The following is a 72,089-nucleotide window of genomic DNA, read 5'->3' as shown; positions in this document are numbered from 1 at the left end:
ACCCACCATCACTTATAATAACCCGCGGGATACCAAACCGAGCAAAGATGTTTGATTGAACGAATTTGCAGACTTCCGAATGGTCATTGGTTCTTGTTGCTACCGCTTCTACCCACTTGGACACATAATCAACCGCAACCAAGATATACAAAAATTCATTCGAGTTTGGAAACGGGCCCATAAAATCAATTCATCATACATTGAAAATCTCTAACACCAAAATCGGTTGCAATGACATTTCATCCCGCTTTGAGATACTACCTAACTTTTGGCAATTTAGGCAATGTCGGGCATACTCACTTGCATATTTAAAAATCGTGGGCTAATAAAAATCACATTAGAGCACCCGATAACCCGTCTTTTGACCGCTAAAATGACCTCCGCACGCCGATGTATGTGCATGAGTCAAAATCTCCCATACCTCAGAATCGGGAATGCATCTCCTTATCATTTAATTCGAACCAATCTTGAACAAATCCGGTTCATCCCAACTATATTGTTTCACTTGGGCCATGAACCGTGTCTTCTTTTCATCACCCAATGACTTGGAATTGACTCTGTTGCTAAATAATTCACAAAATAGGCATACCATGGTGTAGTCGACATGGTTAACAATTGTTCATCGAGAAACCGTTCGTTTATCTCCATCGGGTGATCGACACCCTCCAATGGAATTCGGGATAGGTGATCCGCCACGACATTTTCACACCCCTTTTTATCCCGAACCTCTAAATCAAACTCTTGCAAAAGCAATACCCATCGAATTAACCGCGCTTTTGCATCCTTCTTCTCCATCAAGTATCGAACCGCACTATGGTCCGAATAAACGATCACCTTACTCCCCCAAATATACGAGCGAAACTTATCTAATGCATACACCACCGCAAGTAATTCTTTTTCGGTGGTTGTATAATTAAGTTGCGCTTCGGATAATGTTTTACTCGCATAATAAATGACCACCGGTTTTTTATCAACTCGTTGACCCAACACCGCTCCGATAGTAGTATCACTAGCATCACACATGATCTCAAACGGCTTTGACCAATCCGTTGGTTGTAGAATGGGAGCTTTCACCAACTGTTCCTTCAAAACATTAAACGCTTGCAAACACTCATTTGTAAAATCAAAAGGAGCATCTTTTAACAATAAATTACATAAAGGCTTTGTGATCACATTAAAGCCTTTAATAAATCTTCTATAAAAACCCGCATGCCCCAAAAATGACCTTACCCCTTTAATGTTATTAGGTGGAGGTAAAGATGATATTACCCGAACCTTTGCCTTATCAACTTCCATTCCCCTTTCTGAAATAACATGACCCAACACGATACCCTCTTGCACCATGAAGTGACTTTTCTCCCAACTTAAAACTAAATTTGTCTCAACACACATTTTTAAAACTTTTTCAAATTCATTGAGACAAGTTTCATAAGTTGGACCAAAAATGGAAAAGTCATCCATAAATACCTCAAGTGACTCCCCTCCATATCCGAAAAAATACTCATCATACAACGTTGGAATGTGGCCGGGGCATTACACAATCCGAATGTCATTCGCCGGAAAGCAAAAGTGCCATACGGACAGGTGAAGGTGGTCTTGTGTTGGTCATCCGGGTGGATAGCAATTTGGTTATAACTTGAGTACCCATCCAAAAAACAGTAATACTTTTGACCCGATAATTTTTCAATAATTTGGTCAATAAAAGGTAATGGGAAATGGTCTTTAGATGTAGCGGCATTTAATTTACGATAATCAATGCAAACTCGCCACCCCCGGTGACCGGTCGGGTGGCGATTTGTTCATCGCTTTCATCTTTAATTACCTGTATACCTACTTTTCTCGGTACCACCTGTGTAGGACTTACCCATGCGCTATCTGAGATGGGATAGATAATCCCAACATCTAATCACTTGATTACCTATTTTTTCACAACTTCTCTCAAATTGGGATTCAACCTTCCTTGAGTCTCTCGGGTTGGTTTTGCCTCCTCTTTGGTGATGATTTTGTGCATAACTATAGATGGACTAATGCCTTTTAAGTCGGCAATTGTCCAACCTATGGCCGCCTTGTTCGTCTTCAAAGCCTTCAACAATTCTTGTTCTTGGGCCTCTTCCAAATTAGATGCAATAATGACCGGTAATGTGTCATTATCCCCCAAAACACATACTTCAAGTGGCTAGGCAAATCCTTCAATTCCAATTTCGATGGACATTCCAATGACGGTTTTGTACCAGAGTCGATCACAGCTGGCATACTTTCAATTTGATGAGTCCATGGTGGTCGTCCCTCTTTTACTGCCAACACATCTTGATTCTTCTCTTCCATCCTCAATGCACAAAGATGTACCTGTTCAGAAAACTCACAAACACATGCTTCCAAAGCATCTTCCTCATAATCATGCGGTTCACACATGTCAACAATATCTGCCATGAAACACTCATCACCAAATAAAGAATTAGATCCGTTAGTGAACACATTTAATCTCATTTTCCTAGTTCCAAAAGCAATATCAACCGTGCCCGATCGACAGTCAATAATAGCATGAGTAGTGTTTAAAAACGGTTGACCCAATATAACATTTTGTTGTTGGGTCGAATCAACCGATGAGTAATCTAAGACCAAAAAGTCAACCAGATAGTAAAATTCTTCAACTTTTACTATCACATCTCGCACAATCCCTCGAGGGAGTTTATGAGACAAATCGGCTAACACAACCGTTGTCTCAACTCATTTTAAAGGACCAAAATCATATTGGTCATATAAACCCCCCGGGAGAATACTTACCTGATGCGTGCATGCGTGTGGTATAAAATATGATAGATTGGATGATTTTCTTTTGCACAAGATCGTATTTTAAATTTATGAAAGTGATTTCTACAAAGACTAAACACACACAAAATAGGCAAGTGTACCTATCGTATATGTAGAAAAGTAGTGATAAGAACCAAGTATCGATCCGTGGACACAAAGGTTTCTAATAATAAATCATTGTTTTGCTTTAATCGGAGGTTTTAATCATTTTTGGGGTTAATTTTGAACTTTTCATAAAATGTAAATACTTATATATAATATATATAGGTGACCAAGACAAGAAATTCTAAACGAGTTGTTCAATTATGCGAAGGTTACCATCTAAGATCAAGAATCCACTCCATTTTATCATTGATAATTAATATTTGAACATGTGATAAACTTGCCATAGTAATATATGATAGATAGCTCCTTAAACCTTAAGTGAGCATCTTTGGCACTAAGGAGATAGCATGCGCATTTTAAGGTCCACCCTTTCCTAATGTCATACCATCTCAATGATGTCAATTTAAGTTGGCAAGTAGTTTCGTATAGTAGAAAGATTAGGATTGACTTCGGTTTCTCAAATACCAATTCTAACAACTTCGGGTGGTTGTAGTTCATCACACAACCTCCCATTGGTTGATTTATGTAGGTTATAATTACAAATTCCATTAACATATGATTTCTTTAACTAATTTGATATCCTAGGCAAAGCCATTTTCGGATTACCAAGGTTTAGAAAAATACATCATAACTTATATCTCATCATTTCTAAGTACAATATAAGGATCCATGTTTCGATAATGTATCAAAGTATTTCTATCTTTCAAGAACATGAATCGATCATGAACGATTGCCAATGGAATTGACAACCACCAACTTTGAATTAGTGATTTAAGATGGTGAAACATTTCTCGTCAAAAGATAATTGTAATATAACCATGTACTTTACTAGACTACATCACATGTCTTGATTAATTATCAAGTAAAACAAAGCTTCTTCATAGATTTTAGATGGTAAAAGGAGTTTAGCTCATAATGAGCATGATGATAAACATTAAGATGATTGATAATAACAAATACATGATTAAACTTGGAACAATCTAACCAAATGTATATGAATCTTTCTTCTTAATGATGGTAATGATGGTTGATGATGATGGTTGATGGTGATGATCTCCAATCCTTCAAACTCTTCACTAGATCTTCAAAGTGAGTGTTAGTGTGTGTTATTATAAGTGAAAACCGGAGAGAACTCTTTTCAAGGCACACCAAATGAGTGCAACATGAGCCACTATTTATAGGCAATCTGGATAGTGAGGCACGACCCAGTGCTTGATGAGCACGGCCCCGTGCATTTTTATGACATGTGCCAGATTTTTTTTATCTTTTCTGTGAGGTGGCAATGGCCCCGTGGTTGCTAGGCACGGCCCCGTGCTTGATGAGCACGGCCCCATGCTTTTGTTTCCAGATTTTGTCTTTTCTTGTGTTGGAAGCATGGGGGCGTGTTTCTTGAGGCATGGGGGCGCGTTTCTTTGTTTTCTTGTGTTTTATTCTGTTTTTCTTCGTCTTTTTGCTTGTTTCTTCGTTTGGGGCTTGGTTTTACCTGAAATTATTTTTTATTATGATAAGTAGCCTTTTATACTATGTTATTTGATGGAAATTGCAGTTTTTAGAGATTATTTGATGCCGAAAAGATGTATATTTCTATGTACATCAAACATCTCCACACTTGAACATTGTTTGTCCTCAAGCAATCTTCTTATAAATATCCTCTAAAAACAGCAGGCTTAGATTATAACTCTCCCTTAAGTGAGCTCCAAGATGATGAAACAAAATAACCAATCTTTATGTTAGTGATAAATAAGAGGGAACTTTTGTTTTTATAAGCTTTCGCTTATGCAAAATGTCACGTTCTCACAATGTTCACTCACACTCGGTTTTATATCTGATCATATCTGTGATGTATGTATGTGAACACTCTTAGTCAAAATGCAACTTGTGATAAATAAGCTTGTAATAAGTTCAAATCTCCACCTTTTAAAGGGTTGCATAGATCAGAAGGTACAAGGGTTTGGTTTTGTGTGAGTAGGGATTTGGTATTTTGTGGCGGTTTAAGGGTTAATAAGGATGGTAAATACAACTTCCACTGATTGTCGGGAGTCTTGAGATGTCTTCAATAGTTAGCTCCTTTTCTCCGAGTTTTAAATTTTTATTTTTTTTATATACTTAATGACTCTTTTAAGGTCAGATCGTCAAGACCAGTTTTATCGAGGATGTGGATCAATTCTTCCTCAATCCTGTTCTGAATATAGCTTCCAACTCTAATGGATCGTTCGGCTTTGAGCCTAATAGCCCCCACCCTCATTAGTTCGGTATATTCATGCTGAGACTGAGTTTGGCTTTTTCTACATTTTCCTTCGTGGGACCAGTTTCCACAACCTAAGCATCGTTCATATCTTTTTGCTCTTCTCTTCATTGCGTTTTTGGAAATTCCACAGAATGGTGGCCTTTGTTCGTCTTGGCGCCACTTTTTCCTCACCTCATTGCTAAAGAGAAAGATTCTCTCCCTAAGTTCTGGAGGCAACCAAGGTTTTGTGAAGTGTGTGCAGCAAAGGAAATTGAAATCGAAAGAATGCATTTGCAGTTCTTTAGGGTCTGCCGATAAAAGACCAGTGTTGTTTTTTACCGGTGAAAATGGATAAAGTGATCGGGTTTAAGGTTTTTGGGTTTTGTAATTTGGAAAATGGTTTTAAATATTACCTTTTTCCTTATACAACGCTTCGTGCGGTCTTGAAATGAATAATTGCGACAAGTTCTAAATCAAATGGAACACATGACTCACTCAAAGCTTCTGAAAAAATTATTATATGGCATGAGGTTTATCTCACAGTAACGGAGGAATTGGATATTAACGCCATGTTTTGCATAAATTTATTCTCAGTATTACAAAACTTCTTTTTATTTTTTCACTTTGTTGTAATGATTGGTTATTTGCAAAAAGTTTTCTTGGTTTTCTCTTTAGGTTTAGAATAATCTTTGTTTGCTGCAAAAATATTTGTTGTTTTAGAGAATTTTTATAATTAATTGGAAAATTAATTGGTCAAGTAATTCCTCTCCCCACACTTGAATCTCACATTGTCCTCAATGTGACAAGATTCATGAAAATATAAAAATTCTAATTGAGTATTATGGGTAAAAATGGAGAGTTACTTTCATACGGGTTAACGAAATTTCGACAGAGCGTCCCCTGTTTTTCGTCCGTTTTCCTGTTTTTGTACCTGTATAATATAAAACTTCAAACATCCACAAACAACCAAGCATAAACTGCTATAAATTGGGTATGGAATCATTCATCCCTTGCCCTATCGGGATAAATTAGTACCTAGCATAATGTCTTTGGCACCCGCGGCCATAAAAATATCCAAACCAACATAAAAACTAACAAATAAGTACGACAGAAAGTAAATTGTTTAAAACACACATAATAAGTTCATAAAATACTGCCAACCCATGCCCTCTTCTGACCTACCAGTGCCGCCAATCATCAGTTACCCGTGTCCGGGTCAAATGGTCCCCACTGTCTGTCCATGCGATAGCCCAAACGATCAATCTCTCGCCTCATCTCTGCATATTCGGCTGCTCGTTGTGCATCTGAGGCAGCCATCTGCTCTGTAATCCTGTTAAATGAGGCGGTAGTGTTAGCTGAGAATTGATCAATAAGTCCATATATACCCTCGAAAGAGTATCGGCTGTCGTGTGACGAACTGGGGTCGGCCCCTGATAAAGATGGGCCTCCTCTCTGATGGTAAGTTCGGCGGAGACTCTGTCTGGGTGGTGATTGTCGTCTCTCATGCACATCCTGTATCATCATCTCTGCCGAGTCTTCCGGGTCCCAAACTTGGTTGTTCTTATCACAAAACCTCCACACATTCGGGCTGATTTGCTGGATCATTTGCATGCTTTCACAGTAGTCAAGGTTGAGAGCTATTGGGTCTAGGCTTCGAGTTCCTTCTGTATCTGCACCATAGGCCTCATAAAGGTTGCGGATCCACGGACCACCGAAGATCGGGGTATTTCCTCGGGAACTTGCATTTGTCATGAAGAGTTTGCAAAATAGCATTGTGATATTGCATGCTAGGTCGTTTTTCATGCAGTATAATGCCCAAAGATCCCTCAGGTTTACAACTCCTTCTCTCTGTCCTCGAGCTGTGACGGTGTGACTGAGCAAACGGTGGATGTACCTCATGAGCGGGTCACGCAGTGCTGTGCTTTTTGAAACGCTCGGTCTATTCTCTGTTGTCCCATAACTCAACTGTTCCCAAGCTTCCTCCCTTATGTCACCTGCTTCAGCTTCATCATCATCACCTTCATCTGTAAATGTTGTTTTAGCCTCGAACCAGATGTCTGTGTCGGTTTCCTCGGTCGTGTAAATTCCTAAATCAACTCCTAGTTGGGTGACAGAACTTTTATGCCATATACCCCCACATCGGAACTCGATTGCCTTATTATTCCACATGTAAAACTTTTTCTTTTTCATATTGAACGAGACCAGGAATTCCTTTGTAAGTTCCGTCACCGCTTCCCCTGTTTGGCCCAAAACCCCTCTCCAAGTTCCCCTCACAATGTTTTGATAACTGTCCCATTGGTTCACGTTCCTCAAAGTGTTTTCACAAGCATAGAAATTGGCTTCTGGATACCTGTTGTTAAGATAGGTTAATCTTGTGTTTGCTTGTCGGTCCTTTGCTTTGCGGTTTCCGAAGACTAGGAATGCATGAACTTCTTCTCCATACCCTGCCATCTACAATTTACATCCAAATTAGTCAAATTTCATGAAAAAATTTCAATTTGCTGAAACAGAGAGCAAAGCACGGTGGCATGCTTTCAGAAGCACGGCCCCGTGCTGGTGCCTCTGGTTCAGTTTCCTTTGATGTTTGACTTTTGGTTGACCACGACTCGTGTTGTTTTGGGCACGGCTCGTGTTCTTAATATTGATCTCTAACTTACTTAGATTCGAACCCTCATTTCCAACCGGGTATATCAATTAGGTTTAATGGTGTGTCGGGTATTTATGCTAATACCCAAAACCCGAAGTGTTCCTTTCAGTTAAACCCTAACCGTCAAACATTCAACAATTTATTCATCATATGCAAGCAAAATAACCCATACCCTCTTCGGGTTTTGACCCGATTTGGTCGATTTGTGCGATTTTAGGGTTAAACTAAACCTAAAATGACGAATTTGAACAACGCAATTATTAAATTAACATACCTTAGGTTTTGAATTGAAGATTTGATGAAGAAATTAGTGAAATATTGGATAGTCGGCGGTTTTCGGTTCAGAACGCAGTGAATATTTGGGTTGATGGTTGAAAAAAAGTTATTTTATTAAGTTAAAACTCGTAACTGCTTTGTGACCAAAAACACGGCCCCGTGCTTTTTAGAAGCACGGTACCGTGCTGCTTAGTGCAGACAGTTTTGTTTTAAATTTTGTTTATTTGTCGAACTGTTTTGTTTTAGCTGGTTTTTATTTTCGGGTTACTTTAACATGGTAATTAAAAATCCTAGATTTCAATAAAACATAAAAACTAAAGACATAATTAAAGATAGATGAAATGAAAAGTACAACAACAACTCTCGGATCCTAACACACAGTACTAGCGGGAACAACTTCAACACGAAACAAAGTCAGAACTTCAACGGCCCCCACTTCCGAACAAGTCCTGGATGTGTGGTGGTGCTCGTTTGGCTTCCAAAGTTCGTCCAGCTTTTTGTTGAGCGTAACGATTTCTTGGTTGAGAAAGTTAAGTTTGGGAGTCACATCTTTGTGGTGGCCATCCACAACATGGAAGTTCTCGAACTAAGAAGGTCGACTTTGTTAATCAACTCGACTACTCGAGCTTCGGTTTGCATGTTGCTCTCAACTTGATCTCTTATGATGCATTGGAGTCTCATGATCTCCTCCTCAAGGTTTGAGGAGGATTCATGTTATTTCCCCTTTTTCACTGGCTTCCATTCAACCCGTTTCCCTTCCATTTAGGTAAGTTATGTTTGGTGTGAATGGAATAGTGAGTTTTTGCATGCATTATATAAAGACTGGAAAGTTGAACACGGCCCCGTGCTTTCAAACACACCGCCCCGTGTTGCTAGAGAAATAAATGTTTCTGAGTCAGAGAATTGTACGGAGTCAGCGCGTATCATGCTGAAGATTCTGGGGTGACTACGGCCTCGTGCTTAGGAAAGCACGGCCTGTGCTTTTTGTCACGGTGAATTTCTTTGAATTTTTCAACACGATGCAAGATCTGGAATTCTTAGAATGACGTTTATTATGATAATTTGGAAGTTTGGTCATCTAAAAATTACTTTTCATTAAATAAAGGTCCTAGAACAATTACGGGATAAGCCCGGGTTTTCCTAAGAAAAGAAAATACTCGGGTTAAGCCTGAAGTCCTAACTGTTGGTGCATGATGTCAGTAGTTAAGTATCTAGTGTCTGTAATCGAGTTAGTATGTTTTGTATTTATGATTAAGCGAAGTTGTCTCAACTTCGCCTAGCATGTTAGGCGAAGTTGTCGAATGATATAAGTGTTAGGTTACGGCTTGTTTGTAATCAGTTATTTAGTTCGTGTAATCGGTGATTGATACATCACGTGTTATTAGTTGCAATACAACGTGTTCTTTGTTTATTGTAACGTGTGTTTGCTTGTGTTTAACGTATATCGTTTCTACACTCGTATCGTCTTACGTAGGGATTCCGCACCTACGTAGAACGAGGTATTTCCGTGTAGATCCGGCTGGGAACCTACAATTGGTATCAGAGCATTTGCTCGTAATTGTGTGGTTCGGGATTATCACACGGGTGTAGAAATCGTTCCGTTCGACTATTCGCGGGACGAGTTTACGTTGTAATACCGAGTTTTTGTGTCCTACTCACCTCACTCCACCAAAAACAACCCATTACACCTTCGCATACCTCACAAAACATCAAAATCAAACCTGCAAAAACGTTGTGTTCATCAGGCGAAGTTGCCGCCACTGTTTGTAGGGTTTAGGCGAAGATATAAGGTTAAGCGAAGTTATTAACAACTTCGCCTACCTCACAAGTTCGCTTAACTTAAGTGAAGTTATCCACAACTTCGCCTAATCAGGCGAAGTTGAGAAGAAAGAGAAGTTGAAAAATCAAGCGAAGTTGAGACTTAAGAGAAGTTAAGTTTAACTTCGCCTACTGGTACTGTTCAGAAAAATTTAAAAAAAAGTTTTTGGGTTTCTTTGTGTTTTCGTTTCGTACTTTTATAAAAGTTGACTTCCATAAATATTACAGAACTGGTAAAAATGGAGGTGGAAGCAGGTTCAGCTACTAAGGCACCGAAAATGCTTAAGGGAACCGATTTCGTGGCTTGGAAAGATCGGTTTGAGCAGTATGTGAAATATCAAGATGCTAAGATGTGGGTGTGCATTCAAGATGGATACATTCCACCAACGGCCTTGTTTGAGGGTCGTGATCAAATTAAGAAGTACAATAAAATGGAAGAGGAAGAAAAGAAGATGTATGAGGCTGAAAGCAAAGCTCATGCTGCGATAACAATGGCTCTTCCACAAGAGATTCTTCACACCTTCAGAAAATATAAAATCGCCAGAGAGCTATGGGAAGCGCTTGAAAACCGATATGAAGGTAATGTGGGGATACGTGCATCCAAGATTAAGCTACTCAAAACCCAATTCTCGGTGTTCAAGTATTTGAAGAATGAATCACTTGATGATATCATCACAAGATATTATCACCTGATGACCGAACTCAGCAATTATTCCACTGTTTACAAAGAAGAGGAGATCGTAGAAAAACTTCTTGATGCTCTCCCACCGAAATGGGAAATGTACACTGTCTTTATGAGAGAAGATAAAGAGTTTGCCAACATTGACTTGGAAAAAACAGTCAATAAACTACGAACTTTTGAACTTAACATGGTTCGAAAAGAGACACCAACTGATCAGGTTCAGGATATATGGTGCGAAAGTTAATTCAAGTTCAAGTTCAAAGTCAGAATCATCTGCTTACTACTTAAAGGGAGACTCGAGCGCTAACTCAACTCATGAAGGTCATGTAACTCTCAACATGGATGGTGATGTGTGTTTCGTAGCTGGTGGAACAAATGCTTCTAAACCTCAAGCAACAAAGGGTAGTTTTTCCCCAAGTGTTCCGAACAACAAATACTCTCAGATGCCCATGAGTGTTAAATCTACTGAACAGCAGTTTGCTCTCTATGCATCTTTCATTGCTTCTTATGAAAACTACATCAAAGGAAAAATAGTTGATCCCTCAACTTTGGATGAAGACTATGATCAGATTGATGCTGATGATCTAGAAGAGATGGATCTGCAGTGGCAGATGACAATGATAGTAAGAAGAGTTAAAAGGTTTATGAAGAAGACTGGTAGAAAATTCGTTGGTGAAAGACCAGGTTTTGATAAGTCAAAAGTCCGGTGTTATAACTGTCAACAGAATGGCCACTTTGCTAAAGAATGCACAAATGACAGAGTAGAACGCAGTCAAAACAGGTCTACACAACAGAGTGGCGGTGATAGTGAAAATAAGGCTATGGTATCTAGACACAATAGCGGGTATAACTGGAATCTACAAGTTGAGGAAGACTTCGAACAGGCAAATTTGGTGAACATCGAAACTGCAGGAAGTGAGAAAGTGACTGGAGAAAATCAAGCTTACATGGCAGAAGTGAACGATCAGCTTTCTGAGGTAAGTTCTAAACTCCCTTGTACGAAATGTGAAAATCTGTCTGAACAATTGAAAACAATAACTGATCAGTTTGTTAGTTTGGATGCTCAATTTAAAACATTAAAAGAAGATCATCATTACACTAAAACTAGAGAAAACAGTTACTCATAAAAATAAAAGCTAGTGAAAAAGATATCAGAAGTTTTAAAGCCAGTCTAGCTGAAAAAATACAAGTAATTGATCTTAGCTATGAAGTGTTAGAAGAGAAAACCAAACTAATTGCTGAAAGGGATAAACAGATAGCTGATTACCAGGTGAAAGTGGTGGAACTAAACAGAAAGCTTGAGCAATTTAGAAATTCCTCTGCTATACTTGATCATCTCGTAAGTGATCAACGTTCCCCAGTTAAAAGGGGAGGAATTGGATATTCTGAAGTTCCACCACCTTATAATCATAACTATACGTATGATCCTAGTAATCAGAAATCTGTTGATGTTGAAATTGGTCAGACAGTTCCTGTTAAGGTTACGATTAAAGATCCAGAAGTTAGTAAAAGCGAAACGAGTAAGCCTGTTTCGAATGTTAAGATTTCTGTTCCTAGTTCTGTCTCATCAAATTCGGACAAAACATCCGAGTCTAGTGAGACAAAAGAAGAGGTAGTGTTACTAAAACGTGGAGAGGACCATAAACCAACTGAAAAGAATTCTCCACTAAACCCGTATGTCCCACCATATGTTAGACAAACGGGCAGTAATGCAACCTCAACATCTAAAACAACTGTTGGGACGAAAGTTGCACACAGGAGTTGTTTCAGATGTAATCAAATAGGACACCTGATTGCTGATTGCCCTCTAGATCAGAGATTCAGAGGTATGAGGCATCCGAAAACTGAGAATAAACCAAACCGTAATTATTATAATAGACAAAACGCAAATTTACCAATGTTTAGACATTGGACTAAACCAAGATTTCAAAGATGTCAATCTCAATTTTTCCCTGTTAACAACCAAACCATTGGGTACAATTCATTTAATTCACGAAGGTTTGAATGGCCCCATAGTCAATCTACAAGAAGTTATCCTTTTAGGACTTACAGAAATCATACTAATACTAACTTTGGATAGCCAAGTACGGGATGCCTTTTAACAGATTTAATCGACCTAAGACCAATAGGTCTTGGGTCCCCAGATTTTAATCCTTTGCTTTAATCGTGCAGGAACAGTTGAACAGGGCTGCAAACAATCTATGGGTTATGGATAGCGGCTGTTCTCGGCACATGACTGGTAACAAGAATTTGTTACACGAATGGAAACCTGTTCAGGGAGGTAGAGTAAGTTTTGCTGGAGAGAGTGGTGGTAGAATTACTGGAATTGGGACGGTGACTAATGGTAAAATGAAGTTAGAAAAGGTGAATTTCGTTGAAGAGCTGAAGCATAATTTGCTAAGTGTATCTCAGATCTGTGACAAAGATTACACTGTGCACTTTACCAAAAATGAAGCGATTGTACTGTATCCTGGTTTCAAGATACCAGAGGCATGGATAGTGATGAAGGCTCCAAGGGAAAAGAATACATATGTAATGGACATGAGGTCGACTGAGATAGCAACAGAAGAATCATGTCTCCTGTCAAAAGCAACTGAATCGGAGTCCGAGTTATGGCATCGAAGAATGGGGCATATACATCTTCGAAAAATGAACTACATTGTCAAGAATGGGCTGGTTCTTGGTGTTCCCTTAAAAAATTTCAACTTTGAAGACCAATGCTTATCGTGCAAAAAGGGAAAGCAACACAAGAAACCTCATCACACCAAGAAGATCAATTCAATAGTCAGTACCCTAGACCTACTTCACATGGATCTCTTCGGTCCCGTGAATGTAAAAAGCCTAGGTGGAACATCGTATTGCTTGGTGATAACTGATGATTTCTCTCGATATTCTTGGGTATATTTCCTGAAGACAAAGGATGAAACGGTTCAGTTGGTAATTAACTTGATTACCAAGGTTGAGAATATTATGGGGAGAAAGGTTAAATACATCAGGAGTGACAATGGGACAGAGTTCAAAAACTATCAGATGGAGATATTCTGCTTACAGAAAGGGATAGACCACCAGTACAGCGCTCCGTATACTCCGCAACAAAATGGGGTGGCTGAGAGGAAGAACAGAACGCTAATTGAAGGAGCCAGAACCATGCTGGCTGATGCTAAACTTCCTGTGGTGTTCTGGGCTGAAGCTGTTGCAACAGCCTGTTATATCCTTAATCGAGTTTTAACTGTTAAAAGATTGAATAAAACATGTTATGAACTTATGCATGGTAGAAAGCCTAACTTGAATGGTCTCGAACCATTCGGGTCCCCGTGTTCGATATTAAAGACGAACTCAAAATTTGGTGAGATAGCCGACGAAGGTATTTTAGTCGGATATGTTGTTGGGACACCCAACAGACGAGTCTTTAATGTATCGACTAGCAAGGTTGAGGTGGTGTGTAACACTGACATCACAAGTTACAAATCACCAAAACCAAGCACGGGACCCGCTGGGGCTTTCGATTATGATAAGCTTTTTAAATCTTTTAATTTGCCTTACTTGAATTGTGCAGAAATTGATGAGAGAATAGCTATGAAGATTCTTTATGATGAGGAAGAAAATTTTGTGCAACGACCGCAGTACGATGAATGTCAACCTTCCTCGTCAACTGCTATCGACACTCCTGCTGCCTCTACTGAAGACGAATTCTTCAATCCTTTTCACTCTCAGCAACAATCTCCCATTGATGAACTATCTTCGAACCTGGAAGACAATCTACAAGTCAGTTCGGTGCCGACTACAGAAGTTCATAAATATCACCCTTTGGAGAACGTGATAGGTGATCTGTCTGATGGTGTACAAACAAGACGAAGCTTGAATGAGGACACCTGTGTTTACGCAAGTATCAAAGAAACAGGTATCATTAACGAGTGCTTGTACACCTGTTTCATTAGCCAGATAGAACCAAAGAACTATCAAATGGCTCTAAAAGACAGCTCGTGGGTCGAAGCCATGCAAGAAGAGTTAGCCCAATTCGAGAAGATGGAGGTTTGGAAATTGGTTGCAAAACCGAAAAATGTGCATGCGATTGGCACAAAATGGGTTTTCAAATGCAAGAGAGATGAAAAAGGGATAATTATCAGGAACAAGGCAAGGCTGGTTGTAAAAGGTTTTAATCAGCAAGAAGGGATCGACTACAATGAAGTGTTTGCTCCTGTGGCGAGATTGGAAACGATTCGTTTGTTTTTGGCATTTGCTGCACACAAGGAGATGAAGGTGTTCCAGTTAGACGTGAAAAGTGCGTTTCTTAGCGGTAAAGTCGATGAGGTTGTGTACGTTGAGCAACCTCCGGGTTTTCCTAACCCAGACTTTCCTGATCACGTGTACAAGCTAAGTAAAGCGCTATATGGCTACATCAGGCCCCTCGTGCCTGGTATGCAACTATATCCGATTACTTGCTTGAGAATGAGTTTGAAAGGGGAAAGATCGATAGCACACTGTTCGTGAAGAGAAAAGGAAGAGACCTTCTTCTGGTTCAAGTCTACGTGGACGACATCATCTTTGCTGCGTCAAAAGTCGCCATGTGTCAGGAGTTTGAAGTCGTCATGAAAAAGAGGTTTGAAATGAGTGCTATGGGTGAACTAACTTTCTTTTTAGGATTGCAGGTTGATCAGAAGAAAGATGGGATGTTAATTCATCAGACTAAATATGTCCAAGACGTTCTCAAACGCTTCAAGATGGAGGACAGCACTCCATTTGATACTCCAGTTTGCGTCAACCATAAATTGGGTGCTGATTCAGACAGTGATTCAGACATGGACCCCACCCAATATCGGGCAATAATAGGTTCTTTAATGTATTTAACTGTATCTAGACCTGATATTATGTTTGCAGTTTGTCTTTGTGCTCGTTTTCAGGCAAACCCAAAGGAATCTCACATGAAAGGTGTGAAGAGGATATTGCGTTATCTCAAAGGCAAGCCTAAGCTAGGGTTGTGGTAGACGAAAGGGGGAGACTTGGAGTTAGTCGCCTACACGGATTCTGATTATGGAGGATGCAATCAGAATCGGAAGTCGACAACAGGTGGATGTCAGTTTCTTGGAGGCAGATTAGTGTCATGGCAGTGCAAGAAGCAGACCTCAGTCGCCATTTCTATCTGTGAAGCAGAATACATGGCAGCATCGAACTGCTGCTCCCAGGTTCTTTGGATACAACAGCAATTGCGCGATTACGGTCTGAATTTCACTCATACTCCTATTTGCATAGATAACACTGCTGCTATCTCAGTAACTAACAATCCCGTAAAGCATAGCAAAACTAAACACATTGACATCCGTCATCATTTTATACGGGATTATGCTGAGAAGAAATTGATAGTGCTCGAAAAGGTTGATTCGTTAGATAATTTTGCTGATTTGTTTACTAAAGCGTTTGACAAAACTTGTTTTCAAAATCTTGTTGAGCTAAATGGGATGATCAATCCCGAGTAACCGTGTTTTTCGTTTTTACTTTCAAAAAAAAAAAAAAAAAAACGTCACTATCGCTTAGAATTATGTCTGTTGCTTCAGTTTGAAGGACATATCTTCGGATATGTTTGGTCCTCATTTCTACCTGTATAGTATGAGGATAGCCATTAACCAGATGACTGAAAGTGACCGGGGCGGTTTATGATGTGTTTTTATTCTTTCGCTGAAAATTAGTCGTTCATAATTAGTTAGAAGGACACATACTCGTATGTGGTCGGTCCAGCTGATCCATTGGATCTTCAGGATAGCCGTTTACCTGAAGACTTCGACTTGATCGGGGCGATAGAAGTTAAAAATATTTTTAAAAAGGGAGATGAAATAATTTTTCTAGTCTACTACTTCGTAAGAAGTTTCTTTACTATGTTTAAAAGAAAATTGATCCAACCTTGGAAAGTGATAGATAAACTAATTCTGTGTACTTAACTAGTGAAGTTATTAGGCCTAAAAGACTTTAGAACAGTCATTGTATGTCATGGTAGCTTTTTATGGTGCGTAAAAGTAGAAGTGATACTAACTAAATCTCCTCGATCTTACGTGGAAACTCCTTAAGAGTTGTGCATGTCTTCATATATATCTTTCCGAATGATAGGCAGAAAAGCGATTACCCAGTCATACACGAGCCCGTGAGTGTTCTGATTCCCGAGAAGATGGTTTGTCAAGAAACTGCAGTGATCCAGATTCGGGACTTGCAGTAGTTTACTTGAAGCTGTGTAAATCTTATTATTTATAAAAAATAAAAAAAATAAATAAATAAAAATAAAAAAAAATAAAAATAAAATAAAAATAAAAAATTTTAAGCCTTCTAAAGCTTATAATGTAATACTTATCAATCATGAGGCAAGAAAGAGAACGGGAAGAAGAGTCTAAAGATCGAAGAGTAGTTACTATTTATTCAGACACTACGGGTCGAGGTCAACTCGGGGTGACTTGGGGAAAGCCAAATAAGCTTTGAGAATAGATAGGAGGCATCACAATCTCTGATGTGTTGCCCATTTAAGTTTTGAGATTAATTGAACCTAATCCGTATCACAGAAGCGATGAAAACCATACTAAGTTTGTTTACCTGCTTACAACCTGTTTCTTTATGTCATAATACAGCTGAACATGGATCTGTGTGACAGTCACTTAATTAGTATGATTCCTGTTCGGATCTTTTCTAAAATGTGGTAGTCCCTGTCGAGACTGAAATTTGATCCCGTGTACTTTATTTCTAAAATTTATTCTACTTATGTCGTTTTATGATTTTATACCTGGTTACTTGTTTCTTGATCGGATCAGTTAACTCTTTAAAGGAAGTTTTAAAAGTTAGTGGCATAACGTTCTAATTATAAGGGTCTGTTATGTAACTTTGTTATCAAGCGAAGTTAATAAAACAGGCGAAGTTAAGGGGTAAGCGAAGTTAGCCCCAACTTCGCCTGTTCATCTTTGACCCTATATAAAGAAAATCTTGGTCAAACCCTTTATTCTTTTTCAAAAACCAGCGAACTTAACAAATAATCTCTCGGCGAAGTTAATTCTCGACACACAACTCGTTGTTTTATCTCAGTTTTAATCCGATATAAAGGTGTGTAGGTGTTGTGTAAATTATAATCTATGTCCATTGTATTAATAAGAGGTTGTTTTGGTCCGATACGTGACCCCGTTCATTCGAAACCTCAACTCCCGCTTTTCAAACTTGTTATAACGTGGTCGTAATCAACTTGATCGTCTAGATCGTCTTAAAAACATGTTTTTATAGAGTCTTCAATCTCCAAATTCACCAACTACACGTCGTTTGGCCGTCTAATCTGTTGCCGCTTCAGATTCAGGCGAAGTTGCAGTTTAGGCGAAGTTATCCTTAACTTCGCCTAACGCTTAACTTCGCCTGTTGATTTAATTGTTTAACAGAATAAGAGGCGAAGTTGTGGTTAGGCGAAGTTATCATCAACTTCGCCTAGCCCTTAACTTATTTTTAATTAACTGTTATCAGGCGAAGTTAAAGTTAAGGCGAAGTTGTTTCCAACTTCGCCCCACCCCTAACTTCGCCCATAAAGTATAAATCATAACTTCGCTCATGGTCATAGGCGAAGTTGTGATTTGCTTCGACGTTTCTCTAACTTAGACTGTTTTTGTTGCAGAAATGGCAGCTGTAGCTGGAGCAGGTGGTGATGAAGGTGGAGACAACAACCGACAGTTTTTCCCGGGGCATAACATGTACATAACTATGGACCCGGATGCGACCGGTGTTGATGATTTCCGCGAGATCATCACGTTTCTTATCCGCTCGCGTATCTTCCACGCTATTACTACAACACTGCCTATCTCTTTGCCAAACATAGAAGATTTCTGGAAGACAGTGGAATATGATTGTCGAGTCGAGCCCCCAGTTATGCGTGCAACGGTTAACAATCAGGTAGTGCAGTTCTCGTCTGAGTAGATCAAGGTGGCTTTACAGTTTGGGGATGAAACGAGAAATGACCCTACCGACTTCGTGGCTCCATTCAGAGATGGTGCTTTTCTGAGAATGGGCTATTCTGGTCCTTTGGGGGATACTCAAAGATGTAAGGGGTTTTTATTAGACCAATGGCACTTTCTCATGCACGTGATGATCGTGTGTATGTCAGGGAGAAAGGCTGGTAAAGATGGAATGGGTGCGACGATGCAGTCGGCGATGACTGCGCTGACTTACAATAAGCGTTATAGCTTTAGTCAGATGGTGTTCTACGAGATAGACCGTCAAAGACGATCGGTGTCGCGTGAGAGATTCCTGATGTATCCAAGATTCCTTCAAATGATCTTGAATCACGTTGCTCCCACGTTACCTCAGCGCCGCCCGATTAGATATGTGGAGAATGTAAGCAAGAGAATCTTCGCTCAGTGTAGATCATCAAGTGCAAGAACTAAGCCTGAGCTCCGTCCTCGACATACTCCATTGTTTGGGTACTTGATCAATCCCGAGTATGTTGCAGCTCGCGGGGACGAGTTTCGGGATCCGGCACCACAACAGGCTGGAGCACCTCAACCACCACCTGAGGTACAACAAGCTTTACCTGCTGCTCCTGTTGTGGCACCGGAGGATAATGTAGACCTTGAAGCTGCTTTTGGCGGCCAAGGTTTCTTCAATATGGAACGTGTTGATCCAGAGGAAGAGGTGCAAGTCTCGGTTGCACGGGTTACTAGTGTGGATGTGGCTATGACAGCTACGACGGAGACTGATTCTGACTCTTCAAATGATGATGTGAATGAAGCAAGACAGATTCTGATTACTCAAGAAAGAATTCACGGGAAGAGGAAGAGAGACACCGATGGCAGTGATTCGGATTTTGAGGAAGATTTACATCGGTTGGTTCGAAGATCGAGAAGAGAAAGAGTGAGTGCAGGTTCGGGAGCTGGTGAGAGCTCAAGGGTGGTTCGTTTCACTCCACCCGCACTGTCTGGTATTACTATGGTCCCTTCATCACTGCCAGTTACCTGGTTAAGCGCCGCGGATGTGCCGTGGTGACTATCTCATCTTCCTTCGGCATCCCACCCACTACATTTCAGCTCCAGTTTCCGGAGATTGTGTTCTTGCCCCCTCCAACTCTTACTCCATCGGAGGTCGTTGCAAGGTTTGTTGAGTCGACAGTTGTTGCCACTGCAGGGTTGTCGGTTACGATACCACCTGCGGTTACGTTTCCACCTGTTTCTGAGGTGCCAGTTACATTGGGAATCCCTCCTCCGTACGCTCAAGACATATCGCATATGAGGTTTGATTTCGATGCAACCTTATCCGACTAGGAATGAATAGCAGCGCTTGAAAGGGTCGTGGCAGAATAATCAAGAGTAAATCTTATCCAGACTCATGCTATTCAGCGCCTCGTTGTGGAGAATCAAATTCAGTCGTCCCTCCTGATCGAGCATGGTAAAATATTTGATGCCTTGAAACAGTTCTTGGCATCTCAGGGGGAGACGAGCTGTAAGGGTGACGAGCTGAGGACAAAAAAGAGCAACGATCGAGACGATGATTCCAATGCATCGAAAGGTGCAGGTGGTGAGTTGCCAAGAACTGAACAAGCTCTTGGGACTTCCACATCTCAGGGGGAGTCAACGAGTGCAGCTGGCGGTTCAGGGGGTGATGATGTGGTGGTTGTGGATGCTGAGGAGGTGTTAGATGATGACGTTATGTGTGATGATGATGTGTTACCAATGGAAGAGATTGAGAAGATAGGGGCTGAGATCGTGATTGACGATGAAGTGGAAGAAGGAGAGATTGTGGAGGATAACGTTGAACATGAAATTCCAGAAGTTGAAAAGTCAGATTTGGGTCAAAATACGGAATGTGATGAGACTGAATGGGAGGAGCAGCCAAGATGGAAAGAAGGCTACGCTCAGTGGTTCGTAAAGACTAAGAAACAGGCGGTCCCTACTATGTTCAAGAAAAGCTACAACATCAAAGGTTATGCTGAAGCGAAAAAGGGGATTATTTGCTGGTTATATGATGAGCAGTTGAGGCTCTTTGTGATTAAACGGTATGATGGGGTTCAATATTTCAAGAGGTTGTTGAGATCGTTGAATACGTTGCCTGAGTGTGAAGTGAAGGACTTAGCCAGGTTGGGGTTGATAAACAGGAGTGATGATAACATGGCTAGGATCATTGGAAAGGTAGTCTGGAAGGAAAGCATAAAGGAGAAAAAGTTCGAGCTGTTGAAACCGCAGAAAGGAAATCTCGTTGAAGACAGAGACAGAGGAATGAGAGCAGATGGCAAGCCTTGGATGATAATGAAGTATAAGCCGATCCGGTGCTTAAAAGAAGTGCCGATGAAACAAATGCCCAAGGATGTGCTCAAAGATCTGAAATGGTGGTACGTTGATAGTGAAACAGCTGAAGCAGTAATGAAGGATAAAGATGAACAAGAGCTGATGAGAGTATATGATCCTATGCATTTAGTGAATTTGTCTCAAGCTGATCTGCAGGTGCTGAACGAGAAAAAGATATTTTACATTCCTGCCTGGAAAGAAGAAGCAAAGAAATATCAAAGAGTAGTTTCAGTTTGTGTACGAGAAGGCGTTCATGCTTGAAGATGGAAGATACAAGATTTTTGGGATTACGAGACACGTGTTTGAAGATAGAGATATGAAGCTACTGCCAAGGGGGAGTCTGTTGGTGCATGATGTCAGTAGTTAAGTATCTAGTGTCTGTAATCGAGTTAGTATGTTTTGTATTTATGATTAAGCGAAGTTGTCTCACAAGTTCGCCTGATATAGGCGAACTTGTGGAACAAGCGAAGTTAGTGACAACTTCGCCTAGTATGTTAGGCGAAGTTGTCGAATGATATAAGTGTTAGGTTACGGCTTGTTTGTAATCAGTTATTTAGTTCGTGTAATCGGTGATTAATACATCACGTGTTATTAGTTGCAATACAACGTGTTCTTTGTTTATTGTAACGTGTGTTTGCTTGTGTTTAACGTATATCGTTTCTACACTCGTATCGTCTTACGTAGGGATTCCGCACCTACGTAGAACGAGGTATTTCCGTGTAGATCCGGCTGGGAACCTACAGTATTTCATTTAAATGTATGTAACGAAGCGAACTCTAGTTCGTTAGGGGATGTTAACGAACTAGGTTCGTCTTCTATATATAGTGAACACTGTTCACATTTAATGTTAAGTTTTGAGAGTTAATTAACGAAACCCTGTCCAAATCCTCTCTCGATCTTCATCCTAATATTATACAACTACTTATATACATATACTGATAATACATAAACATATATAACACTTAATCTAAGGTAATTATGAGCTAGATCTGTAGTAAAGTATTATTCGGTTTAATACAGATCCGAGATCTGTTAATTGTTATTGAATTGATACTATCTGGGTCCCAACATCTACAAAGACTAAACACACACAAAATAGGAAAGTGTACATATCTTACATGTAGAATAGTATTGGTAAGAACCAAGTATCGATCTGTAGACACAAATGTTTCTAATAAAAAATATTTGTTTTACTTTAATCGGAGGTTTTAATCATTTTGGGTTTAATTTTTGAACTTTTTTATAAAATATAAATACTTATATATAATATATAGGTGACCAAGACGAGAAATTCTAAACAAGTAGTTCAATTATATGAAGGTTACCATCTAAAATCAAGAATCCATTCCATTTTATTATTGATAATTGATATATAAACATGTGGTAAACTTGCCGTAATAATATATGATAGATAGCTCCTTAAGCTTTAAGTGAGCATCTTTGATAGAAAAGGAGTAACATGCGCATTTTAAACTCGACCCTTTCCTAATTTCATGCTACCTCGAGAATGTCAATTTAAGTTGGCAAGTAGTTTCGTAAAGTAGAAAGATTAGGATTGACTTCGATTTCTCAAATACCAATTCTAACAACTTCGGGTGGTTGCAGTTTAGTTACACAACCTCCCCTTGGTTGATTTAAGTAGGTTATAATTACACATTCCGTTAACATATGATTTCTTTAACTAATATGATATCCTAAGCAATGCCATTTTCGGATTACCAAGACTTAGAGAAATAGATCATAACTTATATCTCATCATTTCTAAATACAATATAAGGATCCATGTTTCGATAATTTATCAAAGTATTTCTATTTTTCAAGAACATGAATCGATCATGAATTTATTTCCAATAGAATTGACAATCACCAACTTTGAATTGTTGATTTAAGATGGTGAAACATTTCTCATCAAAAGATAATTGTAAGATAACCATGTACTTTACTAGACTAAACCACATGTTTTATATAATTATCAAGTAAAACAAAGCTTCTTCATAGATATTAGATGGTAAATGGAGTTTAGCTCATAATGAGCATAGTGATTAACATTAGGATGGATGATAATAACAAACACATGATTAAACTAGAACAATCTAACCAAATGTGGATGAATCTTCCTTCTTAATGATGATGATGATGGTTGATGACGATGGTTAATGATGATGACCTACAAGCCTTCAAACTCTTCACTAGATCTTCAATGTGAGTGTTAGTGTGTGTATTTATAAGTGAAAACCGGATAGAAATCTCTTCAAGGCACACCAAATGAGTGCAACATGAGCCACTATTTATAGGCAATCTGGAGTGTGAAGCACGGCCCCATGCTTATGTAGGCACGCCCCCGTGCATTTTTATGGCATGTGCCAAATTCGTTTTGTCATTTCTTGTAGATGACCACGGCCCCGTGGTCAGGGCACGGCCCCGTGCTTTTGTTCCTAGTTTTTGTCTTTTCTTGTAGATTTTTGTCTTTTCTGGTGTTCAAAAGCATGGGGGCGTATTTCTTGAGGAATGGGGGCGTGTATCTTGTTTTTCTTGTGCTTTCTTCCGTTTTTCTTCGTCTTTTCGCTTGTTTCTTCGTTTGGGGCTTGGTTTCACCTGAAATTACAGTTTATTATTATAAGTAGCTTTATGTGCTATGTTATTTGATAGAAATTGTAGTTTTTAGAGATTATTTGATGCTAAAAAGATGTATAATTTTATGTACATCAGTAATCCAAATATTTATCTTATTTGTGTTTAGTAATAAAATGGAAAACATCGCAAAACTTGAATTTCCGGCTCTTAATATCACCGGAGATAATTAGATGTTGTGGACGACACATGTTAAACGACATCTCAAATAAATGGGTGTTTTGAATACCATAACGGAGGGAAATAATTGTGAGGAACAAGACAAGGCAAAAGCCGATTTCTTCATCCACAAACACATTGATGAGATGTTACAATTTGAGTATTCAAATTGTGAGGATCCGTATGTTTTGTGGGAAGATATAAAAAACAGATTTGATCATTAAAGGGAAGTTCTACTTCCCACTTCTACAGATGAATGGAGCAATCTCAGGTTCCAAGATTTCAAAAAAGTAACTGAGTACACCTCTGCTTTGTTTTGAATATGCTCAACGCTCCGATTTTGTGGGCAAACTGTTACTAAGGAAGATATGTTGGAGAAAACTTTCTCCACATTTCTTGCATAAAATATTAATTTGCAACAACAATATAGGTTGCTAAAATTTAGAAGATATTCTTATCTAAATTCATTTCTTCTCGTAGAATAACAGAATGACGAGCTTTTAATGAAAAATCATCAATCTCGTCCCACCAGATCACTAGCAATCCCAGAAGCAAATATCGCTACTAATAATGACACTAAAGAGAAAAAGGGGGTACGAGGCCGTGGTCGTGGCCATTTTGATATAATTATTCTAATGGTCGAAACTGTCCATTCAAAGGTAATTACCAAGGTAATTTTCATGGTCATGGTCGTGGCTGTGGTCGTGGTCGAAATCAAAGAACCACCAATTACCATTCTCCACAAAATAACAATTCCAACCAACACAATAAATGGAATAAAGCTGCTAGGTCCGAAAACAATGGCACTTCCTGTTTTAGATGTGAAAGTACAAACCACTGGTCAAAGGTTTGCAGCACAGCTCCACATCTGTGTGAACTATACCAAACCTCTCTCAAATGAAAAGAGAAAGAAGTGAACCATGTGGATAACTTTGATGATCTCAATGCTGAGCTGAACACTGCATACTTTGATGTGGAACTCAGAAATAAATGTTGCTTGACGACAATAATTATATGCAAGAATTAAGTGTGTTTCTTATTATCTTTAATTATGTGTTTTCCTTCATGTATGTTTATTTTTCAATTAAATAAAGTTCTTATTAAAATATCATAATGTCTTCGTTATACACTTATTATGTTTCTTAATAATTTCAAAATGAAAATCACTGGAGCACAAGATCAAACAAATGAAAAGGGTATATGTATTGCTGATAGTGGGGCCACGCATACTATACTTAGATCTATAAAATATTTTTATGAACTGAAACAAACAAATGGGATCATTAATACAATATCAGGTCCCACAAACTTGATAAAAGGGGTGAGAAAAGCTAATTTAGCATTACCAAATGGTACAAAACTCAAAATAGAAAATGCTTTACTTTCCTCAAAATCAACAAGAAATTTGTTGAGTTTTAAAAACATATATCATAATGGATATGATACTCAGTCAAGGACTGTTAGTAATGAAAAATATTTGCATATCATAATCAAAAATCAGATATTGGAAAAACTGCCAATACTTCATTCTGTTTTACATTATACATATATAAATGTGCCTCAAGCACATATGGCAGTCAAAGAAAATTGTTGTGATTCTGGTATCATAAACTTATGGCATGACAGATTAGGCCATCCAGGATCCACAGTGATGAAAAGGATCATTGAAAATACACATGGGCATCCATTGAAAGATCAAAAGACCCACAAAATATATAAAATGCCTTAATGTACATCTTGTTCTCTTGTCAAATTAATTACAAGGCCTTCGCCATTAAAAGTTCTAAAGAATCACCAATGTTTCTTGAAAGAACTCAAGATGACATATGTGAACCAATTCATCCACCATGTGGACCATTTAGATACTTCATGGTCTAAATAGACGCATCCAGCAGATGGTCTTATGTCTCTTTATTATCGTCTCGTAATGTCTCTTTTGCAAAATTTCTTGCTCAAATTATCAAATTACGTGCACATTTTCCCGATTATACCATTAAAAGAGTAAGGCTTGATAATGCGGGAGAATTTACATCACATGCTTTTGATGATTATTGCATGTCTGTGGGGATTGTTGTTGGACACCCTGTTGCTTATGTACTCACACAAAATGGTTTAGCCGAGTCGTTGATCAAACGCCTACAACAAATAGCTAGACCATTAATAATGAGGACAAAACTCTCTGTTTCTATTTGGGGTCATGCAATTATGCATGCTGGATCATTAATTCGTGTGAGACTAAGTGCAAATCATAAATACTCTCCAACACAACTTGTTTCCGGAAATGAGTCAAACATCTCTCACCTTAGAATTTTTGGGTGTGTTGTGTATGTTTCTATTGCACCACCACAACGCACAAAAATGGGTCCTCAAAGAAGATTGGGAATATATGTTGGATATGAAATGTCTTCCATCATAAGATACCTTGAACCTTTAACAGATGGTGTATTTATAGCACGTTTTGCTTATTGCCATTTTAACGAGACAATATACCCGGCATTAGGGGAGAAATGAAAAGGCAAGAAAAATATATATCATGGTGTGTGCCATCATTGTTACACCTAGACCCAAGGTCAAAACAAAGTGAGGCAGAGGTTCAAAAAATAATACATATACAAGAAATTGCCAATCAGTTACCTGATGCATTTACTAATATAAACAGGGTCACTAAATCTCATATACCAGCAGCTAATGCTCCAGCTTGAGTTGAGATTCCAAGTAAGAAAAACCATAATAATGCACCTTAAATCTCAAAAACGTATAAAACGTGAGAGGCCAATCGGCTCTAAGGATAAAATTCCTCGAAAACGAAAATGATCTGAAAAGGATACTGACCCTAATGAAGGAATGAATGGTAAAACCTTCCCTCAGAAAATATTAAATGATATAACGTTCCCCCAAGAAGAAATAAATGATTCCAATATAGGGTTGCCAATCAACTATGGTCAAACCCATATAATGTGGAATCGAGATGAAATGGAAAATATTGATGACGCATTTTCTTAATCTGTGGCAAGCGATATTATGGAAGAAAATGATGACCCTGAACCAAAATCTGTAAATGAATGTCAAAATCGAAAAAATTGGAACAAATGGAAAGATGTCATGCAAGCTGAATAATATTCACTAAACAATCGAAAGGTTTTTGGACCGATTGTTATTACACCAAAGGTTGTAAAGCCTGTAAGGTATAAATGGGTTTTTGTACGAAAACAAAATGAGAGAAATGAAGTTACAAGATACAAAGTTAGACTTGTAGCTCAAGGTTTTTCACAAAGGCTAGGGATTGACTCTGATGAAGCATATTCCCCTGTTATGGATGCAATAACCTTTAGATATTTGATCAGCTTAGCAGTCTCTAAAAATTTAGAGATGCGTCTTATGGTTGTTGTCACAGCTTACTTGTATGGATCACTAGACAGTGACATCTATATGAAAATTCCCAAAGGATATATACTACCCGAAGCATTAAGCTCAAAGCCTAAGGAAATGTATTCCATCAAGTTACAAAGATCCTTGTATGGACTGAAACAATCTGGAAAGATGTGGTACAATCGTTTGAGTGATTATTTGATAAGCAAAGGATACGCAAATAATCTTATTCGTCCATGCGTCTTCATTAAGAAGACAACATCAGGATATGTGATCATAGTTGTGTATGTTGATGATCTCAATTTAGTTGGTTATGCATATGCAAGTTATTTATTAGATACTTATAAGGCAAGATCTCAAACCGGGTACGCGTTTAAGAATGGTGGAACTGCAATTTCATGGCGCTCTCAGAAAAAAAAACACTTGTTGCAACATCCTCAAATTATGTTGAAGTCATTGCACTACATGAAGACTCTAGAGAGTGTGTTTGGTTAAGATCTATGACACAGCTCATAATAACTTCTTGTGGACTAGAGTAAAATGGAAGTCCTACTCCAATCTACGAAGACAATGCAGGCTGTATCTCATAGATGAAAAAAGGGTATATTAAAACTGACCGAACAAATCATATACCTCCAAGATTCTTTTCATACACTCAAGACCTTATTAAAGATAAACAGGTTGAAATAAGATATGTTCAATCTAGCAACAATTTAGCTGATATGTTCATAAAGACACTCCCTACAATGATTTTCAGGAAACATGTTCATGATATTGGCATGCGACATGTACAGACAATGTAATGCCCTACAACTTGAGGGGGAGCTATATACTGCACTCTTTTCCTCTTAGCTAAAGTGTTTCCCACTGGGTATTATTTTGCAAGGTTTTTAAGGAGGCGGTACTTCAAGATTAGAGTCAAGTTTGAAAACGTATCATCCAAGGGGGAGTGTTGTAAATAATTAAGTCAAATGTACAATAAATGGATGAATACATTTTCAAAACCTAGGGTTAATCTTACTTACCTAGTTCTCTGATAAATAGTTATCTTTGTCTACCAAATAGTATTGTAATTGTAGTATAAATACTACCTCCATGGTAATGAGAAAAATGCGTCATCTGATCAAGAGCTATATTACTACTTCCTTCTATAATCACCTCTTAACTTCTTAAGGTACTTCAATAATCATGTTATAATTATAGTTATATTATAATATATTCATTATTTTTCCATAGGTACCAATAAAGTGGAGGTAATGTACGAAATGTAAAAAACAATTACGTAAAAAGAAGCAAAAAAATCTCATTAAAATGGTAATTACAATTTTAAAAACCAACTAAGAGCATCAATTTTCACGAATATTTGTACTCTTTCCACTTCTCCTTTACTTGTTGATGTCCCACGAACATTTGTAGTCTTTCCTCGTCCTCGTTTAGTAGTTGATATTTCATGAACATTTGTAGTCTTTTCCCGTCTCCTTTTACTGGTTGATGTTTCACGAACATTTTTACTCTTTCCTTGTCCCTTTTATTGGTTTATGTTTCATAAATATTTATAGTATTTCCTTGTCCCCTTTTACCAGCAGATGTTTCATCACCATTTGAACTTTTAGTTGTTGGATTCTTGCAGGTTTTTTCATGGTTTCCAAACTCGCCACAACAAGGACATTTATGTCATTTTGTGGACTCATCATGTGTTTTTTTTTCTGTTCTTCCTTGGTCTCCTAGGAGAGCGTTTGATACTAGGTGGGTGATGGAGGCCCATGATCGCGTCTCCAAAGGTAGCCCACGAAAACGGGCATAACTTGGCCACGAAGCTCCGTTTCAGGCCCATTACCAGTCAAATAGAAGCTTGAGACGAGGAGCACGTTATGGTAAACTGCCCGCGGCGGTTTGGCCCCTGTCCGAAGCCAAAAAATGCATTCTAAATAAAGTTATGGGTCTTTTTATGTTTTTTCAGCACTTTTTATGTTTTTGTTTTTGGGTTTGTGTTTGGCACATGGCCTTTTTTAGGCCCGTTTCGTATTAGAACCTTTATTTATATGTTGATTATATAATTGGAAAATGCATACTTGAATTTTAATAATAACTATTTTTTTCTTCATATTTCCCGGACCTTTGGGTGAGATTTGGGGGTTTCTAGAAGTTCATCACGGGAATTTGTAGAATAAACGTGATTTAATATTTGTTATCATTTTACCGGTGCATCAGTGGGTATATCTTCTCTTCTAGATCTATGCGAACCCACTCATTCTTTGCAGGCATTAAAGCAATTTCCAAAGCATAACTGCATAAGTTGCTTTCTATTTCTCAATACATAAATACATATCAGCATACCGGTCCCAGTTGACATCTCTTATGAAAGCAATAAAAGTCGTTGCATGCACACAAGGAACACCTTTAGCTTGCCAAACCCGACAAGTGCATTTCTGCTCATCAAGCTAGACATCCCAACGTTTTCCCATGTGTTTCACTTCAGCTCAATGCTCACCACTTCTAGAAACTTCATATTCTCCCAAGTTCTACATATATAATAGAGAAAACATTAGCAAAGTTCATATTGACATGTGACAACAATTAATAAGCTCTTCGTGTTTGGAACAATTATGCCCTTCCATCTTTTTCAGATTTTTCCTTTCCTTAGCGAGTCATACCATTATCTTTTCCTTATAAAATCAAGGAGATCAATTACAGACTGATAACGCAATTCACATATCCAAGAGTTAAATGCCTCTGAGATATTATTGGTAATATAGTCACTTGGATGCTGTTCCGAACCTGCTACGACTCCATATCTTTGTATGATTCTCATTAATATACGTAAATGGCTCTTGACGTACATTAGCGATCTCACTTAATAATCTCTCTTATTCAGTAATACTATAGGTTCTAGCTGCTTGCCATAAGTTCCTACTAAAGAACACATCATGTAAATCTCTCTTGAAATTACTATACACGTGCCTTGTGCATTCTCTATGTTCGACATCCAGATAAACCTGTGTTATTGCTACTTCTAGACCTTTTTGCATTTCTGCAGAAATAATAAGACCATTAGGTCTACCTATTGCATTTTTAAGCAATTCGAGAAACCATGTCCATGAATTATTTTTTTTCTGATTCAAGTACACCATCAGAAATCAGATCATATAGTTGTTACAGTCAATGCTTGTGGCAACGACTAGTACCCCTTGAAACTTTTCTTTTAGGTGACAAGCATCAAGAGTAATATACGGATGACATTCGCCAAGAAACCCCTAAAAAAGCATAAAAACAGTTTATTGTTACCCTTTGTCTCAAAATCAATGGCAACCACATTTCCCGGGTTTATGTTTTGTATTTTTCCTGTAAATCATCTTCATGAATGTGTCTTTCCATTCGAGTAGAAGAATGAGTTTCTGTGAATGTCTTAACCTACACAATTTTGTATAAAGTTACAGTTTATTAACAATAAAATTAGTGTCACTTTTTTCTTTATTAATATACTTACTTGGAATGTAACTCCATCTTCCACAATAAAAGCATGTATTCTCCGCTTACACTCCTTGTTTATACAGCTTGCTGTGTATCGGGTCATGTCACTTTTCTGGATTAAGTACTCAAATTCATTCACAATTGCATAAGTGCTCAAGGCTATTCTAAATCTATCACATTTGAATATTTAAGTTTAGGTTCATGTTTAGAGTTTTCTTGGTTTGCGAATTAGTTTCCTCTTCCTCATAACAAAATATAAATACAAAAACAAAATTTGATGGATGTCATAGTTAAAGTGGTGGTGGTAAACAGTGGTGTTCAAGCTGAGTTTTCTGGCAAAATAATGTCTAGAAACCGGAGACTAACGAAATTAAAAGTTCATTAGTCGCGGCTTGTTAGAAACAAATATGTTAAAAGATGGGACCTTGAGTAAGCAAGTCGTTAGTTGAAACTGTTATTTTTCCAATAGTCAATAGTTAGGATTACTTATTTCCAATTTTCCAATTAAAAGTATTTCATCATGTTTTTATAAGTAAAATAAATGGTTATGGGTCCTTTGGACGCTTTGGCTGATAATAATCAAAACTGAGTTTATCGCTACTAGTGGTACCAAATTTTAAAAAATTGGCTCTCGGTGGTCCCCTGTTTTTTTTTTAAAAAACGCTTAACTGAGTTAACTTTTTTCCGAATTTCAAACTTACTTTTAGGGTTTTTGATCAGAAGGAGAATACGAGCCGATTTATGTAAAACTTAGCTCGAAATAATGTTACAAACGGCTTAATTTTTGTTAATTGGAAGTTCAAACGCCCGATTTGAAGCACTAATTAAGCTGTTTGGAGCATTGTTTCGAATTAAGTTTTACATCAATCGACTCGTTTTCTCATTCCGATTAAATCCCTAAAAAACAGTTTGAAATTCGGGAAAAATAAGTTAACGCTGTTACGTTTTTTAATGGGGGACCACTGAGATACATTTTTTTTTTAAATTTAGAATCACCGATGGTGATAAACTCAGTATGGATTAATATCGGCTAATAGCATTTTATTAGGATTTTTAAAATACATAACCTTTTGTTTATGTAGCCTTTCGGGGTTTGAGGCCCAACCCGCAGCCGCTTTCTTTAAAGAGCAAAATGCTCATCATGAGAAACACTGACCACTTCCTTTTGTTAGCTTTTTGCAATGAAGATCACGGCTCTTCTAGGTTCTGAACATATAAAATATAGCGATTTTTACATATATCCCCTTCTTAACTTCCTTTATTACATATATCCCAAATGTTAAATACTTAATTACGTATTTCCCCTTGTAATATATAATTACCATTTTACCCCTTTTCAATTCACAATATTAAAGTTTATATCATTCTTGCCCAAAGCATACAAGTATTATGCCGACTCTTGTCTCAAAAACAATCCGGCCACCGTCTCCGTCTCTCCGGTCGAAAACCACTACCATTCAATGCCCTGAACATTTACTTACCATTCTCCCCCCTCACCCGGTGCCCAAGATCAACCAAAATAGTTTTTTTCTAGTGAATCTGTTACCCACCGCCACCAATAGAAGCGCCGCCACCGCCATCAACAAATACATAATACAAGGGGTGGACGGTGGTTGTATTATAAGCTATTTCAAATGAAAAATCGAATCGAGTGGGGGTGTCTGGTGCAGGTGTGATGATGTTGGTTGATGGATGAGGGAGAGATCTATGGTGCTGTACATTTGACGGAAATTGCAGCGGTAGTGGCGGCCGATAACTGTGTTGCAACAATGGAGATAAATGGTTAACATTTATACCCCACTACTCAATGGTGGTGGACTGGTAGATAACAAATGGTGAATGCATTTAATTTTTTGGATTATTATTTATTTATAATATAAATTAAAGGGTAAACAGTCATTTAATTAGTTAGTTTTAATGAAATGAGAAGATATGTAATATATATGGTTTAGAGAGGGGAAATATGTAATTAACTTTTAAGATTTTGATATATATGTAATAAGGAAATTTAAGAAGGAAAGATATGTAAATACCCATAAAATATAAAATAAAACCTTCCTGAAAATAAAGATCTTACAAGAGATCTTTTCAAATATAAAAAAGGAAGATATTTAAAAAAGATATATTCTTTTAATTTATTCTTAATAAAATATGAATAAAATAAAATATCTTTTTAACGAAAAACTACAAGGGCGTGCAATGTCGTGATCAAGAATCGTGGGTCCTTTTTCTTACTAGAACATATAGTAATTTTGTTTATTACTATCGTGCCCATGCGTCCGGTTACCTCTATTCTCTATATATTTTTAATTACCTCTTTCAATATTTCTTTTTGTTTGTATTATATTATAAGCATTTTCTATGTTCTAAATTATCACAAATTGTTGAAGGCCATTGCATAATAGTTATAATTTTAAAATTAATAATAACTAGATTTTATAATCCGCGTGTTGCGCAAGTTTGTGTCTAAAAATTTCGACCTCGCGCATTGTGGTCGAGCATTGTGGCACATCAATACACTGTCCGAATCTTTTGAGTTCCATTACATTTACAAAGGCTGCTCATTACTGTGTGAAACTTGGTGTGAAACTTGGAACAACCTTCACACAAACAAAACTCTCCTTCAGTGTTGTACGTATATCCTTTGAAATTAGCAACTCCAAATTTGTACTTTAATGTATTTCGCTATTTTAAAATCAACAGTTCCAACACAAAATGCCCAAATAACAAACCGTAGATTCCAAAAGTGTGCGTCCTTATCGTAAAATCAATACTACATTAGTGAAGACATCTAAAACGAAGTCCTTTTTTTTAGAGATTTGATTAACCTTTTCACCCAACTTAAAATGAAGTCTTATTAGATTAACATAACTAAACAAATTACAAAAAAAAGCAGTATTGCACTCAAAAAAAGGTAAAGTTGTAACTGACCTTCTTTTATCTTCCCTAAAGAAACTTAGGGGGTGTTTGGTAGAGGGAATTGAGGGGTGAGAAATGAAGAATTCTCTTGTTTGTTTATGAAAGAAAGAGGTGAGAAATGGAAATAAACCATTTCCATTTCTCTGATTTTGTTTCTCTACAAAAAGCGGAGAATTGATTTCTAGGGTTTCATTTCTCCCATTTTCCTCCTTTTCATTTCTCCTATTTTCCTCCTTCAGCAAGGATAGCACCGCAACCCAATTGTCTCCTGTTAATCGTTATCTCGACAGTCACTCACCAATCGGTTGCAACATTCACCTATTCCTTCAATAACCTTATCTAAGCTACGAATTAAAGGTTAGTAGTTCCGACCTTATCTAAAGCTTAACCATGGAGATGATTGGAACGAAGGAGCCAAGGTATAGGGGATTTTTTTTACCATTTTTGGTCCGTGTAGCTTTAGATCTAGGGTTTCATCTGCTAAGATCCATAATGATGGATTCGTAAGTCGCTTGAAACTTTAACCTATTTTTTTCTTAGATCCACCTTCGATTGCCTCCTGGGAGTTTTCTTTGCGCATGCTTGAGGGCTTAGGTAACAAACAAATTCATCTATTTTTAATATAAATTGTTGAGTAATTACATTCATTTTTTTCTTGGAATGTTTAATGATATATAATATTATTCTGTCATGCTATTTGTTTAAATTTCCATTGATTGATTTTTATTTTTATGCTATAGTCATACAGATTGTAGAGTTTATTTCTTTATTTTCTGCTTTTTATTTTCCGTGACAAAACTTTTCCAGTCTAAAGACGTCGGTTTAAGAAGAATGGTTTATTTGATTATAAAGGAGCTCTCACCCTCTTCTGATGAGGTTATTATAGGATTATTGTAATCCTTTCTTTGCCCACTTAATCTTGATATATTAATGTTTGAATGACATGTTATTCTTGTTCACAAAAAGGTTATAATGGTCACAAGCTCACTCATGAAGGATATGAATAGCAAAACTGATGTGTATCGAGCAAATGCAATCCGTGTTTTATGCCGTATTACAGATGCAACACTTCTTACTCAAATTGAGAGGTACTTAAAGCAAGCTGTTGTTGACAAGAATCCTGTGGTTGCCAGTGCAGCTTTAGTCAGTGGTATCCATATACTCCAGGTACAACTAAGCATTTGGGAGATTGTGTTATGTGCAGTGTTCTATATTTATCTTCAAAGATATTTTTTTAACAGTCCTTACTTATTTTGCCTTTTCTTTTATTTGAAATTTTAGACAAACCCTGAGATTGTAAAAAGATGGAGTAATGAAGTACAAGAAGCAGTTCAATCAAGGGCTGCACTTGTACAGTTTCATGCACTTGCTCTACTCCACCAGGTATGAAAACATTTGCCTTATGTTGATTGGATACCTGTCATTCCCTTTCTCGCTATACCATGTTTTTAAACTTATATAATTAGCAATTCCTTGTTAAAAAATAAAAACTAAACCTGCTTTAACTTTCAACACATGTTCTGTTTGTATAAGAAACTTTATATATTTGCAGATAAGACAACATGATAGCTTTACCAGGTATCACTACGAAAAAACGGTTCAAAGCAGCTCATTTGATTGGTAAAGATGTGGATCTAGGACGTTCTTTTCTTGCGTTGACAATAGAAGAGAAAATTGAGATGGTCGAGTTGTATACCGATGGTTCTATGGGATAGTTGTGTATGGTTGAAGTATGTTTTGTATGTGAATTGGTTTTAACTATGGTTGATGTTTTTTGCTTAAAAACTATGTTTTGTATGTGAATTGGTTTGATAAATGCATATTTTGGTTGGAATTTATGCATCTTTTTATATGTTTTTTATTTTTTAATAAATATTAGTTATGAAAAAAATACTTGTGCTAATAATAAAGTTGATATAATTCTCTGTTTATTTTCTATGTACCAAACAAGAGAAATGATTCTCAGCTATATTTCTCTACTGAAATCTCTGAACTACCAAACAGAACAGTCAATTCTCATTCTCCAGACCAATTCCCTTTCTCTGCAATTCCATTTCTCTATTCCATTTCTCTACAATTCCATTCTCTGTACCAAACACCCCCTTAGAGAGTTTTCCTCCTTGTCTTCTCACTGCATAGTGCATACCACGGACCCATAAATCATTCAAATGTATAACAAAAGTATTCAAAAATAACTAAAGATAAAGAGTTTTCAACCTTTTAGCCCCCTTCTTGTGTACCCACTTGACCAATCAAATCAAGGTTATGCATATTACAAGTCTTTGGTACAAATTTTGTTGAAATAGGTCTGCCCAAGACACATATTAGAGTTGATGTGGCTAGTACGTTATGATCTAAGTCGGGCCATACTCAATAACAAGCTAGACAAACACCCACAATATTTATTTTAAGATATGATCTAATAAATAAATATCAACACTTACGATATTTTGAAAATGGGTTTCTAAACATTTGCACTTGTGTAATACATAAATTATATGGTTAATTTATATTTTGAGAGAAGATATTTTATAATGCTATTTAAGTTGGTTAAATAATATAATGCATCTTACTTACATTATATTATGTTACATTTTATTATGTAACAAATATAACACACATAATTAATTTGAAAGAGTTTGAATATTTAGGAGGGAATATCTTTCTCTCTCATCCATTTATTAAATTACTCTTTCAAGAACATGTAAGATAACTAATTGGCTGAGAGAAGTGTGCAAAGGTTGCATCTTTTCTTTATCTCACACACGCACACACAAAGTTGCTAGTAAACTCTCTCTTTCCTTCATCTTATTATCGGCCAAGGAGAAGGTTGAACAAGAAAGAGTTTCAAGTGTGTAAATCCTAGCAAATCAAGGGTATTTTTTTATTGGCTTGTGGGTATACAAACTTGAGGGTCTTCTACTTTGAAGACTAGCCATTCAATCTTTATCTCCTTTATATTTCTTAGCATCTTGAAGGTAGTATGCTAAAACACCCTATGGTTGTTTTGATGGCATATATTATCATATATGGATCCGGGCATTGGGTTTTATATAAAATCGGTTTTATGTTAATCTAACTAACAAGATTTAAAACTTTATTATCCGCTGCGTTTTTCATATAAATGGGCTTATATGACTTTGATAATCTTGTTAAAACCCAACTATGGCATCAAGAGTCGCTTATACCGATACATGATTCAATAGATCTAAAAATTTTCGGGTTTTTTGGTGTGGTTCACCATATGCCCGAACGTTTTTTGGCTTTTGGTTACCCCTTGGTTCTTTAAGATTATACTTTACATGCATGTGGTAATCTTGAAGAATTAAGTCATATGGATGATTAATTATTTTGTTTGGACAAAACCCGAAACTTTCGGTTTGGCTAGCCGTGGCCAAAAGTTTTATGGTTAAGAGGGGAACCATTTTGGTCTTCTAAGACCTTGCATATTTAGATGTGCATTTGGATGTTCATAACCTAACCATGACCTTGTGTGTTTGTGTTGTGATTTATTCGGTTTATTCAGTATGATTGTAATATTCTTTTATTTGGGTTTGTAATCTATTTATTCATTTCATATTGGTTTGTAATAATAAGTAGATTAGTTGTATTTCTTTTATTAGAGAAAAATGTATTAGGATATATTTTTTGTAAAAGAAGATGCAACAAAGTTATGGTTTTGGGCCTTAATGAACCTCATAGTCCAAGATAGGATTTTAGCCTAATGGCCAAAGCCCAAACATGGAGGCCCAAGAAAGCTAGGAGCTGAAAATTGGAGCCCAAATGGAAGCCCAAATAAAGTGGAAGAGTCACAACACATGGTGGGCACTTGAAGCATTTGGATACGGGGTCAAGTGAGAGTTCACCGATACATGCCTTGTGTCATTTACGTCCCTTAGGAGAGACCTTTTGGCACACTTGTTTCGGTCAACAAGTGTTGTCATTTTAGGTGGCTATGGTTATGGACTTGTGGTTGTTTTATTTATGCTTGTTTGGTTGATTTATATTTTGTTTTGCATTTGGATTGTTAAAACTTAAAATCAACAAAATGCATAAAATTGGTTCCTTAGAAATCATTAGGTTATAAAATTGGTTTTATTAAAGGTTAATGATTTCACAATAAAATGAGTTTTATTATAAGGAACTTTGAAAATTGGTTTTCAAACAAAGTACCATACATTTGAATGCATGCAAATGCAAGGTACATAATAGTTTTCCAATCTAGAATTTAGAAAAATAAAATCCCTTTTAAAACAAGTTTCTCGAATCACTTGGGAACTCGATGTGGGATAAAGGTCACCAAACCACATTAGAGGAAACTTATGAGTTTGAGGTGGGTTGCCGTATTTGTGGGATAAAGGTCACCTAACCACTTGTATGTGTAAATTCATACGTGTGTGTAAGTAGGACCAATTGATTTGGAAACCATGTGAATAGGGTCACCGAAGCATGGCATACAAAGGTGTTGATGGGATTAAACATGCCAACAAAATATAAGATGTTTAACCAATCTCATTAAACTAGAAGTTGCAAAGGGTTGCAATCGTCAAACGTTGACGACCTTGTTAATTCAATAGTAGGATAAAGGTCACCTAACTAATATGTGGATGTAACGTTGGGTTCTAGATTTTAATAATTAATTGTCTTGGAGACATAAAGAGTATTAACAATTAAAATTGATTAATTATATCGAAAATATTAAAATTGAGCTTTGTTAAATTATGTAGATGGCCGCAATCAATAATCCACCTAACGCAAGTATCCCACCTGTGCATAACCTATCACTAAGAGCTATACTTGATAAGGAACATCTTAACAACAACAATTTTATGGATTGGTATTGAAACCTGATAATTGTTCTCAAGCACGAAAAGAAATCCTATATATTGGACGATCCTATTCCCGACAAACCAAACATTCATGATGTAGATGCCTATAACGATTGGTTGAAATACACAGAGGATTCAGTGCAAGTTTCTTGTCTCATGTTAAGAACTATGATTCCCGAAATTCAAAAGGATTTAGAAAATCATGGAGCATATGACATGATCACCCAACTTAAGGACATGTTCCTTACTCAAGCTAGGTTGGAACGCTTCGAAACGGTTCGAGCGCTTCATGCATGTCATATGGATGAAACCCAATCGGTTTCATCTTATGTGCTTAAGATGAAAGCCACATTGATCGACTTGAACGGCTAAATTGTCCCGTCTCAAAGGAGTTAGCCACGGTTTTGATCCTCAATGGCCTAACCAAAATATTTGAGACTTTTTTTATGAAATATAACATGAATGGATGGTACAAGAGCATTGGTCAGCTTCACGCAATGCTCAAAACGGCCGAAGCGGGAATAGGTAAAAGGGTTTTACTGGTTCTCAGGATCAATGAAGGTGGCAATAATAAGAGGCATCACCCGGAACCTAAAGCAAAGTTTGAAAATGGTAAGGGACACGTCAAGGGTAAGTTCAAAGGGAAGGCAAAAGTGGAACCACCCAAACCAAAGAAGCTAAGGTTAGCTTGGAGGATCCGTGCTTTGGTTGTGGTTAGATAGGGCATTGGATGAGGAATTGTCCAACCTATCTCAAGGAGTTGAAAGCTAAGAGGGATGCGGGCAAACCTCAGGTACAACTTTCATGATCCACGTTGATCTTAATATTATTTCTTCTAACACATGGATATTGGATACCGGATGTGGAACTCATATCTACAATTTATTGCAGGAGTTCAAAAGAAGAAGTGACTTCAAGAAAGGAGATATAAGTCTCTTCATGGGCAATGGAACAAAGGTTGACGTCCAAGCCTAAGGAGATTATGTTTTGAAGCTTCCAAATGGTTTGGAAGTTATTTTGAAAACATTTTGTATGCTCCTAGTTTGACTAGGAATATTATCTTTGTTTCTGTATTAAGACAATTTGGTTATGATTTAAAGTTTGTAAACGATGGTATTTATGTTTTCATGAATGATATCTTTTATTTAAAAGCGATGCCGTCTAATGGCATTTATGAATTAGTTCATGATAACACATCTAGTGATAACTTGTTGTACCAATCTAGCACCAAGAAACTCAAAATGGATTTAAGTAAGACTTATCTTTGGCATTGTCGCCTTGGTCACATAAACAAAGATCGCATACATATACATAAAAAGAATGGTCTTTTGGAATCAAATGATGATTCATTTGATAAGCGTGAATCTTGATTACAAGGAAAGATGACCAGCGAACCCTTTAGTGGAACTAACAAAAGGGAAAAAGACTTATTAGGTATCATGCATTCGGATCTATGTGGTCCTTTTAAGGCAATGGCAAGGAATGGTGAGAGATACTTCATTACCTTTATCGATGATTATAGTCATTATGTGTATGTGTACTTGTTAAGACACAAAGATGAAGCCTTTGAAATGTTCAAAGTCTTCCAAAATGAAGTAGAAAATCAACTTAATAAAACAATCAAAGTACTTCTTTCGGATAGAGGATGTGAATACCTTAATGATGCTTTTCTAGATCATCTTAGGAGATGTGGGATCATCTCACAACTTACTCCACCCGCAGAACCACAACATAATGGTGCGTCCGAAAGGAGGAATCAAACTCTATTGGATATGATTCGATCTATGATGGCTATAAGAAAATTGTTTATATCATTTTGGGGTTTCGCATTTCTCTCGGCATCCCGTATTCTAAATATGGCACCAACCAAGAAAGTGGACAAGACACCTTTTGAAATATGGCATGGAAGGGTTCCATCATTATCAAATTTAAAGGTATGGGGTTGTGAGGCTATGTTAAGCACAACACCCAAAACAAACCTGAAAGTCGATCCACTAAGTTTATCTTTGTAGGATATGCCAAAGACTCTATGGGATATTATTTCTACAACCCAACCGAGCAAAAGGTGTTTATTGCTCAAAAGGACGAGTTCTTGGAAACTAAGTTCCTTATGGAAGGAACTAGTAGAACGGTGGAACTCGAGGAGGATCGAGAACCACAAGTCGATACATGTTTGGTTGATACTAGCAATCAACAAGAGGTTGTTGAGAATGATCAAATGGTTGATCAAGACACACAAAACGTTCGCAAATCTGGTAGAATTAGTAATCCACCTGAAAGATATGGATTTCTCATGGATGGATGCCACGTGCTATATTCGGATGAACCCATCATATATCGTGATGCAATGTCACAATCCGATTGTGACTAATGTCTTGAGGCCATGAACGTAGAGATGCAATCCATACATGAAAACCAAGTATGAGATTTGGTTGTGCCACCTCTTAACTCCAAGCCGGTTGGAAGTAAGTAGGTTTTTAAAAAGAAAACCGACATGCATGGAAACTTGGATACCTATAAAGTAAGACTTGTAGCATAAGGTTTTACTCAAACTCAAGGGGTTGATTATGATGGGACCTTTTTGCACGTGGCAATGCTAAAGTCAATAAGGATATTATTTGCCATAGCCGCATATTATGACTATGGGATTAGGCAAATGGATGTCAAAACCTCTTTTCAAATGGACATCTTGAGGAAGATGTCTATATGTTACAACCCAAAGGTTTTGCTGAACCACAACTTCCTAATAAAGTATGCAAGTTAAAGAAATCAATATATGGATTGAAACAAGCATCTAGGAGTTGGAATCACCGTTTTGATAAGAGGTTAAGAAATTTGGATTCATCAAGAACGCTGATGAGGCTTGTGTGTATAAGAAAGTTAGTGGGAGCATCATTGCTTTCTTAGTATTGTATGTTTATGACATACTAAAATTTGGAAATGACATGCCAACCTTTGAAGGTGTAAAACCCTGGTTTGGGAGTTGTTTTTCCATCAAAGATCTTGGTGAAGCCGCCTACATTTTGGGAATAAAGATCTATAGGGATAGATCAAGGCGGTTGATAGGTTTAAACCGAAGTGCATGCATAGATAAAATCTTGAAAAGGTTCAAGATAGAAAACTCTAAGAAAGGTTTGGTACCTATTCAAAGAGGAACGGTATTGAGTGCGACTCAATGTCCAAGCTCAAAGGATGAGCACGAAAAAATGAAATGAATCCCATACGCTTCGGCTATAGGATCCATCATGTATGCAATGATACGCACTAGACCGAATGTGTCATGTGCTTTAGGCATGACAAGTAGATTCCAACAGAATCCGGGAAGTAGCCATTGGATGGTGGTTAAGAGCATATTGAAATACCTTAGAAGGACTAAGGATATGTTTCTAATATATGGCTCTTGTGAGGAGGAACTCGTTGTAAAGGGTTACACGGATGCGAGTTTCCAAACTGATCGAGATGATTCTCGATCACAATCGCGATATGTTTTCGTTATGAATGGTGGGGCAGTCTCTTGGAAGAGCGTAAAACAAGATGTGGTAGCATTGTCCACCACTGAATCCGAATACATCGTCGCCTCATTGGAAGCTCAAGAAACTGCGTGGATAAGGAAATTCATTGCCGACCTAGGGGTAGTCCGTACAATTCAGGACCCTCTAGAGATCTTTTGTGACAACGAGGGTGAGATTTCTCAAATCAAGGAACCCCGTGCACATCAAAAGACGAGGCACATTGAGCGGAGATTCAACTACATAAGGGATAAAGTTAAAAAAGGAAATATATGTATTCGCAAAGTTCACACCGATCAAAACATTACGGATCCACTCACAAAACTCTTGAAAGGCCTAAGCATAAGGGTCATACTTGCGCCCTAGGACTTCGATATTCTAGTGATTGGATTTGATCTATTATGTATTTGGATATCAGAACAATTGTTACTTTGACACATTCATATGATTATGGTTTATGATTATGACATTTGAGTTATGTTTCATTTTAGCATGTTTAAATCCGTGACTAAGTCAATTATTCTAAATGTCCGTAGTCGTTCATATTTGTGGGAACAAATATGAAGGTAAGACTATTATGAACTTGGATTGGTGGATATTCATAAGGCATGAATATAGAGCAAGGGTTTGCTGCCAATGTTCATAGATATTTGTGGGATATAAATATTAGACTGACCCGCCCTCAAATGTTACTGAATGGAATCCTTGTGATTGGTGATCATAAGTAAATTTAAGTAAAGGCGAATATCAGAGTATCCTTCGACCTAAGATACATATTGGGTCTTGATATTCACCAAGTATTATATTTTGACTTAGTAGTTCTTCGCTACTCTGAAACATGACAGTACATAAGGCTAAGCTCAAGTGTAGTACAAGGTAATTGTGAGAGACGTATGTAGTCAAAAGGGGATTTGTCCCTCTTATTCGTTGAAAGTAAGATGTCTAAGGCCTGATAAATTGAATCAACAGAGAATGATCACATTGTGTCTCTAGATTTGACATGACATCTTTGGCAAAAGGATAAATGATAGATTCACCTAAATCATTTTCATGTGAGGGACTTGAAGGGGATGATGTTATTGAATGACACTTAGTCATACGTATTAGGGGTAGTAAACCGTTGTTAGGCGGTATTTTCTATTTGTATCAATCTTCTATGTATCTTGTGCAAGTGGGAGATTGTTGGAATTGGTCTGCCCAAGACACATATTAGAGTTGATATAGCTAGTACGCTATGATCCAAGTTGGGTCATACCCAATAACAAGCTAGACAAACACCAACGATACTTATTTTAAGATATGATCTAATAAATAAATATCAACACTTATGATATTTAGAAAATGAGTTTCTAAACATTTGCACTTGTGTAATAAATAAATTACATGGATAATTTATATTTTGAGAGAAGATATTTTATAATGTTATTTAAGTTGGTTAAGTATCATTATGCTTGTTACTTACATTATATTATGTTACATTTTATTATGTAACAAATATAACACAAGTAATTAATTTGAAAAGGTTTATTTGGGAGGGAATATATTTTTCTCTCATCTATTTATTAAATTACTCTTTGAAGAACATGTAAGATAACTAATTGTCCAAGAGAAGTGTGCAAAGGTTGCATCTTTTCTTTATCTCTCTCACACACACAATTTTGCTAGTAAACTCTCTCTTTCCTTCATCTTATTTTCGGCCAAAGAGAAGGTTGAACAAGAAGGAGTTTCAAGTGTGTAAATCCTAGCAAATCAAGGGTGTTTTGTTATTGGCTTGTGGGTATACAAACTTGAGGGTCTTCTACTTTGAAGACTAGTCATTCAATCTCCGTCTCCTTCATATTTCTTAGCATCTTGAAGGTAGTATGCTAAAACACCCCATGGTTGTTTTGATAGCATGTATTATCGCATATGGATCCGGGCATTGGGTTTTATATAAAATCGGTTTTATATTAATCTAATTAAGAAGATTTAAAACTTTATTATCCGCTGCGTTTTTCATATTAATGGGTTTATATGACTTTGATAATCTTGTTAAAACTCAAAAAATTTTGGTATTAAAATTTTGAGTGGCTGCTACTAAAAGCCCGTTGAATTAAATAATTTGTGAAAGTGGTTAACTTAATCACATACATTGACTGACCATGGGTCAGCTAATGGAATGCACCAACGTGACAAAAACACACTATTCTGTATGTAACAATCATTAGTGTACTTGCACAACGAATATATCAAATTGGTGTGACGATTTCTTTGAAATAGTTAATTTCATCCGTTTGTTGCATCTGAAGAGGGTAACTTCGATCAAAACTTTTCTTAATATAAATATAAAAAGTTAAAAACCTAACAAACTACTAATCCAAACCAATGGGGAAAACTTTTGACTACTTAAAATGGACACAAGTAAATGAAAAACTTTAAAACAATATATTTACAAATTAGTTTAAAGTCCTTAATAAAACAAAATAGTTTTGCAATGCCTAACCTAAAAAGGAAGCCACTTAACAACTACTGTTGTATTCAAGTGCCATATGAGTTTTCAAACATCCAAGTTATGCAACTTACATAATTAAGGTTTAATTACCTTTTCTACAGTCCATTACTCCATTTACAGCAACAATTTTGTATTCCATTTACAGGTCAAACACCTAACTCATTTAACGATTAAAACTGGCCCGAGTACACCCAAGTATCAACTACGTACTGCAACTTTGACCTACACTCGAGCGTAAATGCAGTATGACCGGCACTTGACTATCAGCTAAAGATGCCAACTCGGCTAAATCAAGAAACAAACACGTGTCAAAGAAGGTATAAACATAATCCAAAAATCAAAGAACAATTTTAAGAATTTGGTGCATGGTACCTGTACTGTCATATAATGTTTAACTCCTTTTAATAAAATTAGATCCCATTTGTTCTGTCTGGTGTATACCAATTGTATATAAAACAACATTATATTGCCAATCAAGATTACTTCAAGATCTTGTATATGTTCTCTCGTGACCTGGAACAAATATATGTCTCCTCTTCCGCAAAATGAATAAAAAATTAAGAAACCATTATTTCTAAAACCTCCAAACAAAACATACTTAAAATTAAATGACATTGACATTACCTGCAACCGAAAGTTAGGCATTGAAGATCGATTTAGGCCATCGTCTAGAGTTCCAAATATGGAACCCGACACAGCATCGCGTCGCCTAGGGTTGAAAAAACAGAACCCGGAAACAGAAGAATCGGAGCCTGAAGAAACATTAAGAGACCCCGGGCAGATTACGGATAATCTGGGGGCTAAGTAATGTTTACCACGAGGGTTAGGTCCGGCAAAGATGGATGTTCTTCAGATGACCTGCAAAACAGACACCGTGAGCTCGTCACTGAGAAGGGGGGGGGGGTTCCTCCTTGTGACCACCCTCCGGCGTGAGAATCAGACTAGATTGCTCTGAATATAAGTGTATATTGAGAGAAATAGCTAGTGAAGGTAAGATGATGATACCGTTCCAAGGTGTTGGAGTATTTATAGCCGAAGGTAGGTTTCCAAGCAGGTACAGCCAGCTGTATAATATTCCTTTTCCACCAACTGTGGGCTACGCACGTGCCATGCTGGTAGTTGGTGGGTAGGCAGCGGCTGATAGTGACATGGCCGGCTGTGTACTGTTCCTTTTCCACCAACTGCAGGCTATGTACGTGCCACGCAAGGGTTGGTGAGTAGGCAGCGGCTGATAGTGACATTTTGTACTAGAGCGTGCTCCTCGTACTGTTGTCGGTGAGCTGTCACCCTGTGATTGGTTCATGGGCCGCTCTGGTCAGATCTTGTCTATTTTGTCCATACCTTGGCAGGTATAGTACAAAAGACCTTCCAGAAGCGTACGGACTGGCTCATTTGGGCGGGAGTATTCCCGCCTTGCTCATTCCTTCAGGTGACATTACTGAATTATTTAGTGCCTTATGCGTGTAGCCTTGCTGTTAGTGCGGGTAGCCTTCCTTGATGGCTTGTATCCGCAACTGCGGGAACAGGAGGGGTACTTCACCATTGGGAGGCTTTTCCTGCGGGAACTGCTGGCTTACTGCGCGTAAGGTCTTCATCTCTGAGCATGGTTGGTCCTGCGGAACCAGTTGGTCCTTGCGCAGACGTCCCTCTTCAAGGTGAGTCTTGCGGGTCCAACTGGGCTCTGCTGGGACCTACCTCTTCAAGTCCCCCCAGTCCAATGTTCTTCTCATGAATTGTTAATAAGTGAGGTGAACTTTTGGACTTAAGCAAGGGGTTTTGAAAAGAGTTTTTAGTTTTAAGGTTTTCCGTGGGGATTCTTCCCGCGGTTTTCCTAATTTCACTCGCAGAAATTCCCGACTTTTCTGCCTGATCTTTGGTTGTGATGCGGGTAGGTGTTTAACCCCTTCGCACATCGGGAGCGTTGAGTTTCACTTGCATAGATTCTTCACGAGATTTTGGTAGTTTCGGACATAGTGATCAGTTATGTTAAACCACCAATTCCGCCTTGAAGTTTCAAACAAGGTAGTTCTCAACGTTCCCGCTATGCGGAGGTGCTATTTCTCTTTCCGCAAGCACGGTCCAGAAGATCCTTCTTGGTTTCAATTCCCTGCAAGTGCTAAGTATGTGAAGGGTTTCGCCTTGACACTGTACCCGCACTCGTCTGATAGTTTCTTTACTTCCAAGGTATTCTTGGCTTCAATTCCCTGCAGGTGCTAGGTATGTGAAGGGTTTCGCCTTGACACTGTACCCGCACTTGTCTTACGGTTTCTTGGATACCAAGGTAAGGGGGTATATTCCTTCTTATTTTTGAATCTTTGAATCTTTTTGAATTTCTTTGAAATTCGAAGAGTTGGTGAAAAGATAAGAACAGTCCATACTGTTGAAGGGACGTTAGTGTCCGACGATTTCTTCTGACAGTTTCAGGACGTGCAGGAAGTTATGACGACGTGACAGTATATGGTCATTCCAGTCGCTTTTTCAGGCGCGTGTGCGCGATTTTTCGGGCGCGTGGGTGCGGATTATACGGCGTGCGTCCTGTCAACAGCTGTTGCCAGTTTGCTTTTTCCACGTGTCATAGTTTCATTGCACTCGCGCTTTTCTCTCTCCTCCGCATTAAATTCATCGCATTCATTGCGATGAGCATATAAAGGGGGAGAGGGTTCATCTTAATCCATACTTTCACTTCTCTCTTCTTCTTCTAAACGATTTCCGGCGAATACTCTAACCTTTGTCGAGCATTCTCCTGAACTCGTTTCTTCTTTACTTCTAATACATGTCTTCTGCTCACGATCTTGAAGCTACTGCCGAAGAGTCTGACGTGTACGTCGAGAACCCGACGTCTACGTCTGATAAGGACGATAAGAGAACTGTTGGCGAATGCCAGTGTGCTCTTCCCATCGAGCTTTACCAGTACATCATCAGGAAGTTCATGCTCGAGCCGTTCGAGCCTGAGTTTCCTGAGCCTCACCAGACCGTGTATGATGCCCCCAAGGGCAAAATAGGGGTATATGCCGCCTTCTTCGTCTATGGGAATCTCAGGTTCCCATTGACGAAGTTTGTATACCGTGTCTTGGAAAGACACGGTATACACCTGACGGAGGTACACCCAATGGCGATCGCCAAGATCCGCCATTTTGAATGGGTGTGCCTCATTCTTGGCGTGGAGCCCCATGTCGACCGCCTGATGACCTTCTATTCCTGGAGGTGCATCCAAGGCTGGTACACCCTGGTCACCCGGATCAAGGGTTTGAAGATCTGCGCTACCGAGCGCAGTCTTCGGTCTTGGAAGCGGGAGTTCTTCTACATCTCTGCCCGTGTCGTCCCCATAGCGATGACATTCAAGAACGGGAGAGCACTCCCCAGCCTTCACGCCTCCAACTACCAGGAGGCGGAATGGTTTTCCAAGATTTCCAGGATCCAGACTCCGGTTTACCGCTTTGCGGAGTCCGGCATGGTGATGCTCGGTATGAGCCGGGTGTGGAAGGATGCAGAGGCGCCACAGATTACCATCGTCCTTGAATACGGTTTGAACTTTATCCCTTACGGTATGCTCCGTCTTCTTTGTTTATTTAGCGTAGGCTGTCCAACGAGCTCCGAATCCTCCTTGCCCGGATGCAGCCGCGCGTTGAGCTACTTTGTCGTGAAAATGACAAGTTAAAGACGGCGCGTAGCCTGGAAGTGGCTCAGGCGCGGGCTATCCGGGAGGAAAATAAGAGGCTTGCCGCCGTTGCTGCGGAAAAGGAGAAGGCTTTCAAGGCCCTCGAGGTTGAAGTTCAGTCCCGGCTCGAGCCCCGTTCCAAGGCTGCCCAAGCTGTTAACGAACAGCTTCGGCTGGCCAAGGAAACTGCACGGAACGCAACCGAGAGGGCCACCAAGGCTGAAGCTGTTGCTGAGCCTCTACGCATCGAGAATGAGGAACTTAAAGCCAAATTAGAGAGGCTCCAGCAGGCTCATGATGCCTTGGCCATGGAAGATGCCAAGAAGCTCCAAGAGATCTTGGACCAGAGGGGGGTGCTTGACCACACTGAGCGTAAGCTAAAGGGCGTCGAAGAGGCTGCAGCCAAAGATGTGTTGCTTGCCAACCTTACAAAGAACGAAGCCGAACACGCCCGTAATGAAGCTCAAGCTGCCCTCCAGGAGGCTCTGGTTACCAAGGAATGGCTTCTTCGAGAAGCGTTGTCACAGGTATGCGCAGTTTCACAATTTCTTTACGCTTTTCCTTAGAAGAGTTTTTGATATACTTCTGTTTTGTAGGTTGTGCATCGGGTCTTCACGAACACATCATATGACGATGCGATGAGCGCAGCCCTCAACGCTTCTCATGAGGATGGGGAAAAGGCTGGCTTCCTGCTTGGTCTAGGGTTTGTTGATCAAGGCATCCCGCCTTCCAACTTCCCTCTTTACGATGTGGATACTGAAGCTGCTTATGACCAAGCAGTGAATCAGTATGCTGCCTTCCCGCATCCGGTGGTGGAGAAGGTGAACGAGATTAGTGCTGTTGATGATGGGCTAACTCTTCTCAAGGCTTTCCTTGAACCGCAACGCTCTACTGATGGTGCGGGTCCAAGTGGGAGTAGTCCTGAAGCTTGATCCTTTAGATCCTTTTCCAACGTTAGAGTAGATTTTTATTTTTGTATAGATTTGTATTCTTGTACGCGGGTATGTGCCCAGCAATTCTTGTAATATTTGAATTTTGATGGAATATAAATCTTTTGTTAATGCTTTGCCTTGTAAACCTTATATGTTTTGCTCATGCATATTCTAGTTTAACTTGGCAATTTCCTAAGTACTTTGGATAAGTTAACCTTTCCACGTGGTAGATAATAGGTTAAAGTTCTGCTTCCTCTTTCGTGATTGTGCGGGTAAGACCGTCACTTTCACTTAGTGGGATGGCTAAACTTTACCTATATCTGACCTGCGTGGAGGTTTTCCTCATCTTTTCCTTAGAAATTTTCTAAGTGTTTTGAATAAGTTAACCTTTCGACGCGCGGTTGTTAATAGGTTAATGTTCAGTTTCCTTTATCATGATTGTGCGGGTAGGACCGTTACTTGCATTTAGTAGGATGACCAAACTTCACCTATAACTGACCTGCGTGAAGGTTTTCCTTATCTTTCCCTTAGAAATTTTTACCGTTTTATGTGTTTATGCGGGTTTCGCCGCCTTCCACACGCAACGACTTATTTCTTCCCATATTTATGCGGTGAATACCGGCACATCAGTGTGGAAAGTTCATAAGTATAAAGGTAAGGCTATCAACACAATGTGACAAAGGAAAATCATTTCCATTAGAAGTGGCTCTAGGCCTTTTCTTTACAAGTTTGGAATTGATCTACATGTAACATTTGCGTAATTGAGCTCCATTCCATGTTCTTGGGATGGGAGTGCCATCGAGCCTTTCAAGCCGGTATGCGCCCTTTCCCAAAACTTCTTTGATAATGTATGGTCCTTCCCAGACCGGGGCCAGCTTTCCTGGGCGCTCTTGATTTGAAGCCTCGTTGTTACGCAATATGTAGTCTCCTACATTGAAGTTGCAGAGTTTTACCCGCGTGTTGTAGTACGCACTGCGGCTAAGTCTCTGCGTTCTTCGGTTAGCATAAGGTCTAACCGTCTTTCCGCATCATTGTCTTCTGGCTGAATCAAGACCCTTGGTGAGGGTAAACCAATTTCGACCGGGACCATGGCTTCAATGCCATAAGTGAGGCTGAACGGGGTTTCTCCCGTACTGGCCTTTTTCAGCGTTCTGTTTGCCCAAAGGACGTGTGGGACTTCGTCCACCCAGCCGGATCTGTGTTCCAATAGTCTTTTCTTTATGCCGTCGACGATGCTTTTATTTGCTCTTTCCACCTCACCATTACCCTGCGGGTGCGCCACTGAGGTAAAGGTGTGGGTGATTTGAAGTTCTTCTAGCCACTCTTGTAGCTTCTTGTCAGCAAAGTTGGTGCCGTTGTCGCCCACCAAAGTCTGTGGAAGTCCAAAACGACAAATAATAAATTCCCAAATAAATTTTTTGATATGTTTTGCGGTTGTTTGGGCTAAGGGTTTTGCTTCTATCCACTTGGTGAAGTAGTCGATGGCTACCACTAGGAATTGAACGTTTCCTGCTGCTGTGGGAAATGGGCCTGTCACATCGATGGCCCACTTGTGGAATGGCCATGAAGAGGTGACTGGAACAAGTTCATTCTTCGGGCGATGCGTGTTGGGTGCGTAGAGCTGGCAAGACCTACATTTTCTGATGTATGCCAGCGCATCCGTATGCATCCCCGGCCAAAAGTATCCCGCATTGTTAAACTAAGCTACAACAGCGCGTGGACCTGCGTGTACTCCACAGATGCCCTCGTGTACTTCCCTTAGGAGGTAGTCAGCATCTTGGTTGTCCACGCATCTTAGGAGTGGGCCAAGAAAGTTACGTCTATAAAGGACGTCATCGATGAGTTGATAGTTCAGTGCTTTACAACGTATTTTTCTTGCCTGTGTTTTTGACTTTGGTAGTATACCCGCCGCAAGGTAATTTATTATTGGTGTCATCCATGTTTCTGTGCCGGTTTGGAAGACACAGATTTCCTTGTGCGGGACTGATGGTGCTCCAAGGAGTTCAATGCGGATATCCTTTCCCAAGTGGGTGAAGGCTAACGATGCAAGCTTGCTTAACGCATCCGCAGATTTGTTTTCGCTACGCTTGACGTGTATGACTTTACAATCGTTAAAATCGCGCATAAGGGTCTTTGCTTGTGCGAGGTACAGGGCCATTGTGTCGTTCACGGCCGTGTACGTCCCGTTTATTTGGTTGGCTACTAACATGGAATCCACGTGGGCTTCCAAGTTTTTCACTCCCATTTTACGCGCAATTCTCAGCCCGGCCAAGAATGCTTCATACTCCGCTTCGTTATTCGTACTTGGAAAATCCAGTCGAATAGCGTAAGTATATTCTTGACCTGCTGGGTTGGTTAGTTTCAACCCTGCGCCTGAACCCTCGTTGCTGGCTGCTCCATCAGTGTAGAGTTGCCAGACCTCCTGGATGTCCTGTGCTGGGAAGGGTTGAGCCTCCTCCTGGCACTCTTTCTCCCGCGAAGCGGGGACTTCTGCAATAAAGTCGGCCAAGACCTGGCCTTTTATGGCTGGTCTTGGCTTGTACTTTATCGCGTATTCTCCCAATTCTATTGCCCATTTGGCTAGGCGTCCCGACAATTCGGGTTTGCCTAGAACGTTTGCTAGTTTGAAGTTGGTGAGAACGGTGATTGGGTGACCTTGGAAATATCGTCTTAGCCTGCGTGAAGCCTGTACAAGTGCTAAGACTAATTTTTCCAGGGTAGAGTACCGGGTTTCTACGTCTGTTAGAACACGGCTAACATAGTAGATTGGCATCTGGATGCCTTTTCGTTCTACTAGCTGGACTGCTCCGGTTGCTCTATCTGTGGCGGAAAGGTATAGGATTAATTCCTCCCCCGCTTCTGGTGCTGTGAGCGTTGGGAGTTCGATCAAGCGTGACCGAATCTCCTGAAAAGCTGCTTCCGCTTCTGGTGTCCAGCGGAAGTGCGTTTTCTTTAAGCAGTTTCTCAATGTTGACACGAATGGAAACGACTTATCCGCATGGTTTGCCAAAAAGCGGTTAAGTGCGACTAGTCGTCCATTCAGTGTCTGAGCTTGCTTGATGGTAGTCGGTGATTCCATTTTGATAATGGCTTCGACCTTTTCAGGGTTCGCTCTGAAGCCATCTTTAGTAACGATGACTCCTAAGAACTTCCCTTCTTCCATCCCAAAGGAACACTTGCTCGGATTGAGCTTCATGTTTATCTTCCTGAGCGTGTTGAAAGTTTCTTCGATGTCCTTCAACATCGCTTCCGCGTTAGGGCTTTTGATGACCAAGTCATCCATGTAGACTTCCAAGTTTCTCCCAATTTGGGCATGAAACTCTTTGTCCATCAGGCGTTGGTACGTGGACCCAGCATTCTTAAGTCCGAATGGCATCATTTGATAACAAAATGTGCCATCGGGCGTCCGAAAAGCGGTTTTGTCCTGATCATCAACGGCCATGTGGATTTGATGGTACCCCTTATACGCATCCAGGAAGCATTTAAGGCGAAACGGTGCTAACGAATCTACCTTAAGATCAATTTCGGGTAACGGATAACAATCTTTGGGGCATGCTTTGTTTAAGTCTTTGAAGTCTATGCACATGCGCCATTGTTTGTTATTCTTCGGTACCATAACGGGATTTGCAACCCATGTTTGATATCTGCTAACGCGTACGATGCCCGCGTCAAGGAGTTCCTTGACTTGGGTTCTACACGCGTTAGCTTGTTCCGCCCCCATTACTCTGCGCTTTTGTATGACTGGCGTAAAAGCCGGGTCACACTTGAGCTTATGCTCTGCCTTACTTCGAGGTACCCCAGTCATGTCAGCTGGTGTCCATGCGAAGATGTCAGCGTTTTTCAGTAGTAAGCGTTTGAGTAAGGTGCGCGTAGGATCAATGACTGTTGGGCCAATGGTAACGGCCTGGTCAGGGTATTTGCCATTGAAGACCCATTCTTCCGTTTCGGTGATGGTTGGTTTAGCCATCTTTGGTTTGGGTTTAGATGAGACAGATGCGATGCATACCTGGGGAATGCCGGTGATCATCGCTACACCCTCAGCTGTTGGCCATCCCATCATGCCGTGGACTAAAGATACCACGGCATTGAATCTTGCCATCCCGTCTCTCCCGAAGAGAATGTCGTACGTGTGGTGTGGCTTCCTCATCACGACAAAGTCCACATCTTCTGTGCGGGAGTGTTTCCCGTCCGTGAGAATGACGGGGAAAGATAGGATACCCAGGGGGGTGTTTGTGCTGCCGTCGAACCCTTCCATCGAGGCGCAGACCGTTTCCAGGCGTTCCTTGTCTTCGTCGTCTAGCTTGTCGAAGAACTGCCTATACATCACCGTTGACGAGGCGCCGTTGTCAGCAAGAGTGCGGGAAGTGATGTAGTGCCCCAGCTGGCTTTTGATGACGATAGGGCCTTCTTTGCTGGGTCCTCCTGGCACTCGCGGGAAACGCACCTCAGCTTCCTTCCACGCGCATGGTTCTGTCATTCGTCTTTTTCTTCCTCTGATGTTACTATGAACCATGTGGATGCTGATGTCAACGGGCTTTCGTCCGTTGCCTTTGTATCGTTTATCATTCATCCCTCCATTCTTGATTGATGCCACAAGGTGTGTAAGTCTTCCATCCTTGACGAATGTTTCAACAATATCCTTCAAGGATGTACACTCCTCAGTGCTGTGACCCTTTGTCCCATGGAAGTCACAGGATTTGCTCTGATCCGCATTAGGTCGCTGCCGGATCATTGGAGCTTTTGGCCATGGGAGTTTTTCGGTGGCAAATATCTCCGTGACGCTTTTGGTGAGTGGCGTCCACCGGTGTTTTCGGCTTGATGGGTGCGTGTTATCCCTTCCGCCTACTAGAGGGCGAGAGCTGGATGAGGTGTCAAAGTTTACCCTTGACTGCCAAATACCTAGCTTCCTCTTTTTGTTTTGCCGAGCGGTCCGAACGTTGTTTTCTCTAGTCCTCTACGTGTAGAGGTGTGTATTCTGGGGAAGATCCTTACCCAGTTGCTTCTCCGTTTCGGCAAAGCGCTTGGCCGCCGTCATGATGGCATCCCATGTGGATGGCATGCCGTCCTTACCCGTCAACGTGCGGATAAGCTCTGGGTATTCGGCGCCCTGGATGAAAGCGGCGCGAACAAGATCTTCGCTTATGGTGCCCAGACTCAGCTTTTTGGAGTTGAAGCGCGTGATGAAGTCTAGTAAAGATTCATCCTCCTCTCTAACGCAGTTGAGGATCGTCCACTGCTCTTCAGTATATTTCCTCTGTTGACTGAAGTGGTGGCTGAACTTGTGTTGAAAGTCCGCCCAATCATAGATGTGGTGGACCGGTAAATGATCAAACCACGCCCTGGCCGCTCCAACCAGCGTCATCTGGAACATATAACACCACGTGGGTTCCGTCCAGTTGCTGACGGTTGCCCCCGCTATGAATCTGTTCAAGTGATCGTCTGGGTCGGACATACCATCATAAGTGCCTATGTTGGACATTTGTTTGGCACTTTTCGGGGCGATTGCTTCCGCAATGTCCCTTGCAAACTTGGACGTTCCCGCATTTGCAACAGTTGGTTTAAAGGTTTTGGAGAAGTCACGTGGGTTTCCCCCCGCGGTCCTTGGTTTGAAGGTTTCTCCGAAATTCCTTCTTGGTTGGAAGTCCGTTTCCTTACGCTTCCCTTTCGCCCTATGGCGAGGGTTTGCGTCGGTATCGGATTCCTCCCGATCATCGTCCGAGTACTCGCACTCACTGCTCATGTTGAGCTGTTGTCGAGTGCTTCCGAATTCGACAGCCTGTTGGAGTGAACGCAAGCGTTCATCCAACTCAGCTTGGAATTCCTTCTGATGTGCTTCGGCCCACGCCTTAACTTGATCGAGTGTTTGGCGGGGGAGCCTCGTCTGTTTCTCCAACTGGGCATCGGTGAGTCCCAGTGAAAGATTGTTTACTGCACTTGCCCCGGCTTGGGTAACCGGGGTAGTGTTCGTAAAATTTGTGTAACCGCCGGTGTTCCCCCCAGTAGCTGGGGTTGTGGTTACCGGGGTTTCTTGGTCACTCACTGGCCTTGGGACCGGAGTAACGTTAACCATCTTTTCAGAGGTTTTTGAAAAAGCTGAGAATTAGTTCTAGCTTTTATGCACGGATGGCGCCAATGAAGAAACACTAAGAGACCCCGGGCAGATTACGGATAATCTGGGGGCTAAGTAATGTTTCCCACGAGGGTTAGGTCCGGCAAAGATGGATGTTCTTCAGATGAACTGCAAAACAGACACCGTGAGCTCGTCACTGAGAAGGGGGGGTTCCTCCTTGTGACCACCCTCCGGCGTGAGAATCAGACTAGATTGCTCTGAATATAAGTGTATATTGAGAGAAATAGCTAGTGAAGGTAAGATGATGATACCGTTCCAAGGTGTTGGAGTACTTATAGCCGAAGGTAGGTTTCCAAGCAGGTACAACCAGCTGTATAATTTTCCTTTTCCACCAACTGTGGGCTACGCACGTGCCATGCTGTTAGTTGGTGGGTAGGCAGCGGCTGATAGTGACATGACCGGCTGTGTACTGTTCCTTTTCCACCAACTGCAGGCTATGTACGTGCCACGCAAGGGTTGGTGAGTAGGCAGCGGCTGATAGTGACATTTTGTACTAGAGCGTGCTCCTCGTACTGTTGTCGGTGAGCTGTCACCCTGTGATTGGTTCATGGGCCGCTCTGGTCAGATCTTGTCTATTTTGTCCATACCTTGGCAGGTATAGTACAAAAGACCTTCCAGAAGCGTACGGACTGGCTCATTTGGGCGGGAGTATTCCCGCCTTGCTCATTCCTTCAGGTGACATTACTGAATTATTTAGTGCCTTATGCGTGTAGCCTTGCTGTTAGTGCGGGTAGCCTTCCCTGATGGCTTGTATCCGCAGCTGCGGGAACAGGCGGGGTACTTCACCATTGGGAGGCTTTTCCTGCGGGAACAGCTGGCTTACTGCGCGTAAGGTCTTCATCTCTGAGCATGGTTGGTCCTGCGGAACCAGTTGGTCCTTGCGCAGACGTCCCTCTTCAAGGTGAGTCTTGCGGGTCCAACTGGGCTCTGCTGGGACCTACCTCTTCAGAGCCATAATAGACAAAGTCAGAGTCACAAAAGTAGCACAACACCACCGTCATACTTTCGGAACCCAACAGCAGACTAATTGGAGCCACAAAAGTGACACAACATCACCGTCATACTTACGCCACCAAGAAAAACCGCTGGTTGCCGGTGATCTCTCAAACAATAGAGATAAAGCTATCGATACATAAAGTCGCCGATCTCCGCCACGTTGTCGCCTAGGATTCCAGAATGAAACCAGGCAACAGTCAATGCATCGCCATTGCCTAGGGTTCACAAAACAAAACCCGACAACAACGAATCAGAGACGGAATCGAGGCCACAAACGTGTTCCGTCATACTTCTGCCACCACGACACACCGCTGCCATAAACCGGGCTGTGAAATAGAGAAAACTTACCGGAAGTCAGTCGCCTGAAGCCTCCAACTACATAAGAGAAACCGGAGAATATGAGGAGAGAAGAGAAAGAGATAGAAGAACTCTGATGCATTATTGAGAGTGATGATGAGGCAGTTGTTGTAAAAGGAAGTTCGGTGTAACACGTGTTAATGGATTGTAGATACGTGGAAGATATAGACTATGGAACATGAAGGTACAACACCAGTTGCATTAGGTACAAACAACAATGCTTAAGAATGTTATATATATATATATATATATATATATATATATATATATATATATATATATATAGGGGTGGGGCTATAATAAAAAGAAATACTTTTCTAAGAAAAGTGAGAATAAATCTAAGTCTTTGGATCTATGATCTAGTGGTTGAGATTGATAGTTTTTAAACTACCAAATAGTTTCCTAGGATCTAGGATTTAGGCTAAATAGTTTCCTAACTCTAAATTTTATTTATTCCTACTCTTCCTACAAAACTATATCTTTTTATTTTAACCATTTTCTATATATATATATAAGGTTATATATAAGGTTTTTATTAACTGAGACAATGTTATCATTGAAGATCATGAAGTTAGGTTGCACTCTTTCATGGAAATTGGTATATTTTATCATTCATTTTTCGGAAGGTAAAAAAGAAAACAGAAGTCAGCAAACACTTATAAACAATAGATTGCTTTCCCTTTCATGAAAAGAATTACATACAAAAAGAATAAATAATTATGTAGGCAAATGCTTTTGATTTCTAATTATTCTTTATTGTTTATATGATTTCTTAAGTGTTCAATAAAAGAATTTAAATTTGTATTTAGTTAGATTTAAACTTGTTAGCATTTAGGCCTAACTTCAATCCCCTCAATGATAAGTCCTCCTTTTAGTTGATGGCCCTTGACCTCCATTAAACTCATCTTCACCATCTCACTCTTTCCTCCAACAAAAAACTCTCCAACTTCAACTTCCATCCATCCATCCCCTCTTTTGCTCGGACGCCGGCCTTCTCCTTCAACCACCCGTTTCTCCATCATCCGTCTTCGGTTCATGAAGAACAACGATCCGAGCTGTTGTTTTTGTTCATCCATAGGGCATAAATATGCTGTGTTGGTAATGGCGCATTCGTCTTTTGAGATTGACGTCTCAGATGGAATAGAGTCCAACCCAAAGGCATGATCAGAAACTTTGATTATTAGATAAGCACCATATGTTGTATTAGGAGATAAATCTTGAGTGCCTATTCTTCCTTCAATTTCCAAGTTGGATATTGTTTTTAGCTCAATTACCTCAGAAAATCTGCACAATATTTATGAAAACAAAATCATTTTAAATCTATCAGCTAGCTAGATTATGTTAAATGTAATACTATGAATATGAATAGTTAAAAATAAAATCTATAATTCTAAAAGTTGAAACAAAAAAAGGAAAATTGGATTTTGCCATAATACCAAAATGTATATTAACTAACCTTGATGTAGAATGAGTAGTCCATGTCCAATGATTGGATTCATTGCTTAAAGAAATAGAAAGTGCTCTTGCAGATAAGAGAAAGCTCTTCTTTCCACTAACTTTGTTTAGTGTAAAACTCTGCATGGATTAAACAAATATAAAAATGAATACTTTAATTATTTAAATTTATGTATATTAACTTTTCAAAAGGGGAAGAAAAATATAACCACAAACAGATAAACTTACACTGACTCCACCATCTATGAGAACAGAATCACATAGCTGAAAAAACAATTCTTTCTTTGAACGAAACCCGAGTTGAGTGTGTGCTCTTGAGAGCAATTGAGGGAGATCAGACGGCAAGAATCTGCTCCAAACAATGTCGGATTCAGCAGCCGATCGCAACGAAGACGATGCAAGCATTAATCTGCATGCGTCTGGTGGAGATGTGAGAGACACAATGGCGGAAATACAGTCTTCTGGCAACATGCTCAATGATCTGGTAGCCATTTATTGGATTTAGGATCAGTGAAATCTTTATGGGAATGATATATGGTAGGTGGGTTGAATTGTGGTTGTGTTGTGTCTTTATATATTTTTGCAATACAAACTTTCTTGGAGGGCTGCCTGCAGGGTGCATGGGGCCAGTGGTTATTTCTGGGAAACCAGTGGTGTGGTTGACTGAGGTGTAGACATTATGTCTAGGCAACTTGTGTGCTATGCTAACGCTGTATTTCTTTGATTTGAATTATTCTGAATTGAACATGTGGGTCATATATACCATCAAACATTTCTTAATACCCTAAAGTCATAAAGAATGACTGAATGAGGGAATAGTCTGTGGGAACAAAAAACAATCTAGAGGAGTACAAATATAATTCGGTGGTTAATATAGTAAATTTAAATCACAGGTAATCATGTTTAGCATATAAATGGTAGGCATTGTTTGATAGTCTCTTAATGATTTTATTAAAGTGATATCTCTGAATTAGTCAACGTTAAATGTGTTTGGTTATTTTATTAGATCAAATTAAAGTCGAAAATGTGTAATATCATCTTGATCAACCTCCAATATGTAGATTGGTGGTATTGCATTTATGTATTCTTTTATGATCATGGTGGGCAATATAAGGCATGGATACGTCTCACTTCAAATCTTTTTACGGTCATAGCTCGCGTGAGTCGCCTAAATATACATCATTTTCCCTTAATTGGAACACTGAAAGCACGCTCCACACCTTTTCTTGCCGACTGTTGGACCGTCACCACTTAGAGCATAACTGTTGGGTATTTGTGATCACCTCTCTGTGTTGGCCTCACAACTCCATTGGAAAACTTCTCCAAACATGACATGAGGTGTACAATCAATGTTATCGATTATCCCATGTAGGTGATGTTTCTCTTCATGTGCTTGATACGAAAGTGCAAAGTCGTGGCTTGTCAGCCTATGTAAAAACTCGATGCCGTTTAACTGATTTATGACATTACAAAAAACTTTGTGCATTCACACAAAGTCCTATCAGCCTTACATAAGTACTCACGTATTAGTGGGAGGATTACAGGTTGCGAGTTGTTTAAAAGCTTATGTGCATTTTTGTAATGTCATACAAGTGTTTCTCATTCTCCCATCTATGCCCTCTTGAAATCATTCAAATTCTACTTTTGTACCGCTATAATAAAAACACACGTTTCCACATAGTATGCCTTGCTCGAAAAGTAGCGTCACTGTATTTTAGGTTTTCAATGAAATAATCTTCCATCAGAAGTTGGGGACCTTTTTAGCGATCTTGGACCATGTATCTTTTTTAGCTGTTGTCATGTCTTCTTCGGTTTGCTTGACAATCGTAGATGTTGGCTGGGATGAATAATTTTTCAAAATCATCCATCTTGTTTTGTAGAAATTTGATAGAAATGTTTGAATATTGAAATAAAATGGTTAATGAGAGTAGGTTATATATTAAATAGGTAATTTTTATTTCTCTTCTTTTAGTTTACACAGCTATAAAGCTGTTGTGTAACGGCTTTCTCATGAAATTTATGTGTCAACCACTCGCTTTGCCTACCCAGTAAAGGGTGACATTCGGGTAGTTGAAGCCGAGCCGGGTACCTGAGAACGCCCTTGTGCCCTCAAAAGTTCTTGGTTAAAAATTTGACACTTAAATGCTTTAAATAAGTTTTAGTATATATAACATTTAATGCACATTATCATCCTATCAACATCAAAAGGACAACTAGTCATACATGACCAAGTATCCTTTGTAGTCAAGTTGCAACTGCTGGAGTAGTTATTGCTACTGTTAGGCTTTTATTGATGAGGAGGTTCATGATTATGATGGCGTGCTTATCCGGAAGGCCTAAATTAAGATATGAGGATGATAGTTTTATACAGAAATATCCTAAGTAACTTTGTTTAATTATTGTATACTAGGTTATTGACCCGTATACGACACGGGTGGACGTACACGGGTTGGAATATAGAAATCGTCAACAAAAGACATATTTAAGATGATAAAAGTTTGTTTCATATGTTTATATGGAGAATTATTTGATAAATTTGCAATTCATATTTCTATGTAAACAAAGTACTTAAAAACATAAACTTACTAAAACAAAATATTTATAGTACATTGTTTGGAAACATAATTTAAAACTTTAAAAATTACAAATTCATAAGCTCCTAAATATTTTCTTATAAACCGTATTTGTTGTCTTGTTTATAACTTTACATTGCTTATCCAAAATATGCATTTTACTCTTCACTCTTAAAAAGCAACATATAGTTGACCGTAAGTAAAACGGGTCTCTCATATATATTCCAACTTTTGCTAAAGATCTGCTTTGAGTTGTTACAATTATATCACGCTTATTTATTGTGTCACCAATATCATCAACGATTAACGCTACAACTTAAAAGTTTTTGGCAGGTTGTAAGTCCTTGCATCTTTTTGTCTTGTTCCAATAATGCACAACTTTAAATCCATATCGGGATCATTTTTAAAATAATCACTTACCATCCAGTATCCTTGAACCAAAGGATTTTGAGAATCCAACATTGTCTTTAAGTAATTCATTATTTCTTTATCTAACATTTCCGAACTTATTTTTGTGTCGTTGCGTAAGAAAATGGTTATGTGTTAAAAATAATTTAATTAAATTACTTTTAGATTGTTCATAAAAAATATTAAAAATAATCAATGATGTTTTAATGATCCCCCTTGAGTCATGACAATTATGATATATAATACGAAAATCCAGTTACTTCATATAATAATATTTATTTATGACTTTTTTAATAAGGTGATATAAATTATGCACTATTAATTCAAAGTGGCTAACCAAAATTTGGTGTGATTTATTTTAAAAATAAAACATTCATACCGATATTATTATATTACATTTTGTATGTATAAAAAAGATATTTAGGAAAATAAACATTGTCACGGATTTAATATATAAATTTATAAAGACTAAGATTTGGTTGTAAAAAATAAATTATCTTAAAATAAAAATAGAAATGTTCAACACGAGTTAATAAATCAAAGAACCGTTACCACACAGGTGGAAAATATATAATATGTCATATATATGCATATGTTATATACTATAATAAATTGTAAAAAGTTGTATTTCTAAGAAAAAAATATAACTCTATATGATTTATAAGGTATTTATAAGAGTAAAATTACAAGTTCAATCATCTTTTTAATTTAAACCATGAACCAAAATAATACATTAAGAAAAAAAGATGCAAAATCTATTTAATTTATATGTTACATGCCCAAAAAACTTATAAAATTAAGAAAAACGTTTGAAAATATATGCTTTAATAGGTTATAGGTTAGTGACCCGTGTACTAAACAAGAGAAAATTATATAAAAAACGTCAATTATAAATATATGTTAATATATTGTAAATTTTGTATTTATATGAACGAATAATTTTATATAAATGTTATGTTTTTGAAATGTATCCAAAAATGGAATGTGTAAAAGCCATACCTAATAATTATAATCTTATGAAACTATTTCATTTACTTAACTACTCATTAAACTTTCTTTGAGAATGATCAAATAAAAATGCAAGTATTGTTATGATCCTTAAACTCTTCTTGTTTTAGCCTGTCACATTTAAATACAATCGCATAAAATAATATAAAGATACTCAATTAAATGTTTATGAATCCACGTGTTGACATCATTACCATAAAAAGAAAAAATCAATCACAAAGTAAAAAATAAAATTAGAAATAAAAAATATATATGTGTCAAAATTTGAGAAATCTTAAAATGACTTAGTAATTTGATTAAGTTTAATTTGTCTGAAAGTATTAAAATCTCGTAACAATAATATTATATAAGAAGTTTATAAACGTATTAAAATACAATTATTCAAAGGCGAATTGGATTTTAATAATCCCAACTTTATGTATTTGGCCAATAATAATCCCAACTTTGAAAATAACTGTCACTGGCCTCAACTTTCACACAATTTGTTTTCATTGGATCTCCGTTAAAAAAAACTAACGACGTTGAATTTTTTTCAAATTTCAAACTGATATTTTAGGGTCGTTGATCGGAATGAGGATACGAGTCGATTATTGTAAAATTTATCTCCAAACGGTGGTCCAAACGACTAAAGGATGCTTCAATTCCGGCATTTAAACTTTTAATTAACAAAAATCAAGTTGTTTGAAGCGTCGTTTAAAGTTAAGTTTTACATCAATGTATTCATAATCTCATTCCGATCTAAAGCCCTAAAAAACCAATTTGAAATTTGGAAAAAACTTAACGGTGTTAAAAAAATTTTAACGGATGTCCAATGAAAACAAATAGTGTGAAAGTTGGGACCAGTGACAGCTATTTTCAAAGTTGGGATTATTATTGACCAAATACATAAAGTTGGGATTATTAAAATGCAATTTTCCTTATTCAATTATTGATATTGATATGTAATTAAGGAAATCATTATTGTTAGTCAAATCAACTATTAAATATTTGTCATGGTTATATTAATTATACATTTATATACCGATAAATAACTATATAATTATGGTAATACTTTGAGTAATTGATTGAAAGTTTGATAGCTACAATATAACTTGTTGGTCATTCAAAAAAAAACTAAAATATAATAAATTCTATAAGACCTAAAAACAAAACTATAATTAATAATGCAATAGTAGCTCAGTCACAAACTCCACATATTGACTCAAGCCACAACTAACCAATAGTTCCATTCTAGGAAATGTTTTTGGCTTTTATGTCATCAAAACTAACAAACTTCAATCCATACAAGTGACCTTCAAATTCGTAGGAATTTGACAGATGGGTTTCGGCTGTGAAACAAAGCTTATGTGGACAGTCAATGTATTTGTAAGTCGACATATTGGCTCCAAGAGAAGCCTTCTTCACAATCAAATATCAATTCTCACCAAGCCATGCATCATGTTTCGGGATGCATGGCTTCCTTACATATGCTTGCATTCTATTACCCTAAAACATTATTATTAACATTAATAGAAAATTATATGAAAAATATAGTAAAATTAATGAATGTGTAACACTACCATTTCATCTTGCACGATCATTTCAATGGACCAATCTTCTCCGGGCTTTGAATTATCCTTGAGACGTCAAAGTTTCAGAATACGAAGCTTGAGAATACAGACATTGTTAAGAACATCCAATTGGTTCAACATGGTGATGTTTGTTGGCTCCATCTTTTTGGTGATGAAGATATAAAAATAAATAAAACATTTGTTGATGAACAATAATACTTTTAACAAAAAAACTAAAAAACAAAATGAGTGATATAAACAACAGAAAATATAAACCTTAGAGACAAAAAATAAGTCGTTTAAGCTATATTTGGTGTGATAGTGTAAGTCATGGGGTGTGAAAGTGAGATATTTATATAAGTCATGGGGTGTGATAGTGTAAAGGATTAAATTTTGAAAGATTTGAATAAAAAAGGAATGTATATACGGAATTAATTAAAAACATAAATTTAGGGAATTTGAATTAGCTTTCAAATCATGGACTAAAAATATGGGATGAGCATTAACGGATTTTAAAATTTTGAATTAATAAAATGTAATGTTATTAAAGTATATTATAAATACAAATAAATACAAAATAATTCAATTCATATGTTTAAATATTTAAAAATTTAAATCTAGATTATATTTAAACATAAGGAATAAACTTATTAAGAAAATTAGTTACTAATTTATTTATTTATATTAATATAATTAATCATCAATTTAATCCCTTAAATAATTACCGTATATCTTGAATTGATTATCAAATCTTCCTAAAATAATTAGTGAATCGGTCAAAATCCGATTGACTAATTTTGAATCCTAGATTGACTAATTTTAATTTACCCAATTGGTTCAAAATCGGTATCTATATAACTAAACAACATTAAACAATAATTTAACAACTCACTAATTGATATAACATCTGGTAAGTGATAATATTATAAATTATAAATTATGAATTAACATATACTTAAAATTAGAATGACCCTCATATATTAAAATCCTTGATTGACTAATTATGAATTAGTAAATGTGTCAAAATCCGTATTTATAGTAACCCTTAAGGATGCTTAATCAAATAATATATATATATATATATATAATATAGTAACATATTAAAATATCTCCCGAAATAATTAGTGAATTGGTCAAAATCCGATTGACTAATTTTGAATCCTTAATTGACTAATTTTGAATTACCCAATGGGTTCAAAATCGGTATCTATAATATAATTAAACAGCATTAAACAACAATGTAACAACTCATTAATTGATATAACATTTGGTAAGTGGTAATATTATAAATAATAATTATAATTATAAATTATAAATTAACATATACTTAAAATTAGAATGACCCTCATCTATTAAAATCCTTGATTGACTAATTATGAATTAGTAAATGGGTCAAAATCCGTATTTATAGTAACCCTTAAGGATGCTTAACTAAAACCTTAATCAAATGATATATAATATATAATAACATATTAAAATATAGAAATTCCGTAATTAAAATTTTCGTTAATAAATTTTATTCATCTTTCCCTAGTTTGCAGATATTTACAATTATTGATTACGGATCTGAATTTTTACTCCATATGGTTGAATTTTGATTAAGGATGAAATATCAATTAATTATTTAAATTAAATTAAACTTGGTAGGAAGCGTGATGATTAAACTGACCGGAGGTAACGTTGATGGTGAACATCTTCATCGATGGTGGAACGTAAATTTCACAGATAAATGAATTGAAGGTAGTCATATGTGGAATAGGAAGGAACCGTCAATGAGAATGAAGGAGTTAAAGAGGAAAATTGATTTGAGGGGCTAGGTTAAGTTATATTATAGTATACAGAATAATAAAAATAACATACGTAATAAAACTCGTTGATTGATAAATAATAACAATTATATCGTGGATTGATAAATAATAACAATTATAACAAAAACGATTATTAAACATAATTAAATTTAAAGAGAATAATTTAAAGATTTAAAGAGAATCATTAAATAGAATTAATTGTATCTTATTTTAGTTTATTTTTGATTTATTTTATTAACATGAAAAATAGAGAGATGATAGATATACATGGAAAGTCTAGGCAACAACCAATAGGAAGAGGAGAAGTTGAGATAAAGCCTATTGCTTTAATATATATATAGATACGTTTACCCTTTATATGAACTTTAGGTAGCCACCTTATATATATTATATATATTTATTATATATATATTTTCAAATTTAAAATCAAATTACATATTTTTCTTTTTTTTTTATAAAATTACCCATTTGTCGTCTTTGTAATTTAAATATTTCATTTGACTATGTCCATCAAATCCCATAAAAACATAGAGATTGAACTTCAAATCATTAATTTCTTTTAAAACTGGTTCAACCTATCTTAAAATTTCTACAACCATTTCTTACACAAATATATACCAGATCATCTTTATGTTCTATCTAAAGGTGGTAATCTGAGTGTGTTGAGTTAGATCTAGGTGATGAGTTACAATGGGTATGGGTTAGGATAAGTATGGGTCATGATGAATTTTTAAAGTAGAGGGTTATGATGGGTATGGGTCAAGATGGGTAAAGTTAACCCATCTTGACCCAAGTGAAGATTAAAATACAAAGGGTTTCAAAAACCCCTAAAAAATTCAAAAAAATTAATAAAAAAAATAATAACTCAAAATATAAATAAAACGAAAAATGTGAAAAACTAAAATGTTTCTCCCGTCATCCTCGTTCATTAAAAAACCCGGTTTTGTATCGGTTCATGTTCGATTTTTTTTTGGGGGGGGGGGGTTGGTTGGGTTTTGCTTTTTTTCATTTCGGTCAGTTTCGGTATCTTTTCGGTTTCAATGATTTCGGTTTCGATTTCTCAGTTTCTATTCGGTTTCGTGGGCTTTGTTTAAATTAAAATTGGATGGAGCTTGTTTGAGTCCATTCTAACACATAAACCAACCCAATTTAACCCATAACCAAAAGTCACTAGCATTTCCCCAATCCATCTTGACCTCATTGGAAAATTATTTTTATCCATCCTAACTCATTGCAATTTTAAAAATTATCCATGTTGACCCAAAACAACCTATTTGAGTTTGTTTTGCCACCCCTAATTCTATCATATACTACCATTGTTTCTCAACTTCAAATCAAACACCACCATAAGCCATCGTCATTGCCCTTGGCCACCATACTCTTCTATCTATATTTGATCCAAGGGCGGACATGTTCTGCACATATGGGCCGCCTAAGAGCATTCACATCCAATTGTTTATTTATACGCGTATAATTTAACTAATATACATAATTTCTTAAATTTATCTCACAATTTCTAAATACCTCACACATCTCATTTCTTATCCTTATCTATTTATTCATTTTTTATTAGATCATGTGTAATCATAACTCTCCACCTAAGAGCATTTTGCGGTACGTGGTGTCCTAGTCGGCAATGAGACATTTTGCAAAATGAAATGATGTAGTGGTAAAAAGCTCTTGTAGTCATTACTAAATTATTATAAATTAAATTAAATAGAAATAAAATAAAATATTTGGTTGGTTGGATGTTGTAAGAAAAAAAAACCTGACTGGTTGGAAGATTAAAGGGGGTGGCGTTTTTTAGGAAACGTTCAAGGCCAAATAGAAGCCCAAAACACCCCCGGAGGCGGTGTTAGGGACGTTTTGGGCGGTCAAATACCCACTACACAGTAATGTGTTAATTTATTCTCTTTGTTTTGTTAACTATCTTAACTACAAACTATTTTGTCTTAATATTATTATTTTTTCTTCTAGAAATAATTTCTATTAGACTTTAAAAAAAGTTTGACTATGTAAATATCACTACGTGAATATTGGCTTTTGGCCACACACATGCTCTGGGCGGTTTGCCACACCTCGGTTTAAATGTGTGGCTAAAGGTCGCTTTCGTCACACATTTGTTATTTGTGTGACTAAAAACGCACCTGTTAGAGCTAAAAATACACCTGTTAGAACCTTTAGCCACATAAATTAGATTTTTGTGACAAAAAAAACACACCTGCTGGAACCTTTAACCACACTTTTTCAATTCGTGTGTCAAAAAACACAGTTGTTCGAAACCGTTAGCCACACTTTCGTAAAAAAATGTGACTTCTACTAGCCACACTTAGTAAATTATGGCCAAATATGATCTACACTCACAGTAGTTTGATAGCGATGTGGTTAAAAACTAATACATATGGCCACACTTACGGGTATATGTGACCATAGAGTATTGTTTGTTAGCCACTTATAAGTTTTATGTGTGGCTAAAAGTTAACAGTGACAGCAAACAAAACGTGCGACCGTTAGTAGTTAATGGCCACACTTTAATTGTTTCATATGTGGCTAAAAGCTTATACATATGGTCACACTTACGGGTTTATGTGACCAAAAAGCATTATTTTATAGCCACATATAAATTTTTATGTATGGCTAAAAGCTAACAGTTATATTAAAACAAAAGTGTGACTATTGATAATTAATAGCCACATTCTAATTCTTTTGTGTGACCAACCAGACATTCACCCTTCAGTAACCAATCTAAACCATAATCCATCACCTGCTGCTAATACTTTCATCACTCATTAACATAGATTGAAGCTCATATTGGTTAGGTAGGTGATTTATACTTTAATTTTGAGAAATTTGGGTGTTTGAGGGTTTGAATGTAAGCAATTAGGTTTTAGATTCAATCGATTAGTATTCGTTCTAATTTAAACAATCTTGATACAAGTTGCAATTGACGTTTTTGAATCTTTACTTTTTATCATTGTTGGATTTATATTTTCTAACGGGGTTTTTTAACATGATTAATTAGAACCCTAGTGATGTCATAAACATGTTAGGATTTGAGTTTTGTTGAGAACAGTTGGCTGACAGATTCATTCTCATTTATTGATTGGTTGTAACTCGCTGTTAAACGATGATTAGTGATCGATTGTTGATTTTAGGATATAGTATTCTGAGTCTAGTTTCCAGAAAGGTAAATTTTGTAATTTTTGGATGAGTGTTGAATACCTTTTATGATTTTACAAAAACATATGTCAAAGCTGATTCAGGGAGTTATATTCTGGTTCATTTTTCGGACACCATAACCCCCTAATGACAAACCCAAACGGGTTGGTTACACTTCTGGAACTTAATATGATGAGTTTTAAAGATAACCCAATTGGTCTTACGCAATTTGGTTTAATAAGTTGATAGAACCATTAAACTAGTTTTTGTTGCGCAATCTATTGAACTGTTAGTACATATCTGTAATGGTTGAATTATTGTGAGTTTTCTATGCTTGAGAAAAACATAATAAAAATTTTTTGAGAAACCTGATTCATATATCATACTGTGGAAAATTTTGTAGAATTTATCCTTAATATTTTATTTGTGAATAAAATCAGTTTGTACATGCCAGAATCTGTCTCGTGAACTGAATGATCATAAGTTAAGTTGTATGATGAATATTTGGTTGCTTTGCCATGATATGATATGTGGATACATGTTAGGACTTTCGGTACTGTTGACATTACTTATTATCACCAACGATTCGTCGGGTCAAGTTTGTGTTTGTGTGTGAGTTCATACGTGGGTCTTAGAGTTATGTGTTGTTAAACATACTCTCATAACTTAAAACACTTGTACTAGGTAACAGTTAGCGAGTCAAATGCATTCATTTGGTTTTGAGAAAACTCTGTTACACGCGACACCAGGTTTTGGATTGAAAACACGGACATACTTGCATATTGGTTTTGAAAACACTAAACGTTTGCCTATAATTTTTTTCTGGATTGAAAACACAAAACATTTTGAAGTATTGGTTATGCAACCTGCTGAAACGGGCAAAAACGAGTTGAACTGCTGAAATTTTATTGCTGAATTGCTGTAAAACTGGTCAAAACGCGTTGAAACGATCTGTTAAGTGCTTAAACGAGCTGTTAAGTGCTGAAACGGACTTAAAATCGTAGAAACGAGCTGTTTAACATGATGTTTGCTGCAAAAACGAGCTGTTACGTGCTAAAACGAACTGAAAACTTACTGAAACGAGCTGTTTAACATGCTGTTTGCTGTTAAAACGAGCTGTTAAGTGCTGAAACGGTCTGAAAAATCGTTGAAACGAGCTGTTTAGCATGTTGTTTGTTGTAAAAAACGAGCTGTTAAGTGCTGAAACGAGTTGTTAAGTGCTGATACGAACTGAAAATCGCTGAAACGAGCTGCTTAACATGATGTTTGCGGTAAAAACGAGCTGTTACGTGCTGAAACGAACTGAAAACTTGCTGAAACGAGCTGTTTAGCATGTTGTTTTCTGTTAAAACGAGCTGTTAAGTGCTGAAATGGACTGAAAAGTTGCTGAAACAAGTTGTTTAGCATGTTGTTTACTGTAAAAACAAGTTGAGTGCTGAAACGGACTGAAAAATCGCTGAAACGAGCTGTTTGACATGATGTTGGCTGTAAAAACGAGCTGTTACGTGTTGAAACGAACTGAAAACTTGCTGAAACGAGCTATTTAACATGCTGTTTGCTGTTAAAACGGGCTGTTAAGTGCTGAAACGAACTAAAAAATCGTTGAAACGAGCTGTTTAGCATGTTGTTTGCTGTAAAAATGAGTTGTTAAGTGCTTAAACGAGTTGTTAAGTGCTGAACGGACTGAAAAATCGCTGAAACGAGCTGTTTAACATGATGTTTGCTGTATAAACGAGCTGTTACGTGCTGAAACGAAGTAAACTTGCTGAAACGAGCTGTTTATCATGCTGTTTGCTGTTAAAACGAGCTGTTAAGTGCTGAAACGGACTGAAAAGTCGCTGAAACGAACTGTTTAGCATGTTGTTTACTGTAAAAACAAGTTGAGTGCTGAAACGGACTGAAAAATCGCTGAAACGAGCTGTGTAACATGATGTTTGCTGTAAAAACGAGCTGTTACGTGCTGAAACGAACTGAAAACTTGCTGAAACGAGCTGTTTAACATGCTGTTTGCTGTTAAAACGAGCTGTTAAGTGCTGAAATGGACTGAAAAGTCGCTGAAACGAGCTGTTTAGCATGTTGTTTGCTGTAAAAATGAGTTGTTAAGTGCTGAAACGAACTGGACTGGAACATGCACTTTAATGATAAAACTAAAACATTTCCTCCGTTGTCCTTGTTTTTTTAAAAAAAAAGAACCGAAACCCGTTTTGACCCGTTTCGACCTTGACCCATTTTGACCCGGACCCGTTATGACCCGAACCTTTTGACCCTGACCCGTTCCGACCCGAACCATAACAACCCTTTTTTAGTTGACCCATTCCAACCCTGACACGTTTCGACCCTAACCCGTTCCGACCCATTACCCGTTTCGACCCAACCCAACCCATTTGCCACCCCTATGTTTAATGTATATCGACGGGTTAGGTGATGTACATAAAAATATACATCTTTTCGGCATCAAATAATCTCTAAAAACTGAAATTTCTATCAAATAACATAGCATAAAAGGCTACTTATCATAATAAAATGTAATTTCAGGTGAAACCAAGCCCCAAACGAAGAAACAAACGAAAAGACGAAGAAAAACAGAAGAAAACACAAGAAAAACAAAGAAACACGCCCCCATGCTTCTGATCACCAGAAAAGACAAAAATCTACAAGAAAAGACAAAAACTGGGAACAAAAGCACGGGGTCGTGCCTCTCAACCACGGGGTCGTGGACGTCTATCAGAAAAGACAAAATGAATTTAGCACATGTCACTATAAAACACGGGGGCTTGCCTGTGTAAGCACGGGGGCGTGCTTCTCTCTCCAGATTGCCTATAAATAGTGGCTCATGTTGCACTCATTTGGTGTGCCTTGAAAAGAATTCTATCCGGTTTTCTCTTATAAAACACACACTAACACTCACATAGAAGATTTAGTGAAGAGTTTGAAGGCTTGGAGGTCATCACCATCAATCATCATCATCAACCATCATCATCATCATTAGGAAGGAAGATTCATCTACATTTGGTTAGATTGTTTCAAGTTTAATCATGTATTTGTTATCATCATTCATCTTAATGTTTATCATCATGCTTATTATGAGCTAAATTCTTTTACCATCTAAAATCTATGAAGAAGCTTTGTTTTACTTGATAATTATACAAAACATTTGGTGTAATCTAGTAAAGTACATGGTTATATTACAATTATCTTTTGATGAGAAATGTTTCACCATCTTAAATCACTAATTCAAAGTTGGTGGTTGTCAATTCTATTAGCAATCGGTCATGATCGATTCATGTTCTTGAAAGATAGAAATACTTTGATACATTATCGAAACATGGATCCTTATATTGTACTTAGAAATGATAAGATATAAGTTATGATGTATTTCTCTAAGCCTTGGTAATCCGAAAATGGCTTTGCTTAGGATATCATGCTAGTTAAATAAATCTTATGTTAATGGAATGTATAATTATAACCTACATAATTCAACCAAGGGGAGGTTGTTAGAATTGGTATTTGAGAAATCGAAGTCAATCCTAATCTTTCTACTTTACAAAACTACTTGCCAACTTAAATTGACATCATTGAGGTGACATGACTTTAGGAAATGGTGGACTTTAAAATGCGCATGTTACCTCCTTAGTGCCAAAGATGCTCAGTTAAGGCTTAAGGAGCTATCTATCATATATTGCTACGGCAAGTTTACCACATGTTTGAATATTAATTATCAATGCTAAAATGGAGTGGATTCTTGATCTTAGATGGTAACCTTCGCATAATTGAACAACTCGTTTAGAATCTCTCGTTTTGGTCACCTATATATATATATATTAT

The 72,089-nt window shown here is 37.8% G+C and overlaps 2 protein-coding genes across 2 annotated transcripts; one reads left to right on the top strand and one right to left on the bottom strand.

Moving 5' to 3' along the window:
* Positions 1–34,190: 34,190 nt before the first annotated feature.
* Positions 34,191–34,796, top strand: LOC143609293 (coatomer subunit gamma-2-like). Its single transcript, XM_077084086.1, has 3 exons — positions 34,191–34,277; positions 34,368–34,568; positions 34,683–34,796. The coding sequence occupies exons 1-3, from the start codon at positions 34,233–34,235 to the stop codon at positions 34,788–34,790; spliced, it is 354 nt and encodes a 117-aa protein (XP_076940201.1). The 5' UTR covers positions 34,191–34,232; the 3' UTR covers positions 34,791–34,796.
* A 22,163-nt stretch (positions 34,797–56,959) lies between these two features.
* Positions 56,960–58,327, bottom strand: LOC143609282 (F-box protein PP2-B13-like). Its single transcript, XM_077084080.1, has 3 exons — positions 57,987–58,327; positions 57,760–57,878; positions 56,960–57,587 (listed from the first exon to the last, which is right to left on the bottom strand). Exons 1-3 carry the CDS (start codon positions 58,248–58,250, stop codon positions 57,128–57,130), a joined length of 843 nt encoding a protein of 280 aa, XP_076940195.1. The 5' UTR covers positions 58,251–58,327; the 3' UTR covers positions 56,960–57,127.
* Between the last annotated feature and the right edge of the window lie 13,762 nt (positions 58,328–72,089).

Source organism: Bidens hawaiensis, unplaced genomic scaffold (genome assembly GCF_021521415.1).
Source record: "Bidens hawaiensis isolate Kalapana, Puna unplaced genomic scaffold, B.hawaiensis_p1.1 tig00419527_1, whole genome shotgun sequence".
Taxonomy (NCBI): domain Eukaryota; kingdom Viridiplantae; phylum Streptophyta; class Magnoliopsida; order Asterales; family Asteraceae; genus Bidens; species Bidens hawaiensis.
This window is presented reverse-complemented; position numbering and strand designations above follow the sequence as displayed.

Excerpts from the sequence above, each read along its gene's own strand:
- LOC143609293 (XM_077084086.1), top strand. The coding sequence starts at position 34,233 with ATGGTTTATTTGATTATAAAGGAGCTCTCACCCTCTTCTGATGAG. Across the intron at positions 34,278-34,367 it reads TCTCACCCTCTTCTGATGAG|GTTATAATGGTCACAAGCTC; the intron begins GTTATTATAGGA and ends GTTCACAAAAAG. Across the intron at positions 34,569-34,682 it reads GTGGTATCCATATACTCCAG|ACAAACCCTGAGATTGTAAA; the intron begins GTACAACTAAGC and ends TTGAAATTTTAG.
- LOC143609282 (XM_077084080.1), bottom strand. The coding sequence starts at position 58,250 with ATGGCTACCAGATCATTGAGCATGTTGCCAGAAGACTGTATTTCCGCC. Across the intron at positions 57,879-57,986 it reads TCATAGATGGTGGAGTCAGT|AGTTTTACACTAAACAAAGT; the intron begins GTAAGTTTATCT and ends TAATCCATGCAG. Across the intron at positions 57,588-57,759 it reads ACTACTCATTCTACATCAAG|ATTTTCTGAGGTAATTGAGC; the intron begins GTTAGTTAATAT and ends AATATTGTGCAG.